This window comes from Chenopodium album, chromosome 2 (assembly GCF_948465745.1).
Source record: "Chenopodium album chromosome 2, dcCheAlbu1.1, whole genome shotgun sequence".
NCBI classification, from domain to species: Eukaryota; Viridiplantae; Streptophyta; class Magnoliopsida; order Caryophyllales; family Amaranthaceae; genus Chenopodium; species Chenopodium album.
Window position 1 is genome coordinate 11,394,075 of NC_137835.1, and position 72,089 is coordinate 11,466,163.

Sequence of the window (72,089 nt, forward strand, 5' to 3'; positions counted from 1 at the left end):
TATTTGTGCTCATGTGTTGGATGATAATAATGAGCCTATCTGGAAAGCTATTGAAATTTATGGGTGGCCGGAACAAGCAAATAAATGTCATACTTGGTCGCTAATGAACCAACTCAAAGAGGTCGATGAGTAACATACAATAATCGTGATTGCAAGTACAAATTCCCTTTAACATGCATAAAAGGTGATCAAGCAATAACAAATATAATATCAAGCAACAATAATAATCATAAATAATAAATAATCATGAACCATTATTGTAGGGAATAATTTCAAGCTTTAAATCCCACTAGCTTGAACCCCACTATGATCATACACTAAAGTACGGTGGGGTCCAAAAGGGAAGAAGATAGAGCAAAAGAGTCGCCAACAAGTTTTTTTAAGGAACTTGTAAACCGTTCACGAGGTGAAGGTTACACCCCTTAACGATCCAAGAGATCGTCAACTCCATAAGTTCATGAACCAAATAAGGGTTCGGGGATGATGGTACAAATCCAACCTAAAAGAGATTGAACCTGCCCTAATAATAGGCCTCTACTTTATTCTGATCGTATTCATGTGCGCTTTCTGATTAACATACAATCAATAGGATTAACCCTAAACCTGTTTAATCTATGTTGGTTGAATATAATGCACAAACAAATTTATTATTGGCGATCACTTGAATTTATAATCATAGTTAACCCTAAACAAGATTATTAATTATCTTATTAAGCGTGATTACAAGTACCAATTCCCTTTAAACATGCATGAAAGGTGTGATCAAGCAATAAAGAATAAATATAATCAAGCAACATAATAAATAATAATTAATAATAATTATAATCATCATAAAATTATAACAATTATAATCATTATCATGTTCATGTTAATATTAAAGCATAATAATTGCAAGATCCTAGGCATGATACTAACCAGATTAATAACAAACCCTAACATGTCACTAAGCAATAAAAATCAAATCTTTAACTCTAACATGATACTAACAATCATAAATATTAGGAAGAACATAGGAAGCATCGTAACAATCATATTTAATATTAAAGTTACCCTAGACATGATACTAGGAATATCATAATAACAATATAAACATGATGTCTACATCATAATATCAATAAATCAATTAAAGTACTTACTTTGATGCTTCGTACCTCTTTCTAATAACAAAATACACACGTTAGTAACTTCAAGGAAAAATAATAATCAAAGCAATTAAATTAAATAATTGAAAGAGAGATTTGGGACCAAACCCTCAGAAATTAAACCTTTCACGTCTAGGGCGAAGGCAACTTCGAATATGGCTAGGTGTTTCTAGATCTTGTGAATGCGGAATTTTGTATGTGAAAACAAAGTTTAGAAAAGAGAGAGAATAATCAAGAAAATCTTGATGAGAGTTGGTGATTGAAAAAGGGGAGATATGACCTCTATTTATAGGAAAAAAGAGGGTCGAAGAATTAAGAAAATAATCCAAATTCGAATCGAAATAAAACTCGTAGACAGCAGTTTTTGCGGATTTTGTTTTTATCATATCTTTTGATCCAGGAATCGGAATAAGATGAATAAGATGTCGTTAGAAAGATCTTGAAGTCTAATTTCTAACCCAATTAGAATCAGATTAAAATATGTTGTAGAATAAAAGATATGAACGAAATAGTGAGACGGTGTCAGTTTTGGATAGAGTTTGATATCTTATTCATATCTTTTCCGTTATAGCTCGGAATCATTATTATAATATATCATTGGAAAGATAATTTCAAGATATATCCAACCATATAAAATTTGGTTAAAAAATATGAGGCACGAAAATAATATCTGACTGTCTTTGAACATGTTTAAATCCGAATAGAATTAGGACTTTAAAAAAAGGAAAGTTTTATAAAAAAGGAAAGTTTATATTTAAATCAAATTCCTTAATCTTATCTTTTCAAAAAAGGATAATTAAGATATTTTAGAAACTTATAGAAGATTCTAATCAATCCTATTTAGTTTAGGAATAGGATTAAACCTTTGGACCCTCCTCATGATCATTGGGTCGTAGGTAAAATCCGGTTTGGGCTTAGTTTAGTATTTTGGCCATAACTTCCTCATTATCCATCGGAATTGTTCTTATAATATATCGTTGGAAAGGTCTTTTCAAACCCCATCCAACTACATCACTATTGGACCCATATCATGAACCAACCAAACTGGATTGACTGTTTTCTTAAAATAAAGTTTTCAAAATCAGGGAGAAGAGAAAAGAAATAAAACTTTCCGCCACACTAGACCTTTCCACACTTCGCTTCATTCGAGTATGACGTGAAAGGTACTCATTACCGGGTTTGGTTTTGGGGAGACACAAATAGGTGTCTACAATTATTATAACAAATTATAATGACCATGAACAATAACGAATATCATAATCATAGCAATCATAGTTAATAATAATCATAACAATCATAATTATAATAATATTCATGTTAAAGCATAAAAGCAAGATCCTAGGCATGATACTAACAAGATTAATAACAAACCCTAGCATGTCACTAAGCAATAAAAATCAAATCTTTAACCCTAACATGATACTAACAATCATAAATATTAGGAAGAGAATAAAAAACATCATAGCAATCATATTTGATATCAAAATTACCCTAGACATGACACTAGGAATCATAATAACAACATAAACATGATTTCTACATCATAATATCAATAAATCAATTAAAGTACTTACTTTGATGCTTCGTACCTCTTTCTAATAACAAAATACACGCGTTAGTAACTTCAAGGAAAATAATAATCAAACAATTAAATTAAATAATTGAAAGAGAGATTTGGGACCAAACCCTCAGAAATTAAACCTTTCACGTCTAGGGCGAAGGCAACTTCGAATATGGCTAGGTGTTTCTAGATCTTGTGAATGCGGAATTTTGTATGAAAACAATTGAATGAAAGAATGCTAAAGTATTAATGATTGTTGATGAAAGCTTGCGAATGAATAGAATTGGTGAATGGAAACGGAGTTTTTGATACGATATTTATAGAGAAAATCAGCCAAAAAAGATAATTTATCAAAACAGAGTCCGACGCTCAGGAAACAAGGTTGGCGCCAACCCTGGCTAGCTGGCGCCAGGCACCAGTGGCTAGCGCCTGACGCCAATGGCTAGCGCTTGGCGCCAAGCCTGGTTCCAGGCGCCAAGGCCTGGGGTTGGACGCCAGTCTTGATTTTAACGCGTTTTCGAAAATCCGATAAGTTTATCGTACTAGAGGATAAAATAATATAATTCCTTCGAAAATGCTATTTGATTTTGATTAAAACTCTGAAAAGTCAACAAAGTCAACTTATCAATGCTAATTGAATTAGGAATGAAAAGAACCTTCTAGAAGAATCTAGAAGACTAAAACCATTCCTAATTGCATCAGGAATGATAAATCATATTAGGCCCTCCCCTAGATCATTGGGCCGCACATAAAGCTCAAACCGGGCCCAGTTTAGTAAATTGGCCATAACTTCCTCAATATTCATCGGAATTGGGCTTATAATATATCGTTGGAAAGGTCTTTGCAAGACCCATCCAACTACACTATTATTGGACCCATATCATGGACCAACCAAACTGGATTGGCTATTTTCTTAAAAATAAAGTTTTCCAAAACAGAGAGAAGAGAAAAGAAATAAAAACTTTCCGCAACACTAGACCTTTCCACACTTTCGTTTCATTCGATTATGATTCGACGTGAAAGGTACTCATCACTGGGTTTGGTTTTGGGGAGACACAAATGGGTGTCTACAAAACCCGATCATGCTCCGATAATTGTATCAACCGAGGCTAGAAGTCAAGATGAGTGGGGTGGTTCGGCTTTCAAGTTTGAGCAGTTTTGGTTGTCTAATGAGGGTTGCGGTGGGGTTGTTAGTGACACATGGGTGGAGGCAGCTGGGTTGAGTATTCGACACAAAATTTCTTTCTCTGGTGAGAGGCTTGCTAGTTGGGATGCGTTAACTTTTGGAAACATCAAAAAGAAAATCAAGAAGGCTGAGAAGGCGCTGAAGATCCTAAAGGAGGGTGCTATGGATGGTGAGAAATTAGAGCAATGCCATGCCATTTCTACAGAGCTTGATTCGTTATATTTACTGGAGGAGTCATATTGGTTTGCTCGTGCTCGGGCAAATGAGTTACGCGATGGAGATAAAAATACAAAATATTTCCATCACAAGGCGAGTCAACGAAAGGCAAAAAATCGGATTGTTGGGTTATTTGATGACAACGGTGTGTGGAAAAATAAAATAGTTGACATCGAAAAACTGATAGCTGCTTATTTTGCCAAGCTCTTTGCTATAAGTTCTCCTACTGGATTTCAGGATGCGATGGAAGGACTGGACACTTTGGTGACAGATGAGATGAATTCATTCCTGGATAGAGAACCTACGGGGGAAGAAGTGAAGCAGGCTTTGTTTCAGATGCACCCTAATAAGGCTCCGGGACCTGACGGTATGCACGCTTTATTTTTTCAGAAATTTTGGCATGTTGTTGGGTCAGACATTATTTCTTATGTTCAGAAATGGTGGAATGGGAATGTGGATTTGGCTGAAATAAATAACACTTGCATTGTACTCATTCCGAAATGTGATAAGCCAACGTTGATTTCGGAATTTAGACCTATAAGTTGTTGCAATGTTATTTATAAAATCATCTCTAAGGTGTTGGCAAATAAATTGAAAAAATTTCTAGGGGATATAATTTCTCCGAATCAGAGTGCTTTTTTCTCGCAGAGGCTCATCACTGATAATGCCATTGTGGCGTTTGAAATTTTTCATGCTATGAAGAGAGGTGGTGAAGGGAAGGATGGCAATGTTGCGCTAAAACTTGATATGAGCAAAGCATATGATAGGGTGGAATAGGTATTTTTGGAACAGGTCATGATCAGATTGAGTTTCTCGAATATGTGGGTTCATCGTATTATGGTTTGTCTTAAGAGTGTATCTTTCCCTTTTAAGATAAACGGGAAGATTTCGGGGTCTGTGATCCCATCTAGAGGATTACGCCAAGGTGATCCCATTTCTCCGTACTTATTTCTGCTATGTGCGGATGCTTTTTCGACACTAATCTCAAAGGCGGCCAATGGTAACTTGATTCATGGTACAAGAATTTGTAGGAGTGCTCCCAGGGTGTCTCATTTATTTTTTGCAGATGATAGTATACTTTTTGCTAAAGCAAGTGTGCAAGAATGCTCGGTTATAGCTGATATACACTAGTAGAATAAACGTAATGGGAAGCCCCAAATGGCAAGCGATTATGCAATTCCGCTTCCAAAATTATAAATGGCAAGCGGTTTGGGTTGAACCGCTTGCATAATTGCAAATGGCAAGCAGTTTGGGCTGAACCACTTGCAAAAGCCCAAATGGCAAGCGGTTTGTACCGTGAACCGCTTGCCTTTTAAAAAAAAAACCCTACCCATTTTAAATACCAACTCACGCAGTCACGCCCCTTATTTTCCACTCTTATCACTCCAGCCGCTCTCTCTCCTCCTCTCTCTCTCCTCTCTTTCTCAGTTCTCACTCTCCTCTCTCAATCTCTTTTGTTCTCACTCCTCCCTCCATTTCTCACTCCCTTCATTTCACTCTCCTCTCTCAATCTCCATTTCTCATTCTCCTCGACCAAAACCCACATAAATTTCGAACAAATTCGACCAAAACCCATATAATTTCGACTAAAATTCCGAGCAGCTTTGGAGCAAAATTTCGAGCAATTTTTGAGCAAATTCTTGCAAATCGTGTGGGTTTTCAAGTTTTTTAGGTCAAATTCAACCATGAAAAACTCTAGATCTAGTGTTTTCATGGTCGAATTTGACCTTTAAAACCAAATTTTCAAGTCAAAATTGGTGTTTTGCTTGGGTGGGTTGCGGGTTAGGGACGGTGGAGGTGTGGGGTGGTGGGTGGGTACGGGCTGGCTGGAGATGTGGGTTTTTTTGGGTGGGTTGCAAAGGGTGGAGGTGTGGGGTGGTGGGTGGGTTACGGTTTGGGTGGAGATGTGGGTTTTGTTTGGGGGGGTTGTGGGTTACGGAGGGTGGAGGTGTGGGGTGGTGGCTAGGTACGGGGTGGGTCAGGGTCAGGGCTTCTGGTGTTAGTGAGGGTCGTGGTGGGTGGTGGTGGTGATATTTGTGGGGGTCATGGCGTGGATCGTGGTGGGTCGGTGGTGTTGGTGGTCGTGGGTGGTGTTGGTGGTCGTGTTGGTGTTTTTTTTTTTAAAGTATTTTTTTTATTTATTTTTATATAGAGCTAATTTTATTAGTTGTATTAATTTTATTGTTGTATTAATTTTTTTTTTTGATGTAAATGTAATATTACAACAAATAATTAATAAAAATATTAATGTTTTTACATATATTTGGTTTGTGTATCAATTTATGTGAAAAAAACAAAAATTTTTTTTTTTTTTTTTTTTTATTTTGTATACCCACAATGGGCAGCGATTTGGCGCCAAAACCGCTGCCCTTTCTCTAGTAATGGCAAGCGGTTCTGAACCGCTTGCCATTTAAATGGCTAATGGCCAGCCCCCTAAGCGCATGCGGTTCAAAACCACTTGCCATTAGGGGGTTTGAACCGCTTGCCATTACGTTTATTCTACTAGTGATAATCAACAAATATGAGAGAGCTTCGGGTCAGAACGTCAATCTAAGCAAAACTGAAGTTGTTTTCAGCAAAAATATAGATCAAAATCGAAGGCAAGAAATTATTCAGATTTTGGGTGTTAGGGAGGTGGAACGACATGAGAAGTATCTAGGCCTGCCCACTATAATTGGTAGATCGAAAAAAGCAATTTTTGCAGGTTTGAAAGAGAGACTGTGGAAGAAATTGCAGGGATGGAAAGAGAAGTTGTTATCAAGACCCGGAAAGGAGGTGCTTATAAAAGCGGTAGCCCAGGCGATCCCTACATATATGATGAGTATATTTAAAATTCCCGATGGTTTTATTGATGTAATTCATTCCATGGTTGCAAGATTTTGGTGGGGCTCTACGGAATCTACGAAAAAGATGCATTGGCAACGATGGGAGAGCTTATGTCAACCTAAAGCTATGGGTGGATTGGGCTTTAGGGACTTGAGATGCTTTAATCAAGCGTTATTGGCAAAGCAATTGTGGAGACTTCACCATAACCCGGGAACCCTTATTCACACAATTTTGAAGGCGAAGTATTTCAAGAATTGTGAAGTTCTTAAGGCTACTTGTGGCTACGACCCAAGCTATGCTTGGAGGAGTATGTGGGGCGCAAGAGGGGTATTACTTGAGGGTCTTAAGTGGAGAGTAGGGAATGGAAGTGCTATAAATGTATGGGATGAAGCGTGGTTGCCAGGAAACTCTTCGGCTATTGTCCCGACTCCAATTGCAAATAGTGATATGAGCCTAAGAGTGTGTGATTTAATTGATCACAATTGTGGTGAATGGGATATGAGCATTATCTCAAGTAATTTTAATAGTGATGATGCTGCAAAAATTCTCAAGATTCCATTGTCCTCAAGTTGCCCCGTGGATAAAATGTTTTGGTGGCCATCTAAGGATGGAGCTTACTCGGTGAGGTTGGGGTATTGGCTTTGCAAGAAGATTCCGGCTGTTATGCAAGGAGTGGATATGAATGATGTATGGAAGCTGATTTGGTCGATGAAATGTCCCTCAAAATTGCATCACTTCTTGTGGAGGGCATGTAAGGGCTTTCTCGCGGTTAAAGAAAGATTGTCCTATCGCCACATTGTAACCGATAAGAGCTGCAGTATCTGTAATGCACCTGAAGAGTCCATTATACACACCACTTTCGAGTGTAAGGCAGCAAAATAAATATGGGCTGCTAGCCCGCTAGCATCCAAGGTGAGTGTTGCCCCTGCAAATAGCTTTGTTGAGCGTTTTGTATGGTGTTCGAAGAATGTTTCAAAGGAGGAGTTACTCTCTATTGCTACCCTTGCGTGGGCATCTTGGCATTGTAGAAATAAAACTATTTTCGAGCAAGGTAATTTTTGTGCTGTTGATGTTGCGCGTGGATGGGTAAACTATGTGAAGGAGAGTGCCGAATATGCTGTTAAAACTGCTCGTGTTTCAGCTCCTATTGCTAACAATGCTACGAACTCATGGCGGTGCCCTGCTGCTGGGTTGGTTAAGGTAAACTGTGATGCATATGTGGGTGTGAGAACAGGTCTGGGCGTGGTGATTCGTAGTGAGCTGGGTGTGATTTTGGCAGCTGCTGTGCGTATAGTTGGAGCTGGATGGGATGTTGATAATGCTGAGGCAACAGCTTGCAGGTACGGTTTGCAAGTGGCGATGAGATTGGGTTTTGATAAGGTGCACCTCGAGTCCGATGCAGCAAGCGTGGTGTCTGCTGTAATGTCAAATGCTAAGGGCTTCTCCCCTATTTATCTTTTGTATGATGACATCTCTAAGATGGCTTCTAGCTTTAGTTCTTTTTGCTTCTCTCATATTAAGCATGCATGTAATACTCTAGCCCATAGTGTTGCACGATGGAATACTATGAGTTGTAATGAACGTGTTTCTCTTGGTCCTTTCCCCCAAAGCCTGACAACTTTGGCGGAAATTGATCTACTCTAATGGTAATCTGCAGCTGTGTTTCAAAAAAAAAAAAATAAAAAATAAATAAAAAATAATAAATAAATAATAATAATAAATAATCAATAAATAATCAAAGATCACTAATCCGTAGTTAAACATCACTAATTAATAAGTTCAATTCAGTTCAGTTCAGTTCAGTTCAGTTCAGTTCAGTTCAACTCAGTTCAGTTCAGTCAATGAGAACAGGCTCTAAGTCATTAGTGTAATTAGACAGGAATTTATTTATGATAGCATGATGCATGTACAATATGGAAAGGGAATGATATCAACAACTTTTGTTAGATCTCGTTCACTTTACTTTATTTTTGTTGAACTAAACTTAATTTTATATTTTTGCTGAACTTAAATTATTTTTACTGAACTTAAATTATTTTTACTGAATTGAAATTAATTTTGCTGAACTGAAATTAATTTTGCTGATTCTTTATTATGTTTCTTCTTTAGAGTTACTGATTTTTACTGAATTGAAATTATTTTTAGTGAAATAAAATTAATTTTACTGAACTAAAATCAATTTTATTGAACTGAAATTATTTTTATTGAAATGAACTTATTTTTACTAAACTGAAATTATTTTTTCTGAATATTATTTTTTTAAGGTGAACTGAACAAATGTACATCACTATTAAGTACTCCTTATTAAGTACTCCGTATTAAGTGTTAAGTTTATACAAAAAAAAAAAAGTTAGACTAGAGTTATATTTAGACCTTAAGTAAAACTTTTTCTAGATTAGATCATATAAAAAAAGTTCATATCATAAAGAAAATGTATTTAAATTTTAAAACATATGTTATTGTTATATGTCCAATTTTTATTGCTACATATATATAATTTCGTAATGTAAGAAATTATGAAAATTATATATTTGGAAAATATACATTAATATTAATATAAAAAACTCCATTTGATACATTTTTTTTTTTATTTTTTTAATGGATTAACATATAACGTCAGATATTAGTAACTTTAAACCATAAGTTTTCCCTAAAAAAACATAAATTTTGTTGTTATATACGTCCTCCGCTATAAATTAGATGACAAATCATGACATACATTTTTTTTAATGTTTGCTAAGGCAAAAGTTCAACCGAAAATATATTTGATAATATTATTGTAAAAAAAAATACTAAAAGTTGAATTTTAATTAAGTATACATTAAAATGAACTTATTTTTATTGAAATGAACTTATTTTTTACTAAACTGAAATTATTTTTTCTGAATATTTTTTTTTAAGGTGAATAGAACAAATGTACATCACTATTAACTACTCCGTATTAACTGTTAAGTTTATATATAAAAAAAAAGTTAGACTAGAGTTATATTTAGACCTTAAATAAAACTTATTCTAGATTAGATCATATAAAAAAAGTTCATATAATAAAGAAAATGTATTTAAGCTTTAAAACATATGTTATTGTTATGTGTCCAATTTTTATTGCTACATATATATAATTTCGTAATGTAAGAAATTATGATAATTATATATTTGGAAAATATACATTAATATTAATATAAAAAACTCCATTTGATACATTTTTTTTATGGATTAACATACATATAACGTCAGATATTAGTAACTTTAAACCATAAGTTTTCCTAAAAAAAATATAAATTTTGTTGTTATTACCGAAAATATATTTGATAATATTATTGTAAAAAAAAATACTAAAAATTGAATTTTAATTAAGTATACATTAAAATGAATTTAACAAGATTCTACATGAGCATTGTCAAAACGGTTTGACAGTTCGGGTTCGGTTCGGTTTGAAATCGGTTCGGTATTAAATCGGGTCGGTTTGAAATCGGTTTAAGTGTCTCGCGGGTCGGTTTCAGTTCGGTTTAAATAGTTATCGGTTCGATTCGGTTTCGGTTTATTCTTGAGCGGTTTTAATTCGGTTCGGGTTGTAAACGGTTCGGTGCAGCCGGGTTGCAGTTTGTTAATGGTTCGGTGTAAACGGTTTTTATACCGGCTCAAACAGTTTTGGGTTGGAAACGGTTTCGAGTTAGAAACGGTTCGGTTCTTTTTCGGTTCAGTTTTATTTTGGTTCGGTTTGTTAACGGGTTTGCCTTTTATACGATTTAACGTTATTCGGACCAGTTCCATTTCACGTTTACTAAATTATGGTTCGGAACGGTTTTTTATTTCAAAAAGTCAGTTTTTAATCGGGTCGTTTGGATTCGGGCAGTTAAACGATTTTGGTTTGAAGTTTCATAGTACTTGCTAACCTTTTGCTGGTTAACAAGTTTTATATCAAGCCGAGACTTCATCACTTCATATTTAGGCATTAGGCATTATATTATATACAAATTCTCATCAATTTCAAAAATACATATCATGTTATTTCAAGTTTAGTCATACTGATCTTACTAGTTTATTACAAAGTAACGTAGATTATAAAAGTTTAGTGTATTAATGTATTATTATTGTTTTACTATCACATTATTAGCTGCTTCTTATTCAATCAACTAATTGATGTGTCATAATCATGATTTGATGAGTTATTGTGACGTCGAAATTACAGTTTGATTTATAGACGGTTCGGTTTGTAAGTGGTTCGATTTATAAACGGTTCGGTGCAAACGGGTTGCAGTTTGTTAACGGTTCGGTGTAAACGGTTTTTACCTCAATTCAAATGATTTCGGGTTGGAAACAGCAGTTTCGGGTTAGAAACGGTTCGGTTCTTTTTCGGTTCGGTTTGATTTCAGTTCGGTTTAGAACTGGTTCGGTTCTTATACGGTTTGACATTATTCGAATCGGTTTGGTTTCGGGTTTACTTAAATACGGTTCGGGTCGGTTTTCGGTTTTAAAAAATCGGTTTTTAATCGGTTCGGTTCTCATTTGGGTCGGTCGGTTTCGGGCAGTTAAACGGTTTCGGTTTGAAATTTGACAACACTATACATGGCTAATAATGTCAAAAATCAAAATGTGTTATCTAATTTGGAACCGAAGAAGGAGATATTATTGAGTCATAAATATTACTCTGTAAAGAATGATAGATATTATATTTAGGATAATATTTGTCTTAGATTAGGATTATATTTAGGATAATATTTGTCTTAGATTAGGATAATATTGTATATATTTTTGATATACTTCGTATCCTTATCATAATAGGATTACGACCCTTGTAAACCAGTATATAACCACTATATATATTCTTCAATGGTACACACTCCAATCTGAGGAGTTTTCCCGAAATCTAACAAAGACAGACGACATCTATTTAAATGAGAGTATTATACTTTTATAATTTTAATTACTAGATTATCTTACAATTTACATACTTATGGTTGAAGTTTTTGCACATTGATTGATTTGATTGACAAACAATTTTTTTTTTCCTAAGGAAATGATTGACATTTGACAAACATATTTGATCGAAATAATGCAAGTAACATGCGACATAAGACGCACAAATACACAATGTTTCGTGGGAAATTCCTTAAAAAAAAAAAAAAAAAAAAAAAAAAAAAAAGATTTTGTCGAGTAGAAATCACCAAGCTAATCAAATTTGGCTTATCCCAAAAAGACAACCATGAACCATCTACTTCTCAAGCTTTCCTCCCAAATCAAACTTAATTACTTCTCACCATTGTTTATTAATCAATGACCTCATAAAAAAACAATAAAAATGGCAGGAATAATTTCATCATATTCATACAACACTCATCACAAACTTCGACTACAACCATGTTATCATCCATCATCACAAACGTTACGCCGGCAAAACATGAATCCAATAAAAACTTTAACCAAAACCCGAATGATGAAAATCGCGGAAGAAAGATGTGGAATGAGATTTATGGCGGTAATGGGTGATAAAAATAATGGTAGAGTAAGGCGGAGATGGGCGGAAGCGGTGAAGTGTATGGCGGCGGAGGGAGGAGGAGTGAGTGGTGCACCATTAGTGGTGGAGAAGTATAGATATACGGTGGTTTGTTTGGTGGCGTTTGTTATGTGTCTTTGTAATGCGGATAGGACTGTAATGTCGGTTGCTATTGTTCCTTTGGCTCATACTAATGGTTGGTCCACTTCTTTTGTTGGAATTATTCAGGTAACATTATAATTTAAGGTTATTTCTCATCAATTATTGGGTTAATTTAGTTTTTGGCTTCAGGGTTTTGTTATTGGGGAATTCATATTTTGGGAATGTTGTTATTTTGGTTTCATGTTGTTTGATATTTTATTGTGTTAATTGTTTCATGTTGTTTGATATTTTATTGTGTTAATTAGTACAAGTATATAGTATATGAATTGCCCTACTTGTTTTGAGGATAGTTTGATCACATACAAGTTTAATCAAGTTGCGTTTATACTACATATACACAATTGACAAGCTATGAAAGCCTAATTACAGAAATATTGTCGGTTAACCAATGAGATCTTTGCGTAGTGGTTAAGACTGAGTGCCTACATACAATAGGTTGCAGGTGTAAATCCCTCTAGCTAGATTGACATTTTCAACACAAATAAACTTATTTTTCAACCCATGTTATTTGTTTAATACAAAGTACAAAGTATAATAATATTAGTTAGAACAATTGAGGACTTCTAGGTTCCAGGTTGTGGCCATGTGGGTTATTCTTGAAGCCTTTGGGTTGTGAGTTAGGGAGTATAAACTAGTCACCTCCCTTAATTTTTTTTTACCAATAAGGGACATTTATTCTTGGAAAACACATGGGATACTATAATGATGATTATAATTATATTAGTAGAAACAAAACAATTTTGTACATATAAATTAATAAATACATTGTGGAAGCATAATCTTTCGAAATAACACATGTAAGTGTTCCATATTGATAAAAAAATGAAGATGTTAAACACTTGATAAAGTTAAGGGGTTACTCCTCTTATTACCAAATGGTTTTTGGATAAAACTTACTAAAACCCGTGAAACGGACTCTCTCTTGGTGACAGGTGTGTATGCCCGTATATAACAATTAACATGGTATTAGAGCCAGGTGTACGATTAGGATGACCATAATATACTCATGTCACTTGTGAGGAGTGTTCCTATATTGATATAAGATAAGGGAGTTATTGCCATATGATTTTTGAATGGAACCTCCTTGGACTTATGAAGTGGACTCTTTCTCTCGTATTGGTGATGGGCGTGGCCCTGTATTGGACTTATGAAGTGGACTCCCTCCCTTGGTAACCGGTGTAGACCCGTATTTGGCATATTGTGTTCCGATCCACATATTATCAAATAGTTGATGCAATATTGCAGTATTTGATTCAAGGAACTCCACATTCTTGATGTATGGTTCCACAAATTTTCATATTCCCAAAGTGTTGATCTGTTGTATGGTTGATATTTTCTACCAAATTTCTTTACATACTACCTCCGTTACATGTTATGTGCAACGATTTGACATAAAGCAGAGAGGTAAAATGTCTAATCGTTGCATATAAGACATAACCTGTAACGGAGGTAGTAATTATTTATGGTAGCCTCCTTGTTACCTCCACAATACCACATGAGTATAAAGGAATAACTTATACTTGCTTGAATAAATGAGCCTTGAACTTGCAGCCTTTGGGTTGTGAGTTAGGGAGTAAATTGCTACCCTTCTTCCCAGGCCATTGTTTATCTTCACTATGACTTAACAGAATTCTTGCCTGCAATGAAGTATAGATTGTGTTCGAGTTTGAATTAACGCCTACAATTTCATAAGATAATGTTACTCGTCTACTTTTATATACCTTAAATTAATTTAGGGAAAACCCCCATCAACTTGCTTAATAATCTGGTTTCTTGGTCTATAATGAGCTTAGGCTAGATACATATGCATGTCTACATTTATAAACATGTTAGATACGGAGTTTAAGGAGTATTTACTGATTCATGTGACTAGCCATTGACTCTGCTAATCATGCTAGATAAACAGATGATCAAATTATGCATTACTAAGGGAGTAAGGACATGCAGATGCTATATCTGAATGTATCCATTTCATATAATTTGTTTTGCTTTCAGTCATCATTTCTATGGGGCTATATAATATCCTCTGTAATTGGTGGAGCAATAGCAGACAGATTAGGAGGAGCACGAGTAATGGCATGGGGTGCTGGATTGTGGTCCTTGGCCACTCTTCTTACTCCATGGGCAGCCAACCACTCTGCTGCCACCCTCTTGGTTGTTCGTGCTATTTTCGGCCTGGCAGAAGGAGTAGCTTTCCCTTCCATGAACATCCTCCTATCAAGGTAATTCCTTCTTTATCAACGGCCATTATCTTTATATGTGCATAAGTCTTATTTTAAAATTATGCACATCAGTTAAGAGGAATTTTCAACTTAGAAGTTTGTAGTTGTGTCTGCTCCCCACATTGTTTATTGTTCCAATTTCCAAATCTACTTGTTTTACTTTCATGATAAAAGGAAATTATTTTGGCTCAATTAGCAAATAAAGTACAGTGATGGCAAATTTCTTCTGATAATGAAGAAAGACTAGAACAACAGAAGATTTTGGTACTAGTTTGTATACATTCCCAACTAACAAGACATGATGATAATAGTTTAAAGTTCTATTTTAGGCTATCAAGCTTATGCATTATTCATAGCAGTCACTTTCTATTTTTTTTTCAGAGAAAAAAAAATTAAGTTAAAATGAAGTAAAAGAAGACAGGTTGCTTTGATTACCTTTACTTTGATTAGGTGGTTTCCAATCCATGAGCGTGCACGAGCTGTGGGAATCTCCATGGCAGGATTTCAACTTGGAAATGTAGTAGGCTTGTGCCTTACTCCAATTTTAATGTCAGTAGTTGGAATATCAGGACCTTTTGTGCTGTTTTCTTCTCTTGGACTACTTTGGCTGGTGGCATGGACTTATGGAGTTGGAAGTGATCCTAGAAAAAGCCGTTTTGTCAGCAAGTTAGAGGTCCAAGTTATCGAAGCTGGGAAGGCCGTTGATTCTTCTAACAGCAATGGCAAAAACCATCGTCTTCCATTAGGCCTTCTCTTATCAAAAAAGCCTTTTTGGGCAATCCTTCTTGCCAATATTATCAATAATTGGGTAGGATTATATTATTATACTTCAAAAGGTCTACAAAATTGAGGAGCTTACAATCTGATCGAATAATTAATGCCATATATTTCTTGGTTTATCAGGGATATTTTGTTCTTCTTTCGTGGATGCCTATTTATTTCAATACTGTAAGTATCATGTACAGTACATGCTGCTCCCTTTGTTATTCAAAGGCATCCATTCAACTTTCATTGACGGGTTTTAGGCTGTGGAATGCAGGTGCTAAATGTGAACCTAAGAGAAGCGGCATGGTTTAGTGCTATTCCATGGGGAGTGATGGCAGTATCGAGCTTTGTTGCTGGCTCAGCATCTGATTATCTAACCAAAGCTGGCTATTCTTTGGTATTTGTTCGCAAAATGATGCAGGTAATTTGTCCCTTTGAGTACTTCCCTCTGCATTCTTCTGTTTACAGATCATGAATTTCTGCTTTTCAATTGTTAGGCATATATCTGTTTTCAATTGATCATGTAGTTATGATGTTTGCAGTCTATAGGATTTATCGGACCTGGATTATCATTACTTTGCCTAAATTATGTCAAGACTCCGGGAATTGCATCTGTCATTCTTACAGTTGCTCTGAGCTTGAGTTCTTTCAGTCAAGCTGGGTATTTCCTCAATGTACAAGTAATGACCCCTTATCTCTTCTTTTCACACCTAAGTTTTCTTTCTAAGTCAGTCTATACTATCTTAATGGCTGTCAGCTAAGTCGATTAAAAATAAGATATTTGAGCCTCAGAGAGTATAAAGTTTGGTCTCGTGTTAAAAGTGATCCCTTCACATATTGCTGAGATGGTGGTATAAACCTGTATTCTAATGTTAATTTGGCTCGAGGTAATATTGTCTTAAAATTGGGTCTTATAGTAAGTTATGGTCATGTTTTAACATGCTCTCTCTAGAGTGAGAGTACACCTACTCAACAATTGGTGTCTGGCATGGAATTGCATTAAACTGTCCTGAAAATCTCACAAAATTTGTTGTGCAGGATATTGCTCCATATTCAACAGGGCTTGTTCATGGTACATTATTGATCTCTTTCTATATATATTTATATACGAGTAGCATATAAGAGCATATTATAGGATACTGATTAGCCCAAATTCTTATCAACAGGTATTACAAATGGAGCAGGGACATTGGCTGCAATAATCAGCACCATTGGTGCAGGCTACTTTGTGGAATGGCTTGGATCTTTCAAAGCATTTTTGACCTTGACAGCAATGCTTTATTTTGCTGCGACCATCTTTTATAATCTTTACGCCACTGCAGAACGAGTGGTTTGATATCCGAGCTAACCGAGATCATAAATTGTACAGATATGTTAAACTCAATTTCTCAATGTTGTAATTTTTTTTCCTCCCAGTCTGATGTAGTTATTCAGCCTAATTATTCGAAAATGTGTATTTGTAACTCGAAAAACCATACAGAGTACAAAAATAGAACATCTTGTTTCTTTTACTACCTCCATTTTCGAAAGTTCTCAACATTTTTGGATTTTCTTAGCGTTGTTTGCTGAATAATCCTTGCATACTGGCTTATCTAGCTTTGTTCATTGAACCTTCTTGATTACAGTTTTTTTTTTTTTTTTAGAATTTTGTTTTATTGAGACATGAGAGGTTGTGCATTAATGAACCTTTATTCATGATTTGGCATGATTTTGGCCTCAATTTATGCTTGATCTGCTTAGAGATTGACAGCTTGAAAATATCGTGTAAAAGATCATCGAATTGTATTGATTGTAATGATATATTTTGTTGATTAGTAATGTGCATAAAGACATCAATTATGTTGTGTAGTATGAATCTTTCAAAATTGTAATTTCATGTATTGACAATGATATAATCATGTCGCCACATACCATCCACATTGTACATCGACCACATGTCAGTAAACTATGGTTTTAACAAATTAATGGATTAGTTTACCTTTTTCTCGTTTTATTTTTGGTGAATATAAGTAATTTTGATGAAAGTAAATTTGTTTTCAAAATTTTACTTGTTTTTGTTTGAACTTTTGCTTATTACTTTTAATTTAAAACTAGTTTTTGGGCCCACACGATGTCCGGATTATTACATGAAACTAACTGATCATTAATATACATTTTAATTTATGATTTAATTTTCTTTGAATGAATATGTGTTTTTTTTTCAAAAATAATTAAACCGTGTGTTTTCTTTGAATGAATATATACCTTTCTTTTTCATATTTATAACATGTTTGATAATTAGTTTAGATGGCTAAATAGTCAATTTTGGTTTAAGTGGTTTGGGGTTCAAACCCTCCTATTTGGAAGAGTCTACGTGGCGCATGGACGTTTTAATTAACGCCTTGTGAAGTGAATGGGGCCTAAGTTTTTTAAAGCCTGACCAAACATTTTTTTTAAAAAAAATTATGTTACATATAATTAGAGCTGACAAATGTGCCATGTTGTGTTGCGTTTGGATAATTGTCAAAGTTGTACGGATTGTAAAACCCACTATTAATTTTCATTCAATTGTAATTTGTGGCTTCAAAATCACAATCCGTAATAGACTAATAGTTAATCGAATAAACTGAGTCAGAAAACTGATACCGTGGGAGATTTAGATTCGGAAGGACACGCTTGCGACTCGAGAGTCTCCCACACTTCCGTTACATTCACGACTTTCAACTCTCACTATCACACTCACTCTATACAACTATTACAAAATTACACACTACTTTTAACAAACTACTAAAATTCCCAATTCTCTTCATTCACTCTGATTATTCCCCAGAAAATAAAATAAAATTCAAACTCATAAAATCACAAACTTCATAACTCCAATTTTTAGAACAAAGATGAAGACACTAAAGCCCAATTTCACTCTCTCTCCAACTCCACCCCTCTCAAAATCTTCATCTTTTCATTCAAAACCACCCCAAAATTTAAGGAAATGTTCCCATTATTTAAGGGTATATACCCTTAATCCCATTTCATGTTCTTCTTCTAATAAGGTATCATCTCCTTCTGCTCGAACTTCATCTTCTTCTTCGACTTCTTTAGTGGTTTCTGGGGTGGGTCCCACAAGGTTTAAGGGTCATTCTTGGAATTCTGAGGTCATGGAGGAATTCCTAGAAAAGGTGTGTTTCTGTTTCCCAGTTTTAGACTTTTTTGTGATTTCATTTCAATTATACAAACTTAATTTATTTTGTTGTTTTTAATCTATTTAATATGACCATGTACCGATGTACGGAATTAATAGTCGGATTGATAGAGTAATTTGATGATTGAAATAGTAATGTGACAACTAAATCGGAAGTACGGAACTGAGGTATGGAGGTAGAATAAGTCATATGTATCCTTAAAGGATATTTATATATTATTAAACGTGTTACAGTACTTATTTATTTATTTTAATATGTTGTATCATTAGAATTGCATTACTTTTTATTGTTACACCATTTTGATTGTCTGCTTATACTGGTATAACATATACAAAAACTATATACCAGTACAAAGTATAAAACATTGATCCTTGGATTAGTTTAATTGTACATTTTCGATGTATCAATTGTCAAAGTTGTACGTCGTAAAACTCCTAATTTTGGTCTAATTGTTGCAAAGAATATTACTAAGCACACTCTCAATATGTACTTGCCACAAATTTCAGGCAATTGTGGATGTCGTTTAATTTAGTTGGTTAAAAGTCTTACAAGGTGGTACGCTAGTGCTTAAGACTTGAAATCAAATTCCGTGTATATCATTGCTATTTGTGACTCTCTGTGCTCCAATTTTTTTTAAAAAAGTTCTCCCTTGCTTTCACTATCACTCTCTTTTCTTGTGCTAACACCAACATCCCTAAGTTTGATGTCCTTCCTTACACTTTGTGGATAGGAAGAAATGGAAGGAAAAGAAGAGAAGAGAAATGGAGGGGGACAAAATCTCTTGTTTGGGTAAAAGATTGGGGGAAGGAAGGGGAAGGAGAGGGAGGGATCAAATTTCCCTCTCTCTTTAATAACCATAATCTCTCCAAAATTGGAGAGATTTGGAGGGAAAATGGAGCTCACCTCCCCCTCCCTTTCTTTTCCCTTCCCTTCCTCCATTTTCCCTCCCCTTCTTTTCCTTCCTTCTTTGCTATCCAAACAAAGCATTAATGTCATGTTGCATCTCTTAAAACTTCCAATGACTTTGCAACTTGTCCTTCATATTGTCTTGCAACACCTTAAACATGTATATTATTTCTTTTTTTTTGTCTGTTTATTTGTTGTTGCAAAATGTATATTGATATTGTAGAATGAATTAAAGAAATTAGCTAAAATGATACTTGTATTATATTTAGGATCAAAAAGAGTGAAACAAAACTATTTGCACTTTTTCCTCGGCTTGGAGGAGTGGGGGTGGAGGGGTTAAAACTGTTGCATTTTTATGTTAGATTTATGTCCAAAATCTAGTTTGTAATATTGATTGGTTATTTTGGGTTGATTGATAGGTTATATATCGATGTCGATTTGTGACATTTCTTGGAGTATTTGGTTCCTTGATTGGGTCAGTTCTTTGCTTCATCAAGGTAAGCTCTAATTTATGCTCTATAGAATTTTGTTCTTGAGAGTGCATCATCATATGATATGTATATGCTACAGGCTTCATAATCTAAAAAATATCTCGTTTTTTCGTCTTAATGAACGATAACATGAGTGGTTCTGCCTGCCATGTTTCAGAAGGCCTTTACTAATTCTGTAGGGTGGTTGTATACTTGTATTTGATCATGATTTCTTGCATGGATTAAACCTATTGTCATTTGTTTAAGTTTGAAATTTGTATATATATATATACACGTAGAGTTTAGCATAGTACACAGTAATATATTTTGTCTTTTCATTAGCTTTGGTATCTATCAGATGATGCAGGGTATACTAATTTTATTAACCTGAAGTCTTGTTTAGTATTTAATTTTTGAACTATAAGTCTATAAGTTAAGTTAAATTTGAGGTTTTGCCTACATGTCTCTCTGACTTTCAGTTATTGGTCATATGGTAGTGTTAGGCCTGTAAGCTCAGTTTCTCTTTTAACTTCTAGATTTTGCCTACTTCATGCCACTGATACAGTCTTCTTGGATGTAGGGTTGTGGTATTGTGGCATCGTCTTTCTATGAATACTTTGCACAGAGTGGGAAGGTGATTGTCTTGGTGATTGAGGCCATTGGTGTGTTTCATGAACATCTTCATTTGTTGTTTTAACAGGGTTATTGTGACAATGTGATTGCTTTTCTATGCTTTTCCCCTGTAAATTTTATCCTTTCTATTGTTCAGGAGTAAATAGGGAACACCATTATCAATAATATTACATTAATTTAGCATTCTAAAATCAGTTATTCAATAGAGTTTGGGAACTTCAGGAACGTAGATATATATGATTTGTGAGGTTACCTTTCTATTGGACTTTGAAAATAACTCAAATAAGTACTTTCATGCCCCATCTACTGGAGGCCATTTTTGAGGAGTTTTAAGGCCCTTTCTTTGAGGATTATTTCTAAAGTGATGGGATTTATTACTATTAGACCAAAATACCTCATGAACAATAATAACTACCCCGATTACTCTAAAAATGCTCCTGCCATGTCCAAGGTTATAAATTGTCAGATATAAGCAATTTTACACCTGAGGTTATGGAAAGGGTGTTTTCAATCGACCCTTAGCTAAATAAACTTTGTCTTTTTAGCCTTTGTCATTATTCCTTGTAAATTCTAACTTCATTAAAAGGAGGTAGCCTGCACTGAACGACTTCCACTGTCCTTTTCTGATTTTCTTTCTTCTTTTATCCTTTGCTTCTTTTTAACGAAATTTGCTTCGGATATGATGCAAAGTGTGAAGTCGTTGGCAGCCTATCCAATTTTTTGGTTCGGTTGCATTCGTTTGAGCTTCACCAGGGCTCTTGGTAGTTGCTGTGTAATAAACATGAATCCTTTTTGTCATAATTTCTTATTTTACGAGCTTCCATTTAATAGTCTTTTTCTTAACCTTAAATAGACGGAAGAAAGAATAGAAGTTTATAATATTGATCTCAAGTGAGTAGACACTATGCTACTACCCTTAATTGTCGACGAATGCTTGTGTATGACTTTCTAATTTATGTTTAATGCTGGCTCTGCATGTTACATTGCCTTAATTTATTTCATTGCTCTCCATGAAATAATCAGGCCCTTTTTCTGAATCATAATTACACTCTCATTTGTGAGGCTTGAAATTTACTTTGTCATATTATCATTGCTACAGATATTTATCTACTGGGAACAGTGATGCTTATCTTTGGAATGGGTCTCTATGAGCTCTTTGTGTCCAACCTTGACATTGCAAAGTCACTGTCAGAAGCGAAGCATCAGCATCGATCAAGTTTATTTGGCTTATTCCCTTTAATGGTAATTATTCTGTTCTTTGAAAATTTAATATTGTATTTAGCTATGCAGTAAAAATTTGGTTTCACAGTAGAGACTAGAGATCTGATTTATATTGATCTATGAAAACTATAAATGTCCCTCTGTTACAGGGGAAGAAAATCTAGCTTTCTCAAGAGCATTTTGTGGCTGCAAAATACTAAACAGTGTAAAAAATTTAGCAAATCTTCATCTGGTGCTATGTTTGATTTCGAAGAAGATAAATTAAACTGGATTTTACTTTGTGGAACATAATTTAACAATTCTTCTTCTTTTTCTTCGTCTTGAACGCCTTAATCCCAGGAGGTCACCCATCCTAGTACTACACTCAATCATTGTTGAATCTTTATATTCCATTATTTTGTTCTTTGCCCGAAATATTGAGTGGGGTGGAGAGAGAGCTGAGTTAAGGCATGTGTCGGATAATTGCAAAATCTTCACGTTAGCATTGTCTTTTTCACCCTTGGGAAAACTATTTTCAGCCAAACAATTTTTTTGATCTTTTATAACCAGAGAGGAAATCCTGAAAACTACTCTGAAAAAGGACATCTCGCAACCAACCACAGCCTTCAGACTGCTCTCAGTCTTGCTGCCCTGGATTGAATATCTTTCTTCCTTTAATGTGCAGGAACGACCAAAATGGCTGGTAATTAAGTCAGTAAGCGAGCTGAAGACCAAGGTAGGACATGTAATTGTGATGCTGCTCCTGATAGGGTTGTTTGACAATAGTAAGAAAGCAGCTATCGACTCTCCTACTGATTTGCTTTGCTTCTCAGCTTCTGTTCTCCTTTGCTCTGGTTGCCTTTTTATGCTCTCTAAGCTTAACGGCTCAAAATAAATTTGGTACATGATGTTGTAACTATAGTAAAAAAATGGCATATTAGCAGCATGCTTATAGGAAATGTTTTACCCCTAAAAGCTGTACTGTAATCATATGTGTATATATAGGCTGTTATGGAATGAGATTATAATAATTGATCAGATGACCCAGCATAAGCTAAGCATTCCAAAAATTGGCCCTAGTTTTTTTCCAACCTTGTCATGTTGGTTGGAAAAATTGTTTGGGTTTGGGGGGGGGGGCTGCAACTTTGGAATATTTTATATTTGACCTTGTCATGCTCTCGTAAATAGTACGTAGCTTATATGTATATATATATATATAATATATGCATTTTAGAGTTTGTATCCCTCTTTTGATATGATCAAGATAGGAGCCTGATTTGGATTCTCTTAATAATGATTTTTTTTTTATTTATTTAAAAAAAAATTATTTTACCACTACCTCCGATTTTTTTAAGTTGCAACTTTGGAATATATATATATATATATATATATATATATATATATATATATATATATATATATATATATATATATATATATATATATATATATATATATATATATATACTAGTTTTGTACCTGTGCGATGCTCGGGTTGTTTATTGAATTTTAAGATAAATTTTTAATCTATATGTCAAATTTTAAAACATATCATTGATACAAAATTAGTTAGGAATTGATGTGTTTTTGTGATGATTTAAACTATATAGTAGGCATGTAATGACTAATAATAACATTGGTGAAAAAAATTTCTTGACCCGTAACCTGAAGTAATGACCCTGCCCGAAATGACTCTAGATTGTAAAGTGTATTATATTGTTTTAATTGATTAGAATATATTATAAATAATGGATGTGGTGCATTTTGAGCTAATTCCTTCGCTCCAAAAAAATACTATAATACAAAAAATAAATTTATATGATAATTTATGAGTAATAATTTTTTTTTTAATAAAATTATAATTTAATTTGTACATGTAAAATATTGGTACTTTATCGAAAATAAAACTCTAAATTACAATTTTATCCTAAAATTCTATCCAAATTTGATTGAAAATATAATTCTAAATTATTTTTTTTATCATACAAATTTAATTCTATATAGCTCTATCCTACGTGGCGCGACACTTGGCGAAAAGTTAGAACGCCAAGTGTCGCTATCTCGTCGCCTGGCTAAAATTATAAAATAAAGGTGTATTATTATCCTATTCAAAAGTCCCTCCATGATTGGTTTACTCAATTTAAAAAGAGAATATGAAATGAAAATTATTTGGTAAAATGTTGAAAATCTTCACTTAATATAAAATGTTTGAGAACTCCTATGAAGGATGTACCCCATCTAGATTCTAGTTTACAGATATGATATGGCTCAAGGATTAAGAAAAGGAGAGTGGGAGAAAAGATCTCACCATGATATACTTTATTTGGGCCAAAAATGAAATAAAGAGAGGATTTGAAAATTTTTAAAGGTTTGTGGGGTTATAATGTTGGTGGGTAGATTTGTTATATTGTTTGTTAAGAGAATTGTCAAGCTATAACCTTTGTAACTTGACACAATATATTAGATTTTGAAACTACAACCTCTTTTATTAACAAGTAACTTTGTAATTAAAGTAGGTTCCACATGTTCATCATTTTTTGAACATATTTATATATACTACTTGCATTCTTTTTATTTACCTATTTGCTTATGTAGCTTAATTTTTTAAAGCTAACTTGGCCTTTTACACAAACTATGATTTCGCTACAAGAGTTGGTATACATTTCCAATGGCTTTTCAATATTATTGTTTTTTGTAATCATTGTATTTGTTGCCCTATAAAAATAAAATCACAACCCAAGTTGACTAGATAACAAAGTCAAATTTGGATTGTAACTAGGTTAACTCAACTTTGAGATTAACTAGATCCAATTAAACCCAAACCCTTTTGCACTAGCCAAAATTTACCCTAACTATTTTTTATTTTATTTTATTTTTTTTGACAAACACCCTGAATAATCTAATAATCCCTCCATTTTTTTTATATACATCACTTGGGAATGCACATAGTTTTAGGAGATAAATATAATATTATGAGTGGATGAATAAATTATTCATAATAAAAGTATGATGGGGACCATGAAAGAGAAAGTATGTGAAAGAGAATAGATATTTTATTATTTAAGTGGGGACATAGAAGAGAGAGAAATGATAAAATAATTTGAGTGGGGTTTAAAGTAAGAGAGAGAAATAATAAAATATAGTATAACTTTACTAAATATAGAAGTGATGCATATAAAAAAAACACCCATAAAAGGAAAGTGATGCATATAAAAAAAAAACGGAGGGAGTATAAGACAAACCAAACTTGGGAATGAACAATATGACCTAAGATGACCAAAAATTGAAAATGACTCAATCTATTTATAACACAACTCAAACTCAAAAATGTTCTAACCTAACATGACTTTAATCAACCATCATTGATGACCCAACTTCCCTTGAACCAAACCTAAATATAACCTAACCAAAGATTATGCAAACTTGAAAATGACCAAACCTTGATGGTGTGGACATGAAAATTACCCAACTCACAGAGTTGATCCAAATCTGAAACAGCACAACCCTATCTGAATAAACTCACCTAAATGTGAACAGACTCAACAATAATGACCTAGACCCGAGGACAACTCGATATGGCAATAACATGTGCTGTCTTAGTCCTTCGATGGTTAACCCAAATTCGATCTCAACACTCATTTTGACAACCTTATCTAGTACCAATTGTTTTTAGGATGGAACCTTGCCATGCATGATTGTATGTGATTAAATTTCGCTCATGCATACGTGGGCTTCATTGATTTAGCTTAATAAAGATTCATCAAGAGAGGTATGTGTATAAGGGAAGACATGAAAATAATTTACTACAATGGTTAATCTTATATTTTTTTTTCTATGATTTTTTTGTGCCATGTTATGGTTGTGTCGTTTAACTTTCAATTGCAATAAACCAGTCTTCTAACAGAAAAGTCCTAATGTTTTTCCTTTTTCTTACCTAAAAAGAAAATCGCGTTACAGAAAATGGAAAATGTAATTGTATTTTGGATACTATATATATGTTATAATCTCATTGATTACAACAATTTAAGGCAGTGACTGTCACACCATATGTATTGGTGTTAGGGCCATGATAACATGGGGTATACCAATTACAAGAGCCACTTCCATATACAATTTCACACCCTAAGTTCAAACTACAAAACTGAAACACACAACTAAACCAATTATAAATATAGATATAGTAATTTTAAGGAAAAAAAAAATGGTGAGTAGTACACTGTTAAACCATTAACATCAACGTGAACCTGGAGGAGATTTATGTCCTGCTCCAGGGCTACGACCAGGAGAAGTTGGCCGAAATCCCTCAGTCTCAGTCTTTTTGTAGCGGTTCACCTTGTAACCTATCATGGCTGCACTTGGAGGCCTTGGCCTCACGATGAACCTCACTGAAGGAGGCCTTTGCATGTTATGGACATGTGTAGGAGTTGGCCTTGCAGCCGCCACCACGTTGACCTTTGGTGGTAGTAGAATGACTACCAAAGTTACCAATAACCATATTGTGACTACACTCGTATTCTTACGTAAGTTAGCCATGGAACGATACTCCTCGGAGGGGAGGAACGAAGGGGGTTGGCTAGCTAGGTCAGAATGGTGTAGTGTAATGGTGTGATGTACATTAGTGAGATGTAAGGGGTATTTAAGATGATAATCAAAAGGTATTATACATCAAGTTGGCTTAGTAGTTGATTAGTTTGATGCACATGGTGTAGAGATTAATAAGTACATTAATGTACTAATTTATTTAACCTAAGAGTGGGGAAGTTTAATGTACTAGGCTAAGAGTAAGGCAAGAAGGCAAAATAACATGCGAATAATTCCATTTTTGGAAAGGATTTTAGTCTTGACTAATATTATTTCCTAAACTATATCTCTTACATGTTTAAGGAAAAAAGATTGGCTTTATTGATTAGACAACACTAAATGTCTTTAAAGTGCAATTTGCATTTTAATTGTATATTAATACATGCTTAATATAATACATATACTCTAACCAACAAGCTAGAATCTATTGAAAAACTCAAGGAAAAAGGAAGTTATTTTTAAACAAATATCTTACATAGAGATATGTACCTGCGTCAAATAAATTTATACATAATCAAAATGATTCTTCCGCTAATCAAGTTTAACATTTGTCTGTCATTGTCCTTTTATTTTCTTTTAACAAACTTTCTATATTTTTTTCAAATTAAAAGGTTTGTTGGTTTAGTAAAGTAATAGGTTTATACTTTGTAAGTTTGTAGTTAATTAGTTGTTTGAGAATCCCTTGTGTTATTCCAAAATAGGACGTTTCCGCTAACTAGATGAAAATAAAGCTTCTACTTTGATACTCTTGTTCTTGAGGTTTAGAACTTTTGATGTATAGATCTAGGACCCTTTCTAATTAATATCTTTTCTCTTGTGATTCGGTCGCCAAATTAAAGAATTTTTCAAAGTGATTCTCATATCGATCTATGTTCGATTTGTGCAAATCTTTGGATGAAATTGTTCTGTATTTCCTCCATTCTCTTTTGACTCGTAAGTTGCTTGCAATAGTTTGTCAATTGCACAATTCAAAAACCTTTCATTCAAACATCATTGGTGGTTTGTACACAAACTATGCACAAACTTTTATTTGAGCATATTTGATGTTTTATGTGCACGACAAAATATAATCGAATGAAATCTTGTTAGATTCGTCTTATTGTATATTGTCGAATTTTAAAAAATTTCATTTGTTGGCAATTAAATCTATCAATAGTTGAAGTAATTCATTGACAAGTGTGTAAATCAAATTGAAACAACTTGCAAATAAAATATAGTAAAAGAGCATTAGCTTGTGGCGAGAGATTAAAACTAAGTCACTAGAAAGAAATAAAATAAGTTGTTGCCATCAGAATTTAAAAGTACAAGAATCATGTATCATACTACTACGCAATAAGTTATTGTAAAACCGCCTCATTATTATAAAACCCTCTTATAGGACGGTGAAGACTTTAATTTGACTTAAGATTGATCAATCTTTTCACCCCCAAAGGCCAGCCACAAATAAATCCTCCACTCATTCTCATGCATGCGCCATTTCTAAATCCTCCTCTTCAACGCCAACAAACACCAACAAACTTACAAACCAAGTTCTAAGCTCACCACTTTCAAAGCAGCTTCGAAAACAACCTTCAAGGCTTCAACAAACCCAAGATCAGGAGCAAAATTCTTCCCAGCAAGTCAGCAACGGTCATATAATTGGAAGTTTGGAAAAGCTAAGGTTTCACATAATCGCTACACTATGGCCATGTTTGATTGTTTGGTACGGATTAAATGGCTTTTTGGTTAGCTTTTGGCTTTTTAACGTGGTTAAACAGCCAAAAAAAGTTTTGGTAATTGATTTTTTCATTAAGTGAAAAAAGTTGTCTTTTAAACCAAAATGAAAAAACTTTTATTGTTAGCTTTTGGCTTGTTGGCCTACAAATTATCTAATAAATAGCCAACAAACACCAACTAAATTTATCAAACACTTTTATAAACAGTCAGCTTAAACGACCAATTTCAAAAACCATTTTAAATAGCCAAACATTCTAGATAGACAAACAAGCCAAGGAAAGCGCAATCGCTAACATTCAACAGCTATTTGCCAAACAAGGCCTATATCAATGAAACGACTAACAGGTAATACTCCTCTACCTCCAATTTGTTTGTCCTGGCCCATTGGTAATTTGAGTATTTTTAATTTAGTTCAATGGGTTTGATGGGCTCATATGTTATATGTTATGAATAATATAGTACTACTAGGTTAAAATCCCGTGCAATAATGCACGGTTGTTAAATATTTTTTAAAATCAAAATATAAGGTATATAAAATATATTCAGCAATATTTTATTTAGGTATATATAGAATAGGATTAAAAAAAAAAAACAGAGGTTTTTCAGTGCGGCAAGCCACATGGTGCGGCACGGTTACTTGTATTCTAGGGTTACTTGTATGGGTTACTTGTAGGGTGTTACTTGTATTATGAGGTTACTTGTATGGGTTACTTGTATCGTGGGGTTACTTGTATGTGTTACTTGTATTCTGAGTAACTCCAGACCAAAATCCCATATCAAACCAATAACACCCTACAAGTAATCCCTGATCAAAACCAATAACAGCCATACAAGTAACCCTAGAATACAAGGAACACCTGACAAAACCAATAACACCGTACAAGTAACTCCGACCAAAACCAGCAACACCCATACAAGTAACCCCAAAATATAAGTAACACCTACAAGTAATCTCTGACAAAACCAGTAACACCCTATAAGTAACTCTGACCAAAACCAGTAACACCCATATAAGTAACCCCAGAATACAAGTAACACCTACAAGTAACCCCTGACAAAACCAGTAACACCCTACAAGTAACCCTTGCCGCACCATGTGGCCAGCCACATACAAAAATTTGTAAAAAAAAAAAGATTTTGCAACAAAAAAAAAAAAAAAAAAGAGATAAGTGAAAAAGGTGGGAAAATTTTTCACAAGATAATGACAAGTGTTATAGATAAATTTGCTTTTAGTATAGGTTAATAGAATAGGGTAGCAGCAATATAATCTATCATACTTCGTATTAAAATAAGAAAAAGTTATAAACTAACAAAGTATGGTTGATTGGTTGGACAATTTCCCCCTGACGGAATTTAATAATATAGTCCGACTAACGCTTCCATAAAAAAAAAGGGAAATTCTCTTTGGTAGACCTCTAATAATAAACATTCTCAGTGGTAAAATGCAAAACAAGTTAATATCCTTGGTAAACTATATTTTAAAAAGTTAAGTCAATGGTAACCTTAATCAATGTAATTAGGCATTTCTTAACCATGGTTAACCATTCTAAGTAAAAAAAAGTTGTGATGCCTAAAATACCCCCATTCTAAAATTAATTAAAAAAAATAAAAAATAAAAATCACCACCCTGCCACCACCTTCCCCACCATCCTGCCACCATTCCCTCTCCCCCTCCCCTAGTCGCAGCTCCCCTCCCCCAGCCCCTATTCCCTAACTTTCCCATTCCCGCCGGCAACCTTTATCCCCTACCCTGACACCCCAAGTACCCAACCCCGACACCCAACCCCGATTACCCAACCCCCACCCCGACACCTCAAGTACCCAACCCCTTCGACCACCCTTCCCCATCTTCTCTCCTTTCTCGCACCTCACCACCATTGAAAACGATGAAAAAAATCGAACTAAATTTGTGAATTTCTGGTAATCGAAACCCTAATTCCTCACAATTGAATAAGAAATTATGTGAATTACGGGTAATTGAAATTAATTTGATGTTTGTTGAAGCAAAAGGTGTCGCCAGTGGGGAATTAGGGTTTCGGGAAAGGGTGTGGGTGGGGGCGGGGGCTGGGGCTGGGGCTGGTGGTGTCGAGGGTAGGGGAAAGGGGAGGGGGGATGAATTCGGCGGTAGGGGAGGAGGCTGTGCGCCTGTTGGTTAGGGGGAAAGGGACGCCGACGGTTTTCAGGCGGTGGGGGAGGGGGGCTGCGTGCAGGGGAGGGATAGAGGTGGTTGTGGCGGGGTGGTGGGGAGGTGGTTCTTAACCATGGTTAACCATAGTTATGCTTAAAATGCTAATTATCTTGCTAAATGTTACCATTGACTTAACTTTTTAAAACATAGTTTACCAAGGATATTAACTTTTTTTGCATTTTACCATTTAGAATGTTTATTATTAGAGGTTTACCAAAGAGAATTTCCCAAAAAAAAAAAAAGTGTAAACTGATTTGATAAGATTTTATTTCAATTTTTTTATTTTTCGGCGAATATGTCAGATCCTAGAAGTAGGGTTCGAAGACGGAGAGGGTGTGTGAACAAGAGAATTAAGACGGAGCATGAGAGTTGGGATAAAGTTTTTGACAACGTTCAAGTATTTAATTAGCAGACTACATTCAAATAATTAATCCAACTTTACATGGTATTAGTCGAAAAAAATAAGTATAATATATAGAACAATGTCTTTGGTGCGCCGCCACTTTCTGGCTTTAAGTTTGTTTGTTTATTTATGCCGTAAACGGACAGAAGAAAGTCTGTTGACTGCTGTCAAATTATAAAAATAATACCAATTGTAAAGGAATTTCTTGATGTCTTTCCAAAGTTATTATTTGGTTATGTGACTCACTTATGTCCAATAATGTCACCCCAATTTTGAAAGCACCCTATAGAATGATACTAACATAAAATGATAAAAATTATTAAAATGAACGAGTAATTAGAAGAGGAGCCAGAACCAGTTGATAACCGATATCAACAAAAATTTGTTAATATCACCATTTTTTCTCTCTCTTCCCCTCACATCAATCAATTTTTCTTTCTCTCTCCTCCATTCCCATGACCACTACTTCCTTCTCTCTCCTCCATTCCCATGCCCAAGGTTGGCGACATTCGCGGATCTAAAGCGGCTGGCTGGCCGGCCGGCCAAAAAACGACACCCTAGTAGCAATTTATGAAAATTGGGGCCATACAAACCCATTAGGGAAAGGGATTTGCTCGTACTAGTGGTGTTGCGGTGGTCGAATGTTGGTGCTCGGTCGACTGGTGAAGCCATGCGATGGTCGGCTGGGGTCGATTGGTGAAGGTAAAGGCCGTGTGGTGGTCGGTTGGGGTCGATTCGTGTAGGTAAAGGCTAGTGAGCTAAAGGTGGTGTTGTGGGTGGTAGTAGAGGTTGCACGGTGGTGATAGAAGGGAGAAAAAGGGGGCGTGGTTGCTATAATTACAAAATTACCCTTGGTGTGGTAGCTAAATTTACAAAATTAGCTTTGATATTAACAAGTTTTGTTGATGTCTGATATCAACTTGTATTTTCTCTTAGAAGAGTTGTTACTAAAGGTTTAATAAAACAAAGTATAATCTATATAACGCTAATAAATAGGTGTATGCATAGTGCTCAATGTGCATACGTTAAATATGCACGGTGCATACAGTAAAATATCAAGCTTAATTTCAAAGAACGTAAAGACTAATAACATAAACTCCAATGAAGCATTGTGCATAAATTGAACATGCACTGTGCATAGACTCGTCAATCTCGGTCGGGTCGGGTCGGGTTTGGGTCAAATCGCTCTAAGTCATGGATAATTTTGGGTCGGGTCACTTTGGATCACGAGTCGAGAAATGCTCAACCCTAATCCAAAGTTTCGGGTTTGGGTCAACCTACAGGGTTAAAAACAATTTTTTATTTATTTATTTTTGGCTAATTTTGATTTCCTTGAATAATGTTAAAAGATAACAAAATTCCCTAAATACGCTACAATTTATTAAAATTCCGGACATATCGTCCATGTCATCAATTGTGAATCGGTTTTATTTTTTAAAAATAATTAGCAAGAAACCACTAATTGAATTAGCGGTTCATTAAACTAAACCGCTAACTCAATTAGCGGTTTATTTTTCATCCTTAACACAATTTTTACTCGAGCAAAGTCAGAACTCAAAATTACTGAGAAAATAAAAACAAAACTGTTAAAAAGAAAAAAAAAACGTTCTGCTTCTCTCACGCCACCCTCACCACGCCACCGCTGGTCGACAGTAGCAACCACCGCCCACCACTACTCAACGCGAACAACAACAACCAACATCAGTCGACTTTGGCTCCCAACCATGGCATCCACAAGAGCAGCAATTAGTTTATGCAATTAAAAAGGTGAGTTTGCCCTAATTTGATTTTTTTTTAAAATAAATGTATAATTGATGTTGAAAATACTAATTGGATTCAAAATTGATAGTACTTTAGGTCTGTTTGACATAGTTAAACTTCATGTTTAATATCAATTCGCTCTTTTGTTTTTTTTGTTTAGGGTTTACTTCAAACCGCTAATTGAAATAACGAAGTTAGTTGTTTATTATTTTTTTAATGGACAAGGGAAAGTTAGTTGTTTAACATAATTTTTTAATTGAAACACCCAAATTAGTTGAATTGAAATAGAAAATAGAAAACATACAGTATAGTTCATATGCTTATATCAGTGCTTTTTTTTTGTTTTTATTTTTTTAATGAAATTACTATGTATGGTTGCATTGTTGTGATTGTATTACATAAATTAATAGGTTGATTAAACATTTGTTATTTAGAACATGGAGTTCTCAAACTTTCCTCTGTATTGTTATTGGGGAGGAGAAATAATACATAATAATGGTGATATTACATACAAAGGAGGAGAGCAGAAATTTGCTTTTGTAGATTCTCGGATGAATTTCGATGAGGTGTTGACTAAGATATATGAAGTTATGGGATGTCTCTTAATGGATGTGGAATTGAAGGTGTCAATGAAGTATCCAATAATGCCTGGGTCATATGCAAGCATTCCATTGGATTGTGACAATGCTTTAAAAGCGATGTGGGAAGTAGTGTCTCGAACACAATCCACCTTAATGCAATTGTTCATCGATCAATTTCCAAAGCAAACTGAAATGGAAACTCACTTGGAATCATAATATGAATTGGATCTTAAAACGAGTGAATTTCCAAAAATGCCATTGACTAATGAAACTGTGGGTATGGGTTCATTCAGTAGAATGCTTACCGATGAACACTATGCTAGTGAGCACATGTTGGAGATAATTTCTCCAACTCATTCACCATATGTAGATGCTTCAAATGGTGATTCATCCATGGTTGTCTTTGATTCTTTGAACCAAAATTTTGTTGATTTATTTGGTGATGGTGACATTGCGATGGATACTGATGTTGATGAAGATGAAGATACACAAGATGCTCGTGACAAGGCTATAAGAGAGAGTGCTCCATCACAAGATTTTAACATTGTGGAAGAATTAGATCCGATTTTGCAAGATTCTTGGAGGACTTGGTCCAATAACAACTCTTTTAATGGGGAGTTTGCCATTGGCCAACAATTTGATTCTTTAGAGCAATTGAAAGATGAATTGAAATCTTATTCCATAGCTAAGAATCATTCATTTAAAGTGTTGGAGAGTGAGCCCACCAAATATGTTGTTGAGTGTAAAAGAAAGATTCAATGTAATTGTGCTTGGAGGATGCGTGCAATCAAAGATCCTTGTCTTGCTACTTTCAAAATTGTTAGATATAATGGCCCTCATGCAAGAAACTGTGTTGGTGACATCAATTCGATAGATCATCGTCTCATCAAATCTGATTATTTGTGCAATATCATAAGAGATCTTATTCGTGCCGATCCTTCTTTAAAAATTCGATTGATTGTACTGTGCAAGTTGTGAAGGATAGGTTTCATTATACCATCACCTACAAGAGAGCATGGTTAGAAAAACAAAAGGCAATTGCAAGCATTTTTGGTGACTGGGAGAAATCCTATGAAGATTTTCCCAAGTTAATGCAAGCATTGAAAGAGTCTAATCCAGGAACTGTGGTAGAATGGTGTACGATACCTTCTAATTAAGATCCTTTGGTTCATATCTTTTTTAGAGTTTTTTGGGCATTTAAGCCTTCGATCGATGGTTTTAAGCATTTTCGCCCCCTTATCACTATAGATGGTACTCATTTATATGGGAAGTATAAGGGTACATTACTTATAGCCATGGGTACAGATGTCAATTTCCAGTTGTTCCCTCTAGCATTTGCTATTGTTGAAGAAGAAAACAGTGATAGTTGGGGGTGGTTTATGAAGTGCATTCGACATGCAGTCACTCAGAAGGAAGTGTTGTGTGTCATATCTGATAGACATAAGGGTATATTGGCTACAATGAATGATGTCGGCTGTGGTTGGGAGGAGCCACTATCCCACCATAGATATTGTATTCGCCACCTTGCATCTAATGTCAACACTAAGTTCAAGAATGCTTATGTGAAGAACCTTTTTGGAAAAGCTGCAGATGCTCAACAAAAAAAGAAGTTTGACTATTACTTGAACAAAATTGGTGAATTAAACATTGAAGCTCGCCGATACTTGATGGATATATCAATTACTCGGTGGTCCATTCACCATGATGGTGGGTATAGATATGGCGTGAAAACCACTAATATGTCAGAAGCTTTTAATGGAGTCATGAAAGGTGCTCGTTGCTTGCCAATAACTGCCCTTGTTCAAATGACCTTTTATCGAGTGAACTCTTACTTTGTTACCCGGCGAGGTTGGGGTAAGAGAAGATTTGAAGAAGGTCATGACTATGTTGAGAAGGCTAGAAAAATAATTGAGAAGAACATGGTGAAATCTGGTGCTCATACTGTTCGCCCTTTTGACTATGAGAGGGGCTTATTCGATGTTACAACAGGATGTGGTGGTCGAGATGAGGGTAAAGGTGGCAATGTACACACTGTTAATCTTCGAGCTAAAACTTGCACCTGAGACAAATTAAAAATCTACAAGTTGCCTTGCTCCCATGTACTTGTGGTGTATCGTTATCGCAACTTATCCTATGCCGATTTTGTAGATCCTTTCTTTACCACATATGAGTATAGGCAGACATATTTGAATAGTTTTCATCCCATTCCCGATGTTGCCTACTGGTCTTCTTACACAGGAGTCAGAATTGTCGTTGATGCTTCTAAGCAACGAGGGGTAGGACATCCTAAGTCTACACGATACCATAATGAAATGGATTCCAAAGTTCGTAAAAATGTGAAAGCATGCAGCATTTGTAGAAAAATAGGCCATAATAAGGCAACTTGTTCATCTAGGGGTAGTGTCGGATCATCGGGGTAATAATTAATATTGTGCTTTAGAACTTATCTTTAACATATATACCTTGTCTTTCATATTGCAACATTTTATTAATTTTATGTCTGATCTTATGTTACAGGTCCTATGGAACCGGTGATCAGTCCTGGCCCTTTTGACCGTTCAAATCTAACGTTGCAGGAGGAGCATCGAAGTGAGGACGTTTGGAGGGGAGGTCAGGATAAGCTTATATCATGTAGGGAGCACGTGTTTAGTTTAGGCGAATGGGTGGTAGATGATCGGGTTGAGCATTATGTTAAATTAGCTGGGTTCTATGGTGTACATAGGTTGGTAGGTGGTGGATTAGAGTTAGATAGACCTTTACTTACAGCGTTGATTGAGAGATGGAGGCAAGAGACACACACTTTTCATTTGGCCGTTGGTGAGGCGACTGTTACATTACAGGATGTTGCTGTTTTGTTTGGGTTGAGAGTTCATGGAGCTCCTGTTACTGCCACTGGTATTGGGAAGTGGGCAGAGTTAATGGAGGAGTTTTTAGGGGTTGAAGACCAGACTGATAAACCACTACTTCAGGGTTCTTCTCTAAGGTTGACTTTGTTGAGGACACACTTCTCTCATGGGCTCCCTGCTAACCCCGATGATGCTACTATTCGCAGATATAGTAGAGCCTACATTTTAGCACTGATGGGCTCCATTCTTTTTGCCGACAAGAGTGGCGATGCAGTACAGGTTATTTACCTACCATTGCTACGCGACTTGGATCATGTTGATAGGTACAGTTGGGGTAGTGCCACACTTGCTTATTTGTATCGACAACTATGTCGAGCAGCTCATAAAGGGGCCCGTGAGGTAGGGGGTGCACTAATACTTTTGCAGTTATGGTCGTGGGAGCACATTCACATAGGTTGCTTGCAAATTTCTAGGGTTCGAGATCCTCCTCAAGAGGATCCCAAGCATCCTCATCAGGATGATTCATGTATTATTGGCTCTCAACATCAGCGTGGAGTTGATCCTTTAGCATGCAGGTAGCCACAATTTTTGCATTTTAATACTTCCTAAAAATATTTAACTTTAATACTTTGGACTTTCAGTAACAGATTTATTAATTGATCATTGTTAGTTGGCTTCGTGTTCACCTTTCCTGTGGGCATAAAGCTAGTGGGCTCTCGTACTATAGGGATGCACTTAACCATCAAAAAGATACTCATGTATTTATATATTTTTTTTAAGTAGTGATAATTTGTGTAAAATGCAACAATAATCACACATCTTAGAGATTCATACCTATTCATTGTGTGCATTCTTAGTGGGTATGCAGTGTGCACAGGTTCTTGCTTTAGCAACATATGTTTTCTGGCAAAATAAAGCAGTTTTATAATATCTGCCCCTGTTCTGGTGATTTTGCTACAACCTGATCAGTCGCTTTGGAAGCTACATCATTGAAAATGCCTGCAGCTTAAATTGTCTAGTAGGATTGATGATGTCAAATTTTATACTTATCTATCAAAATTATTATATCTTCTGATGTATGTTGTGATTGCAAGTCTGTGACAGAAAATATAGTAAACAATAGCATGGAAGTTGATAAAAACTAATTGTCAGAGAGGAATCATGTATGGGCACAATGTGTTTTAGATTCAATCCCGTCTTCTTGTTTGTGGTGGCAGTCTAATTGATCATTATAGTTTGTGGTTGTTTTGTTTTCTTTAAATGTAGATGACTTGGAAGCCATATACCGAGACAGATACTTGTGTCGATCTGACAGACATGTATGGCGCTCAGTTACTCCATTGATTTGCTTTGACATTGTCGAGTACCACCACCTAGATCGAGTTCTACGCTAATTTGGAATGGAACAGACAATTATTCCTAGTGCTTGTGACACGAGAGTTGCTCTTCATCGTGTGGATAGACGGGGTAAAAACAAGAACTATGAGGCCTTGCATCGTATATATGTGGAGGAGTGGGGTCGTCGTGAGAGCACGATTGTCATGGGCACCCCCTTCACAGGTCGTCGTGAGATCATGGAGGATTACATGGCATGGTATTATCGCATCACGAGACTCCTCATTACTCCTCCTACACATCCACGCCCCTCCACCCATTACCAGTCATCGTCCTCTGACATTTTGTTGGTAATAATATAGCCTCATTTTACTGCTTTATTTTGCATATAATAAATTTTATTAATGAATAGTTGATTTTAATATTATTATGCCTAATTTTATTTTGTTTTTGGTTTTTTTTAGTCACATGCATTAGCCGATATTGTAAGAAGATGCAATCAAACTATGGAGTCTGCTCGTGAGTTGTCGCCAGAGTTGGCCCTTTCCTTTACTATGGATATGTTGCGTAATTTGAGTTCATCTTGCATTGAAACCTTATCCAAAGTTGGGCAAGCACACATCCTGCAACAATATGATTTATTTACGTCTCAGTCTACAGGCATGTCCCCTCGACCAATGAGACCACCCACTCACCATGCCCCACAAACAAGTGCTTTTCAACCACCACATATACATTGTTCCCCTAGGCTTCCTCCTCCTACCACCACTAATCCATCTTCTAGCATTCCTTGTCATAGTGTTACTACTCTATCTACTACTGCTCCATCTACTACTACTCCTAGCACTACATCTCCATCTTCACCATTTTATCTCCTTGTCCTCTCTCTACTATGTCTTCATTCACTGCTCCAACTACTGCAACATTTGCATCTCCTCCCTTGATCAGGCGCATGTACAAGAGACGAAAGGATAGCTCTTCTTCCCGCTATCCCACACTATAGGGAATATTTCAAGCATTACCCCAAACTTGAACCCCATTGTGATCATACACTAAAGTACGGTGGCGTCCAAAGGGAAAGAAGATAGAGCAAAAGAGTCGCCAACAAGTTTTATGAACTTTTAAACCGTTCATAGGGTGAAGGTTACACCCCTTAACGATTTAGGTGATCGTTAACTCCAATAGTTCTGGAACCATGACTGGTAGTTCGGGGATGAAGTTACAAATCCAACCTAAAAGAGATTGAACCTGCCCTAATAATAGGCCTTTACTTTATTCTGATCGTATTCATGTGCGCTTTCTGACTAACATTCAATCAATAGGTTTACCCTAAACTTGTTTAATCTATGTTGGTTGAATATTAATGCACAAATAAATCTATTATTCACTTGAATTATAATCAAATTAACCCTAAACAAGATTATTAATTATCTTATTAAGCGTGATTACAAGTACCAATTCCCTTTAAACATGCATAAAAAGCGTGATCAAGCAATAATAATAAATATAATCAAGCAACATAATAATCATAACAATAATTATAACAATTATAATAATAATAATCATAAATCACAAAAATAATCATAATCATGTTAAAGCATAATAGCGAGATCCTAGGCATGATACTAACAAGATTAATAACAAACCCTAGCATGTCACTAAACAATAAAGATTAAAGCTTTAGCCCTAACATGATACTAACATGAATATTAGGAAGAAAATAGGAAGCATACTTTTAATCATACTTGATATTAGGAATTTTTAGTTGTTACCCTAAACATGATACTAGGAAGATCAAAACGCCCTAACATGACATTAGGAATCATAATAACAATCTAGACATGATTTCTATATCATAATAACAATAAAACAATTAAAACACTTACTTGGATGCCTCGTACCTCTTTCTAATAACAAAACACACGCGTTAGTAACTTCAAGGAAAATATAAAATCAGACAATTAAATTAAATAATTGAAAGAGAGATTTGGGACCAAACCCTCATAAATTAAAACCTTTCACGTCTAGGGCGAAGGCAACTTCGAATTTGGCTAGGTGCTTCTAGGTCTTGTGAATGCGGAATTTTGTATATAAAATTAGAGAGAAAAGAATTCTTAAAAAAAAACTAGAGAGAATAAGAAAACTAGAGAATATAAGAGAATTAGAGAGAATTGATGATAATTCGTGATGAAAAACGGAGGTTTTAGGAGGCTATTTATAGAGAAAATCAGCCAAACGGATAAAAAAATACAATTCAGAGTTTCGACGAGAATAAAACATGTTAGCGCCAGACGCTGGACATTAGCGCCAAGCGCCAAGCATTAGCGCCTGGCGCTAATGCTTGGCGCCTGGCGCTAATTATTATTTTCACGCGTTTTCTTAATTCTGATAAAATTTAGCCGTACAGAGGGGCAAAATCGTATTTTCCTTAAAACACTCTTTTATTCTGATTAAAACTCTAAAAAGTCAACCAAAGTCAATTTATTAATGCTAATTGAATAAGGAATGAAAAGACCCTTCTAGAAAAATCTAGAAGACTAAAATCAATTCTAATTGCATTAGGAATGATAAATCCATATTAGGCCCTCCTCTAGATCATTGGGCCGCATATAAGTATCAAACCGGGCCTAGCTTAGTAATTTGGCCATAACTTCCTCATTATTCATTGGAATTGGGCTTATAATATATCGTTGGAAAGCTCTTTTCAAGCCCCATCCAAATACACCATTATTAGACCCTTGATATGGACCAAACCAAACTGGATTGGCTGTTTTCTTAAAATAGGTTTTCAAAAACAGAGAGAAAAGAAACGAAATTAAAACTATCCGCAACACTAGACCTTCCACACTTTCACTTCATTCGATTATGATTCAACGCGAAAGGTACTCATCACCGGGTTTGGTTTCCGGGAGACACAAATGGGTGTCTACGAAGCCCCCACTTTGACTGAGTTTGGAGAAACACAAGTTTCGAAAACAAAAGTCAAAGTATCGATAGGGACGGAGAATGATTCAGAACGTTCTGCGATTCTAAATCATTCTTGTAACGCCGATACCTGTAAACTAGTGTTAGTTAAACAGATAAAAGAGTTAAGAAACACGTATCTTGCACCGTCGAGCACACGTCTCTGAAAGTAACCGATTTGTTGCATTTACTGTAGTGACAACCTTCCGCAAGCTAGGGAATGTCATCCTGCTGTTTGTTTTGACGATCTTCTGCAAGCTAGAGAATACCGTCTGAAGACTGCTACGCCTGTAACTGCCTCCAATTTCCGCTGTGATAGTCTTCGAAAAGATCATTGCTTGTTGATCCTTAATGCTGTTATGCCGTACGTCGGCGCTTTGCTGCTTGTGAACTAGTATGTCGGTGCTTTTGCTGTGATGACAAACCTTTTTTATTTGGGAATAGTTTCCAACACAACTCTTGTATGATGTATCACAATCCGATTTAGGGAAAGTTGTCAATGCTTCGTAACAATCCATCCTTGGAAATGTTGCCACGATGAAGCGACAATCCGTATCTCGGAAAATTTGCCAAAATCCAATTTTTGGGCAAAGTTGCCAATACTTCGTAACAATCTGTCATAAGAATTTTGCTACGATCGACAATCCACATCTTGGAATATAACTCTTGAAAGCAATCCACCTTGGAAATTTGCCAACGCTATGCGACAATCCTTTTAGGAAAATATTGCCACAATTGACAGTTTGCGTCTTGGAACATTTGCAAAAAAGAGTCGACCGACAATCCACTTTGGGAAAATTTGCCATTTATTGAAATGAATGACAATCAACGTTGAGGAACCTTTGCCGAAATTTATGATGAATAGAGTCCTACAACAATCCTTTGGGAAATTTTGCCATAGGGAACTGGGTGTATGACAATCCAATCTCGGAAAACTTTTCAGCGATGACAATCCGAACTTGGAAAAAATTGCCAAACAGAGAAGGAGCACGAAAATCCACGCTTGGAAACTTTGCCAGAGATGATAATCCAATCTTGGAAAAATTGTCGTTGAAGAAGATGCGCGACAATCCATATTTGGAAATATTGTCGTTTAAGTGCTTGTTTTTAAACCGATACGTTGGTGCTTGTAATGAGCCAGTGTTTTAGGCGCTTAAGCTAAGTGAGACGATTTTATTGACAGGTCAATCACTTACTACGATTGTAATCGAGTCGACTATTTAATCATGTCTAATTGCTTATAGGGGCTAACTGGCGTACCAAGGAACCTGTAGACACCCAAATGTGTCTCCCCAAAACCATACCCAGTGATGAGTACCTTTCACGTCGAATCATAATCGAATGAAGCGAAAGTGTGGAAGGTTTAGTGTTGCGGATAGTTTTAATTTCTTTTCTCTTCTTTCTGTTTTTAAAATTTTATTTTAAGAAAACAGCCAATCCAGTTTGGTTGGTCCTTAATATGGGTCAAATAGTAGTGTAGTTGGATTGGGCTTGACAAGAGCTTTCCAACGATATATTATAAGCCCAATTCCGATGAAAATTGAGGAAGTTATGGCCAATTTACTAAACTGGGCCCGGTTTGAGCCTTATGTGCGGCCCAATGATCTAGAGGAGGGCCTAATATGATTTATCATTCCTAATGCGATTAGGAATGGTTTTAGTCTTCTAGATTCTTCTAGAAGGTTCTTTTCATTCCTAATTCAATTAGCATTGATAAATTGACTTTTGTTGACTTTTCAGAGTTGTAATTAAAATCAAAGAACATTTTTGAGGAAAAGATACGATATTATCCTCCTGTACGGCAAAATTTATCTGATTTGAGAAAACGCGTCAAAAACAGGGTTAGCGCCAAACGCCAGGCATTGGCGCCTGGCGCTAAGCCTAGCGCCTGACGCTAGCATTTGCGCCTGGCGCTAATCCTGGCGCCTGACGCTAGCATTTGCGCCTGGCGCTAGCATTGGCGCCTGGCCCTAGCATTGGCGCCTAGCGCCAATAAGCTGGTGTTGGCGCCAGCTCTGTTTCAGTTGCGCCAATGCTCTATTTTGTTAATTTTATCTTTTCGTCTGATTTTCTCTATAAATAACGTCGTAAAAACTCCGTTTTCATTCACCTACAACCAGTTTTCAATTCTCTCTCATTCTCTTTAATCATTCACCAACTCTCATCAAGATTTTCTTGATTGCTCTCTCTCTCTCTTTTCTAAACTAGCTCTTCTTCAATACAAAATTCCGCATTCACAAGATCTAGAAACACCTAGCCATATTCGAAGTTGCCTTCGCCCTAGACGTGAAAGGTTTATATTTGAGGGTTTGGTCCCAAATCTCTCTTTCAATTATTTAATTTGATTGTTTGATTATTATTTTCCTTGAAGTTACTAACGTGTGTATTTTGTTATTAGAAAGAGGTACGAGGCATCAAAGTAAGTACTTTAATAGTTTTATTAATGATGTAGAAATCATGTTTAAATTGTTATTGTGATATTCCTAGTATCATGTCTAGGGTAATTTTAATATTAAATATGATTGTTACGATGCTTCCTATGTTCTTCCTAATATTTATGATTGCTAGTATCATGTTAGGGTTAAAGATTTGATTTTTATTGCTTAGTGACATGCTAGGATTTGTTATTAATCTTGTTAGTATCATGCCTAGGATCTTGCTATTATTATGCTTTAATATTAACATGAACATGATTATGATTATAATGATTATAATTTATGATGATTATGAATATTATTATTATTATTATTATTATTGTTTTGATTATTATTATTTTATTTATGACGATTATTATTATGATTATTATTTTTATGATTATTATTATCTTGATGATGATTATAATTTTATTGTCATGATTATTATTATTTTATTATTATGTTGCTTGATATATTATTTATTTTTATTGCTTGATCAAATTTTTTATGCATGTTTAAGGGGAATTTGTACTTGTAATCACGCTTAATAAGATAATTAATAATCTTGTTTATGATTAATATGACTATAATTTCAAGTGATCTCCAATAATAGATTTATTTGTGCATTATATTCAACCAACATAAGTAAACTGGTTTAGGGTTAATCTTAATGATTGCATGTTAGTCAAAAAGCGCACATGAATACGATCAGAATAAAGTAGATGCCTATTATTTAGGAATGGCAACGGATCGGATTCGGGTCGGATGTGGCTAAATCCGAATCCGATCCATTTAGTAAACGGACCCTGGACTTGGATCCGAATCCGAGTCCGAATCCGAAAAATCCGAGTCCGAATCCGATCCGACTCGTAATTTTCGGATCCGAATCCGGTCCGTTTATTCGGACCTCCGAAATGGTCCGAATATTTTTTTTTTTTTTTTTTTTTTGTAATGTCATATACCTATAATTTCTTGTATTGTCATACCAATTAAAGTATAAACATAACATATTTAAATTATAAACTAAGTTACATAACAAAATTTTGCTACAAAACAAGCAAATAATTGTCCCAAGTTATAAAGCATATGCTTATACTCTCGGATTCGGACTCGGATCGGACTCCGTCGGACTTTGCGTAGGGTCCAAGTCCGATCCACCTCCTATTCGAATTCGGATCTATTTTATCGGATTCGGATTCGGACTAATTTTAAACGGATTCGAATCGGACTTTTTTCCTTCGGATCGGATCGGATTCGAATCGAACTCGGATTAAATTGCCATCCCTACTATTATTAGGGCAGATTCAATCTCTTTTAGGTTGGATTTGTACCTTCATCCCCGAACCCTTATTTGGTTCTAGACCTTATGGAGCTGATGATCTCTTGGATCGTTAAGGGGTGTAACCTTCACCCTGTGAACGGTTTACAAGTTCCTAAAACTTGTTGGCGACTCTTTTGCTCTATCTTCTTCCCTTTTGGACGCCACCGTACTTAAATGTATGATCACAGTGGGGTTCAAGCAAGGGGTTTAACGCTTGAAATATTCCCTACAGTTTTTGGCAACTCCACTGGGGATCCCATATGCACAAATGTTCGAAATGCTCTCCGAGAGTGGCGAGATCAAACCTCTCGAACCGAGACCATTCGAATCATTGAAAAGGACAGATAGGTATTACTGTCAGCATCATCAATCAGGGGGTCACACTATCGAAAACTATTTCAAATTCAAGGATTTGGTTCAGAAAATTATTAATGAAAAGAAACTAATCCAAGTGCAACAAGAAGACGATGCAACCATCAATGGAGTTTGGGACAGTGATGAAGAAGATGTCTACTTAAAAGACATAATAGGATCTCCACCTTCTATGTCATACGCCACGGATGATTTTTGGGCTGAAGAAGACTCATCGATAGACGTCCTCACAAGATCCGGGAGAATGCAACCTTCCGTTTCAACACAACCTATGCCAACCACACAACAAGTTCCCATACTTATCATTGAAGACAATGATATTGTTAAACAGTTTAAGAAGACAAAAGTTGAGATGAACGTATGGAAACTTTTGACAACATCTCGAGAACATAGGTTGGCTGTAATGAATGCCTTGGACAAAATTGGGATAGATTCTGACACTACTCCTGAGGGATTAGCAAACTTCCTCACAAGCGATCTTCCTAGTCCAATTAATTTGATCACCTTTTCTGACAAGGATTTACCCCAGAAGGTGACAAACATTACAAGGCATTAAACCTCACAGTAGTTTGCAAGAGAATGAATGTCCCCATGACTCTTGTAGACAATGGATCGGCCATTAACGCCTGTCCACTTAGAACTGCGAGGATGCTAGGCATAAGGGACAAAGATTTAACTCCGTCTACACAAGGAATAAGGGCCTATGACAACACTCGTCGTCAAGCTCTCGGTAAAATTACCCTGAATGTAACGGCGGGAGCAATAGAACATGCTACTACTTTCCAAGTGGTAGACATTAAAGCTTCGTTCAATTTTCTGTTGGGACGCCCTTGGCTTCATGACCTAAAGGCCGTCCCCTCATCTCTCCACCAACAAGTAAAAGCTATAGTTGGGGGAATTCCTATTACCATCGATGCTTCGCCTATGAGGATCAAGTCTATAGAAAATCCAATCATTAATGTGGAGCACGACGAGGACGATGAAGATTTATGGGGCTTCAACGAAGAAGTCTCCTTAATCCAAGAGGATGAAAGGACCCCTCTTTGCCATGACCCCCATTCCAACATGATTGTAAACGCTATGCTGAAGAAACAAGGACATTTTCCTGGGATGACCCTAGGAAAGAAGAAAGGAATGGCAAAATTGCTGGAGTCACCTGGCCTCCCTAAGTTAGACACTTTCGGACTTGGTTTCGAACCGACTCGGAAAGATCTCAAGCGAGCCCAGGAAAAGTCAAAGGCACATAGAGACGCTCGCATTCAAAAGAAAGCAATCCCAATGGATCACTACCCTCTTACACTTAATGGTCAATATATAAAAGAAGTAGAGGACTATCCATGCCATGAATTTCCCGAGCCATTTGTCGTTAACGGCATAAGACAACCGGGATTTGAGATTTTCTTGGATTGCTACTTGTAGGGAATATTTTCAAGCCTTTAAAATCCCACTAGCTTGAACCCCACTGTGATCATACACTAAAGTACGGTGGCGTCCAAAAGGGAAGAAGATAGAGCAAAAGAGTCGCCAACAAGTTTTTTAGGAACTTGTAAACCGTTCACGAGGTGAAGGTTACACCCCTTAACGATCCAAGAGATCGTCAACTCCATAAGGTCTAGAACCAAATAAGGGTTCAGGGATGAAGGTACAAATCCAACCTAAAAGAGATTGAACCTGCCCTAATAATAGGCCTCTACTTTATTCTGATCGTATTCATGTGCGCTTTCCGACTAACACGCAATCAATAGGATTAACCCTAAACCTGTTTATCTATGTTGGTTGAATTTAATGCACAAATAAACTATTATTGGCGATCAATTGAATTATAATCACAATTAACCCTAAATAAGATTATTAATTATCTTATTAAGCGTGATTACAAGTACCAATTCCCTTTAAACATGCAATAAAGGCGTGATCAAGCAATAACAATAAATATCAAGCAACATAATAATAATATCACAATCATTATAATAATCATCATCATAATAATAATAATAATCATAATAATTATAGCAACAATAAAAACTATGATCACAATCAAAACAATTATAAAATAATCATAAATCATGTTAAAGCACAATAGAAATAGCAAGATCCTAGGCATGATACTAACAAGATTAATAACAAACCCTAGCATGTCACTAAGCAATAAAAATCAAGTCTTTAACCCTAACATGATACTAACAATCATAAATATCAGGAAGAGAATAAAAGGCATCGCAACAATCATATTTAATATTAAAAATACCCTAGACATGATACTAGGAATACCATCTTAATCTAAGCATGATTTCTACATCATAACATCAATAAATCAATTAAAGTACTTACTTTGATGCCTCGTGCCTCTTTCTAATAACAAAATACACACGTTAGTAACTTCAAGGAAAATAATAAACAAAACAATTAAATTAAGTAATTGAAAGAGAGATTTGGGACCAAACCCTCAGAAATTAAAACCTTTCACGTCTAGGGCGAAGGCAACTTCGAATATGGCTAGGTGTTTTTAGATCTTGTGAATGCGGAATTTTATATGAAAAAAGCAAAGTTTAGAGTTAAGAGAGAAAGAGAGAGAGATGAGAGAATTAGAAAACTGATTGTCGGTGAATAATCGTGAGAATTGGTGAATGAATGGTGAATGAATGGTGAATGATAGATGTAGATGATGATTGATGAATGAAAACGGAGTTTTTAATACGATATTTATAGAGAAAATCAGCCAAAAAAGATAAATTAACAAAACAGAGTCTAACGCTCAAGAAACAGAGCTGGCGCCAACCCTGGCTAGCTGGCGCCAGGCACCAGCCTTAGCGCCAGGCGCCAATGGCTAGCGCCAGGCGCCAGGCCTGGTTCCAGGCGCCAAGGCCTGGGGTTGGACGCCAAGCTTGATTTTAACGCGTTTTCAAAAATCCGTTAAGTTTACTGTACTGGAGGATAAAATAATATAATTTCTTCGAAAATGCTATTTGATTTTGATTAAAACTCTGAAAAGTCAACAAAGTCAACTTATCAATGCTAATTGAATTAGGAATGAAAAGAACCTTCTAGAAGAATCTAGAAGACTAAAACCATTCCTAATTGCATTAGGAATGATAAATCATATTAGGCCCTCCCCTAGATCATTGGGCCGCATATAAGGCTCAAACCGAGCCCAGTTTAGTAATTTGGCCATAACTTCCTCAATATTCATCGGAATCGGGCTTATAATATATCGTTGGAAAGGTCTTTGCAAGCCCTATCCAACTACACTACTATTGAACCCATATCATGGACCAACCAAACTGGATTGACTGTTTTCTTAAAATAAAGTTTTCAAAAACAGAAAGAAGAGAAAAGAAATAAAAACTTTCCGCATCACTAGACCTTTCCACACTTTCGTTTCATTCAATTTTGATTCGACGTGAAAGGTACTCATCACTGGGTTTGGTTTTGGGGAGACACAAATGGGTGTCTACAGAAGCCCCCACTTTGACTGAGTTTGGAGAAACGCAAGTTTCGAAAACAAAAGTCAAAGTATTGATAGGGACGGAGAATGATTCAGAACGTTCTGCGATCCTAAATCACTCTTGTAACACCGGTACCTGCAAACTAGCATTAGTTAAACAGATAAAAGAGTTAAGAAACGCGTATCTTGCACCGTCGAGCACACGTCTCTGAAAGTAACCAATTTGTTTTGATGACCTCCTGCAAGCTAGAGAATGCCATCCCGCTTGAAAACCGCTACGCCCGTAACTGCTTCCAAATTAGAAGATTGCTTCGCTTGAAACTATCCTCCTCCGCATTGATAATATTCCACGTCCAAGGGAATACTATCGAAGATTGCTTCTCTTGAAACAATCCTCAGTCGCATTGACAATATTCCACATCCTAGAGAATATCATCGAAGATTATTTCGCTTGAAATAATCCTCAGTTGCTCGTGACAACTATCCGCAAGCTAGGGAACGTTGTCGAAGATATCTTCTCTTAAAGTTATCCTCATTTGATGCGATAATTTTCCAAAGGAAATTACCGAAGATCCACGCCTGTCGATCTTTAAAAGTTCGCCCGAACTTTGCTTCCGCTATGCCTGTACGTCGGCGTTCTTGTTGCTTTGAACCTGTATGTTGGTGCTCTTTTCTCTTGAACCTATGTGTTGGTGCCTTTTTTGCTAATGAGCCAATGCTTAGGCGCTTTAAGCTAAGTGAGACGATCTCTTATCAGGTCGATCACTTTATGTAATCAAGCCGATTACTAAATCATGTCAAATTTCTTAGAGGGGCTAACTGGCATACCAAGGAACCCAAAAATATGTTTAAGAAGGTTAGCACAACCTCATTAGGCGGCTAGATGCTTTGGCGTCGCTGAAAGACCATCAGCGCCAGCTATTAGGCGTTAGCGCCAGGCGCTGACGTTGGCGCCAGGCGCCAAGCCCAACTCGTGACACCAATGCCTAGGGACTGGCGCCAGCACGAGAATCTTTTTAAATTCCCATTTTCTCTTCATTTCGCTGCTCAGTTCGTCGCGAAACTGCTCGAGGAAACCGAAAGCTTCAATTGCTCATAGCTTGCTCGTTTCTCAACCGAATTCGCTCAAATTTGTTGCAAATAAAAGCTCTTTTCATCTATTTTCCCGATCTATGTAAGTTTTCCTCAAACTCACATCAGTTTTTATGAATTCTTGACATGAATATTCACGAATTTCATGAAAATTCGAATTTTATGATGCTCAATTTGCTTTTTTTGTCAAGTTTTATGCCATGAAATTGCTTGATTATGTTTGTATATTTCCTTGGGAGTAATTTGAGACTTGTTTGACTCAAATTGGTGAAGAAATAAGCAATTTGCCATCGTTGGACCTCTTAAGGTCGTGAAGAACAATGTGGCTCGTTCTTGACATTTTTGCTAGCAATTCTTGTCCAATTTGTCACAATAATCACTATAGTGTTGCAAGAAATTGTTTGTTTGCTTGAAAAATGCTGTTATGCTCAATTTGAATTTGTGCTCTGTTTTAGTACTACGTACTCTGTTTTTGCGAACATAGTATCATACGGCTAGGCGAACCTTAGATACTATAGAACCTTAATTTATTATGATTCTGCACAATGTAGCATGGCTAGACAACGAGGCTTGGGTTCACGGTCCCGAAACACTAGACGGGAGCATGAGCCCGTAGAGGACGACGCCACGCCGTCCACTTCGCTTGGTCGACTTCCGGAGTGGGACGAGCGGACTCTGTTCTTCACCCTGTCCACCACATCTCCGAGAGGGTGAGACAGGGTACCGAGCCCGGGAGGACACGGCATCACGGCTCTGGCTGTGACGGTTTAGGCGATTTGTACAGGATGCACATCGCTAGGGATCTTGAGACGAGGCTCCTATGGGAGTCTTACGGGCTAGCTACTCTGTTTGAAACCTCTGAGGCTATGGTCGCCTCCAGCGGGGGTCATCACGTAGTGCGCGCTTTGGTGGAGTTCTTCTGGGACACCACCAACACCTTTCATTTTCCTTGGGGTGAGATGATGGTCACCCCTACGGACTTCAGTCTCATCACAGGACTGGAGTTCACTTCTGTGCCACTGCCGTTTGACGGTGGGATCGACGTCTTTTCTTCAGAGGTCGAAGAGTTGTTGGGGTCGATCGCTATTCGGGCCTGAGCTGAGATCGAGACGACTCAGTTCAGTGCTAGAGGGATTCGCCGTTCGACGCTGGCAGCGGCTCTTGATGACGATGCGACCACCCGAGAGCAGCGGGTGCGCATCTTTGTGCTGATGTTGTTGTCAGGGACATTCTCTCCCGACAAGGGTAGTAGGGCATTGCTTTACTACCTCCCTGCTGTCCGTGATCTTCAGCGGATCGGGACTTATGACTGGGCCAGCTTGGCCTATGCTGACTTTGTTCGTGCACTGAGGGACTCGTGTCGTTACCGGTCCTTTAGGACGATCGTCGCTTTGTCTGCTTTTTGGAAGGTTGTAGAGGTAAACATTATTCCCTATAAAGTTTTAGCCCTACATATTAGTTAGCATTTATTCATACTTTTAACTCCTTGTAGATCTTGTTCTACGAGTACTTTCCTTCCATTGCGCTGGCGAGACCATCGCCGAAGGGATTTTCGGTGAGGGCCTCTTGGGGCGGCCACCATGTGGACATGCCTACTGCACGTGTTCGGAGCTGGATCATCTCGGTACGACTTTTATCGTTTGTCTTGCTTTTCCGCGGTGCCTTAGATATATTCCTGCCTGATTGATGCTTTTTATAGGGACCTGAGGTGGTATACCGACCGTGGGGCGGTTGGACAGTTCCTGGATTAGCCGCACAGTACTCTGCTGAGCGTCGCTACTTTCTGGGGACCTATGGAGCGGTCGCGTACTTAGGAGAGAGGGTCGCTAGACAGCACTCTTCTGATGTTTTCGTCGTTCCTGCCGCTCTACCACGTCATATGTTCGACGAGGCGCGGTTGTCGAGCAAGTCCGAGGGAGCTGGTACCCCTTGGCGGTCCCATGCGATCCTCGGGCGGTGTTATGCTGAGGAGCTACTACCTTTGTTAGCTCCAGCCCCTGTACCGGCTGAGGATGTGAGGGTAAGATTCTTTAGCTTTTTATTTTTCGCTAAGTAGCCCCCAAGTAATACTTTACTGATTTTTTCCGTTTTATCAGGACGGTGCTGCTGAGTTCGTGCCACCCCGTATGTCCATCCACTACCAGGGGATGTACAGGCCGATCGAGGAGATGATTTCTCCGGCTCCCGAGGGTGAGCGCTTTGTAGAGCGGTCAATTCCTCGCCACCAGACTAGAGTAAGCCTAGTTTTTTTTTTTTTTTTTTTTTTTTTTTTTTTTTTTTTTTTTTTTTTTTTTTTTTCAGAATTTTGTGTTCATATATCATGCATTTTTTACTGACTTATTTCTTTGACAGTTTTCACGCGAGGTGGTTTCGGCTATGGCACGATGCATAGATGCCTTTCGGAGCCAGCTTGTCCGGATGAGAAATGCGGCCACCTGTCGTCAGGATGACGTTGTCCGAGAGGTAACCTTTCTTTACTTATTATTTTTGCATTACTGCTTCAATTTTACCTTGTTTCTGATTTAATTCTTTTTGCAGGGCCAGCCTATAGCTTCTCACACCCGCACGAGACCTGAGGGGCGGAGAGATCCGGCGAGGTCTAGCTCGAGACATCGTCGCACTTCGTCAGGGGGTAGAGGCGGTCGCTCTGAGGCTGCTCGAGCCGACGTTGCTGAGGGCTCGGGATCTTCTTCTGAGGGTGCTCCTGCTGCACCGGTAGGAGAGACTACCTCGGCTTTCAGAGGTGGCGGGATGTACGAGGTTGGCTCGTCATCGCAGCAGCCTCCGCGGTCTCAGCCTCAGGTTGATCCTGGCTAGAGTGGTCCTATCTTGAGTCTCCCTCCTCCCACGGAGACTGGAGCTGGCGCTGCAGCTGGAGCCGGTGGAGAGGTGACTCCTCGTACGGCGCAATTTTATGACATGATAGGCCTACGTCCTCCGGCGCCGTAGTTCGTTCCTGTGTATATTTTATTTTCACTTTTTTTTATAGAACTTTGCCTTTGACTCATCATTTAGAGACACATTTTGTATTTTTATGTTATCATGAATTTATGGTTATGTGTATGTTAGTGTGTGCAAAAGAAGTGTGACAACAATTTTGCGCAAAAATTCCGTCATTTTTATTATTGATGGAGGATATTATCCGACTCCCTCCCCCAAAAAGAAAGAATAAAAAGGAAAAAATTAAATAGAATGTCGGGTGTTTGGAATTTAGAATAAAGTCCAAAAAGAATAATATAAATTAAAAAAAAATAATTGCTATATTTAATTAATTAAGAAAAGGATAAAAAAAAGATGTTTATGAGAATTAAACGGAGCCATAAAGTCATTAACCGACTCGAGTTTAATATTAAAAACGCAAGCTGAGCACGCGCGATTGTCTTGGTGACTTGGCGCCAGCTGGCGCCACAATATGGCGCGTGGCGCCAGGCGCTAAGCTTAGCGTGTGGCGCCAAGCTCTGGCGGTTGGCGCCAAGCTCGGGGGTTTGACGCCAATTGACGCTGACTCCGTGTTTCATTCTGATTAAAACTCTTCGCAATTTGTGCATAAATAGCCCCTTGCCTAGCCGATTCTTCTCATAATTCCAGCGAATAAAATTATTTTCTTCTTTAGAAAAATAATAATTATGTCTTTAGCCACTAAAACCTTCACCCAATACACTCATGAATGGTGTCGATCTCTTAATGCTAGAGACAGAAAAGAATTAGATTTATTTCACTTGGGGGGAATTTATGGCATCAAAGGGGTAGATCTAGACCTAGACTTCATACATACCGCTTTAGAATCTTGGAATGTTGATACGCATTGTTTCAGAATAGGATATGATGAGATTAGCCCTTTGTCAGAGTAATTTGGTGCTATCTTAGGCTTCCCTGCAATAGACCTCGTAGTAATCCCTAGAGTAGACGCATACTACTATAAGGATTTTGAGCGTTTCTTTAATTTGAAGGAAATGGATCTATCAAAAATAGTGGATGGCAACATAGTTAATTTGAAAGAATTCGCACGCCATTATTTTGATAAACCTCTTTCTTAATCTTTACATATATATAGAAGAAGGGCGTTCTTATTTTGCATGCTCAATCAATTTTTTCTTAGTAGTGGTAAAAGTAATGAGGGTTAATCAATTATCACCACTGTGCTAGAACAGATTGAATCAGGGAGGAATCCAATGCCATTAATAGTTGGAGAGACTATGATTAGTCTAGATGACTTGAAAAGGGACCCAAAAGCGCCTCTTCGCGGTTCTCCAATTTTATTATTGGTAGAAAAATAATATTTTTAATTACAGAAATCAAAAAATATATTTTTGTATTGTAATAATAATTTATTTGCATTGCAATTCTTTTACAGATGTGGCTAATGGAGAGGCTAGGATTAATTAGCCCTCCGGATGACATTGAAAAATATACTCCCAATTGCTTCGTGAGAAGGAAGAAGCGCATCCCTAAAATTGGGCGTCATGGGTGGAGAAAAGTATTTGAATAACGTGATTTTGCCATCAAGTAGGTCATCCCATGGTGGAAAATAGAAAGGATGGTTGGTGTTAACAAGCAACCTTTCTGCCGTCTTCCAAGCTTGTCTCGTGTAACCTATTATTATCCCTGCAGGGTGAAAAGACAATACGACTTGCTTCAGAATATTCCTTCCGGGGATCTTCGTCCTCCCTATGAGTACCCTGTATCTCAAGAAATAGATAGATTCGATGCTTATTGGAGCGCTAGACCTTTATGGGAAGTGATTACCCAAAAGGTTCCTCCTTCTTTGCCTAATGATGTAAAGAAATGGTTGCTGAAGAAATCTTCCATTGATCAGGGTAGAACCGATGTGAAGAATCGTCTAGGTGACAGGGTGACTCCTGCCAAAGAACGCTTAGGTGCAAGAATTGAATTCAAAACACCTACAATGCCTAGGAAGAAAAATACTACCAAAGACAAAGGAAAAAGGAAAGCTAACACCACAGACTAAAAAGTTTGGGTGGAGAAGAAGCATGGAGTGCTAGCTGAGGGGGAGACCATCTACTCCAAAATTGAATGTAGGTCCTCTAAAGGATGCCTACTAGCTAAAGTAATGGATGAAGAGGAGGAAGCAGAAAAGAATTGGAAAAGAGCTAGAAAGGAAAAGAAAGATTAAAAACATTGCTTAGCTTTAGATTTATTAGACTTAGACGGTTATTTTTATTTAAAGTTAATTTATTTCAGCCTTATTTAAATTCCATCAATAATGTAATTTTATTTTATTAATGAAATTTTAGCTTTCAATTAAATTGTTTACTTTAAATTTATTTTATTAAAGCAATGAAATTCGAAAAAATTAATTTTCCAGAAATTCTTCGAGTAAGGAAGTCGAAAATTTTCCGAAATTCGCCCAGATTTTATTCCCAAATTGGCGCCAGTAATTGGCGTTTAGCGCCAGCTATTGAGGTCTGGCGTCAGGCGCCAATTCCATCGGCTGGCGCTGATGACTTATGGCTGGCGCCAAGCTCTGTTCTGTGACGCCAATGATTTACCGATTTTCTGTTGACTTTTTAATTGATTCTGGAATGCGGAGATGTCGAAAAATAAAGTGGCCGCACCCGTAAAGGGTTGCCTACGTATCCTTTCTTAAGGAATCAGGCCGAACGTAGCTCTCTTGAGTATTCTACTCAAGTAATTATGGGTAGTATTTCTTAAGTTGGTCAAGATTGGTCATGTTTGAGAATTCATTGCCGTCCATATCAGTTAGTTTTGCTGCACCTCCTGACAGGATTGTTTTGACAATGTAGGGGCCAGACCAGTTAGGTCTAAATTTTCCCCTTGGGTCTAAAACATTTTTCCTTAGTGCTTTTAATACCAAATCTCTTACTTTGATATTTCTTGTCTTGACCTTCTTATTAAAATGCCTAGCCATACGAGTTTGGTAACACTGAGTGTGATGTAGAGCTTCTAGTCGTTTTTCGTCGAGTAGAATCAATTCTTCATATCTTGCCCTAGTCCATTCAACTTCATCGAGTTTACTCTCTAGCGCAATGCGTAGAGATGATATTTCTAGTTCGACAGGTTGTACGGCATCCATTCCATATACTAAGGAAAATGGCGTATTTCCTGTTGATGTACGAATTGACGTGCGATAACCCCACAATGCGAAGTGAAGCTTGTCAGGCCAATCCTTATAATTTTCTGTCATTTTCTCGATGATAGTCTTTAGATTTTTATTGGCTGCCTCGACTGCTCCGTTTGCTTGAGGTCTATAAGGGGAAGAATGATGATGTTGGATGCCATATTTTTGTAGCAATTCTTCACATTCGACTTGAAAGTGAGTTCCATTGTTACTTATCATTTCATGTGGGACTCCGTATCGGCAAATAATATTTCTTTTGATAAAGAGTGCTACATGTTTTGCAGTGAGTTTAGCGTATGATTGCGCTTCGACCCACTTCGTAAAGTAATTGATTGCTACTAGAATAAATTCGTGGCCTCCTGTTCCTGGGGGAGTGATTTTGCCAATTATGTCAATTCCCCATGTAGAGAATGGCCATGGCGATGTATAGGTGTAGAGCAAAGATGGAGGGACATGTTGTAAATTGGCATAAATTTGGCACTTAGGCCATCTTTTTACATATTGATGGAAATCCCTATTCATTGTAGTCCAATAATATCCTTCTCGCATTATTTTCTGGACTAACATTTTGCCATTTACATGAGTGCCACAGATTCCTTCGTGAACTATTCTCATTACTCTTTGTGCATCCACTTTTCCTACACATAGGAGGGCTCGACCTTTAGGTACCCTTTTATGTAGCTCGTTGTCTATAAGTACATATTGAGAAGCCAAAAGTCTTAAGGCTCGCTTTGCTCTTTTGTCAGCATGAGGAGGGTATTCACCATTGGTGACATAGTTGAGTATGTCTATGTACCACGGTTTTTCTTCTTCTTCTTCTTCTTCTTCTTCGCCTTGGACTAAGTCGTCTTCTTCTATAGCCTGGATATATGCTGGTTTGTGCCTTTTTTCGATAGTTAGAGGCATTTGCTCGATTTCCGTGGGAATCCTAACCATTGAGGCTAATCTTGCCAAGGCATCAGCAAATTGGTTTTCTTCTCTAGGTAGATATGTGTATTCTACCTTCTCTAACTGATCGGTAAGAGTTTCCAGATAGGTTTGATAAGGGGCTAGGCTTTCGCTCCTTACTTTCCACCTTTTAGATATCTGATTGATGATCAAAGAAGAGTCTCCGAATATCCTTAACTTCTTTACTCCCAATGCCAAGGCTGTTTCAAGGCCTACCACGCATGCTTCATATTCAGCAGCGTTGTTGGTAACGTCGAAATCAAGCTTTATTGAGATTGGAACGTGCTCTTCTTTTGGTGATACTAGTAGCACTCCGACGCCACATCCCTTTTGGTTTGAGGCTCCGTCGAAATACAAGGTCCAAGTATCATCTTCAGTGAACATTAAATCTTCATTTGGATATTCATTGTCTTGTATTGGTGTCGAGTCCTCTATTGGAAAATCTGCTAGGAAGTCTGACACCACGGATCCTTTAATAGCTTTTTGAGGCATAAACCGTACATCAAACTGGGCTAGATTGACTATCCATCTTGAAATACGTCCATTTAGTGTAGATTTCTCGAACAGATACTTGAGTGGATCTAATCGGGAGACTACGAAAACGGTATGCACCAACATGTAATGTCTTAATTTAGTTATGGCCCACACCAAGGCGAGGCACAATTTCTCGAGAGGTGTATAGTGTGTTTCGTATTCGAGCATCTTTTTACTTAGGTAATAAATTGCGTTCTCTTTGCCTTTTACCTCTTGTGCTAGCATGGCTCCCATTGTCTCTTTGGTAACCGTTAAATATAACCTAAGAGGTATTCCGGGGAGCGCTGGTGCTAATACGGGAGGATTTGCGAGATAGGCTTTGATCTTTTCAAAGGCTTTTTGACACTCGTCATCCCATATTACTGGTACATTCTTCTTGAGCTTCTTGAAGATTGGTTCACATATCGTTGTCAGTTTTGATATGAACCTACTTATGTATTGCAACCGACCAATAAATCCTCGAATCTGTTTCTCAGTCTTGGGCGGTGGCATTGACATGATTGCTTTAATCTTGGTTGGATCTACCTCTATTCCTCTAGAGCTTATGACGTATCCCAAGAGCTTGCCTGAGGTGACTCCAAAAGCATATTTCGATGGATTCAACCTCATGTTATATTTTCTTAGCCTTTCGAAAAATTTCCTTAAGGCTACTTGATGGCCTGGACGGTCCTTTGATTTCACAATCATGTCGTCGACATATACCTCGACTTCTTTGTGCATCATGTCGTGAAGTAAGGCAGTTGCTGCACGTTGGTAAGTAGCACCCGCGTTTTTCAACCCAAATGGCATTACCGTGTAGCAGTAAGTGCCCCATAGTGTTATAAAGGTTGTTTTCTCCATGTCTTCTTCTGCCATGAGAATCTGATTGTACCCTGCATATCCATCCATGAATGAGAGAAGCGCGTGATTTGCCGTGTTGTCTACCAGAATATCGATGTGTGGCAAAGGGAAGTCGTCCTTTGGACTTGCCTTATTTAGATCTCGATAGTCAACACACATCCTTACCCTTCCGTCTTTCTTTGGAACTGGGACGACGTTGGCGACCCATTCGGGGTATTTGGATACCTTGATGAAACCTGCAGTTATTTGTTTTTGAACTTCTTCTTTTATTTTAAGTGCTACGTCGGGTTTCATTCGGCGCAACTTTTGTTTTACGGGTTTCATTCCTGGAATTAGTGGTATAGTGTGTTGAGCTATTTCTCTATTAATGCCTGGCATATCTTCATATGACCAAGCAAATACATCGATAAATTCTTTAAGTAAGTTAATTAAATCGGTTCTTTCTTGTTTATTCAATGTTAGTCCGATTTTAACTTCTCTTTTATGAGTTGAATCATTTGAAATGTCAACTGTTTCAGTTTCTTCAATTACCGGTGTTTTCTTTTCGAGTTTTTACCATTGCTTTAATAATTTCTTTGTCTTTTTCATCGTTAGCTAAGCAATGCTCGTCATCTTGGTTTAGGGAAGAACACAAGAAGTAAGGAGAATGAGAAATATTATTATACTCTGAGATCATTACATCAAAGAGTGATATGTCCTCAGTGACTGGATCACTAACTATCCTAGGAGAAGAAATAGGAGGGGGAGGTGTTGCTACTAAAGACTTAGAAGACTCTAAAGGGAAAGACTCTGACTCAGACTCTGACTCAGACGACTCTTCGAACATCGGTCCTTGCCCTGTCGTGATTGATATGTTCCTTCCGCTTGGAGTAGTCACTTTGATAGTCTTGCGCCACCCTTGTAGTGATCCTTCGGCTGGAGTAATTAGCTTTGAGGGGTCGAAGATTTCACTTTGTAGGACTGTTTGAATGAGCGAGGAGTTATCTTCTTCGTAAGTTGGCTCATTCTTTTCTCGCCCAAACAATAATCCCATGACGTTAAAGTCAAAGCATGGGGGTGCTTTCTCTTTGTGGACGGGAGTTGGGACTTCATCAGTGAAGTAGCAATCCAAGAAAATCTCGAACCCTGGTTGTTGTATGCCGTTTACAACAAATGGCTCGGGAAATTCATGGCATGGATAGTCCTCTCCTTCTTTTATGAACTGACCATTAAGCGTAAGAGGGTACTGATCCATTGGAATTGCTTTCTTTTGAATGCGAGCGTCCCTACGCGCCTTCAACTTTTCCTGGGCTCGCTTGAGATCTTTCCGACTCGGTTCGAAACCAAGTCCGAAAGTATTTAGCTTAGGAAGGCCAGGTGACTCCAGCGATTTTGCTATCCCTTTCTTCTTTCCTAGGATCATCCCAGGGAAGTGTCCTTGTTTCTTCAGCATGGTGTTGACAATCATGTTGGAATGGGGGTCATGGCAAAGAGATGTCCTTTCATCCTCCTGGATTAAGGAGACTTCTTCGTTAAAGCCCCATAGGTCTTCATCATCTTCGTCGTGCTCCACATTGATGATTGGATTCTCTATGGATTTAATTCTCATAGGCGAAGCATCAATAGTGATTGGGATTCCTCCAACTATGGCTTTCACTTATTAATGGAGAGATGAAGGGACGACCTTTAGATCATGAAGCCAAGGGCGTCCCAACAACAAATTGAATGAGGCTTTGATGTCTACTACTTGAAAAGTAGTAGCATGTTCTATTGCTCCTGCCGTTACATTTAGGGTTATTTTGCCAAGAGCTTGACGACGAGTATTATCGTAGGCCCTTATTCCTTGTGTGGACGGAGTTAAGTCTTCATCCCTTATGCCGAGCATCCTCGCAGTTCTAAGTGGACAGACATTGATAGCCGATCCATTGTCTACAAGAGTCATGGGAACATTCATCCTTTTGCAGACTACCGTGAGATTAAGTTAATGAATGCCTTGTAATGTCTGTCACCTTCTGGGGGTAAATCTTTGTCAGAGAAGGTGATTAAGTTAATCGGACTAGGAAGATCACTTGTGAGGAAGTTGGCTAGTCCCTCAGGAGTAGTGTCAGAATCTATCCCGATTTTATCCAAGGCATTCATTACAGCCAACCTATGCTCTCGAGATGTTGCCAGGAGCTTCCACACATTCATCTCAACTTTTGTCTTCTTAAACTGTTTAACAATATCATTGTCTTCGATGATAGGTATGGGAACTTGTTGTATGGTGGGCATAGGTTGCGCTGAAACGGGAGGTTGCATTCTCCCAGATCTTGTGAGGACATCTATTGATGAATCTTCTTCAGCCCAAATGTCATCTGTGGTGTATGATACAGAAGGTGAAGGTCCTACTATGTCCTTTAGGTAGACGTCTTCTTCATCACTGTCCCAAACTCCATTAACGGTTATATCCTCTTCTTGCTGAACTTGGACTAATTTCTTTTCATCAATCATTTTCTGTACCAAATCCTTGAACTTGAAACAATTTTCTATAGTGTGCCCCCCTGATTGATGGTACTGACAGTAATATCTATCTGTCCTTTTTAACGACTCAAATGGTCTCGGTTCGAGAGGTTTGACCTCGCCACTCTCGGAGAGCATTTCGAACATTTGCACATATGGGATCCCAATTGGAGTGTAGATTCTATTGCTCTTCTTGGGTTTTTCAGTGACTTGTAAGGGAAAATACTTTGCCTCATAAGTCGCTCTCACTGGTGTGAATTCTCTTTTAGGTTCTTCCTTTGGACATGGAAACTCATCATATTTCTTATGGAGTTCGTTCATAACTTTAAGAGCTTCACGTAGTAGTTGTGATGCCTCCTTCATAGACAGTGTGAGCAATTGTATGTCTTCCTTATTTATCGGTTCTGAAAGGCTATCTTTGACATCGAAATTGATCTCCTCTTCTTTTTCTACGGCATTGATTTCTTCGACAGGTTTAATGAGAGATGAGGGGTCAACCTCGTTTTCTTCATCGGAGATAGCCAGAGTATGAGTTAGAGGTGCATTGTCGATGCTTGGCTTCTTACTGGCAGGGGGCAACGACAGTTTGTTATTGTCAATTAGGTCTTGGATAGCTTCCTTAAGCTTCCAACAGCTTTCAGTAGAATGGCCCCTACCTTGGTGATACTTGCAGTGTGCATTGGGGTTCCAGTTAACCGACCTCTTCTCGACTTGTGGGTCCCCAAATGGTCAAATGGGAGTTATAAGACCTTTTGCATTTAATCGATCAAATGCGGTGTCATAACTCATGCCAATAGGAGTGAAGTTCCTCCTAAATGGTTTCTTCTGTCCTTGGTTGTTCATGGCGAGAACTTCTCCTAAGTTAAAGGTGCTAACATTATTTGAGTGGGCGATTTTGGAAGAAGAAGGATTGTCGTTCTTCTTTCCTTTCCAGCCACTGTTGGAGTTATTGTTGGCAGCTTTTGACTTAGCCAAGTCATCTTCAATATTGATCACAATGTCATAAACAACCTTAAAGGTATGGAGGTTATTTTGATATTTAAGATGCTTGGAATATTTTTCTTGGAGATTCTTGATAAACAGTCTCACAGACTCTTTTTCGCTTGGTACCTCAATCATTTTAGCTGAGGTTTCTCTCCACTTGTTGAAGAAAGAGGTGAAGCCTTCATTCTCTTTCTGTTTGAGGATTTCAAGTTCTCTATGGCCAGTCTCGACTTGAATGTTGCACTTGTACCTATCGACGAAAGCGTTTGCTATAGACTCCCAAGTAGAGGTCTTTTCTTTTTCGAGAGAAAAGAACCATTGTTGGCAAACGGTCTCGAGAGATAGTGAGAAAAGTGAAGGGAAGACCTTCTTATCAATACCCTTGATACTCATTATTGTTTCGAATGCTCTTAAATGGAAGTAAGGGTTGTCAATTGCTCTAAATTTTGGGATGTCGTTGGCGTTGAACTTCTGCGGAAGAAGATCTTTGTCCACCGAGACCCCTTGTGATGTAAGCTCTTGAAACTTGTAGTCACTGGACAACTTGCTTAGGCTCTCTTGCATGAGGTCCATTTGTTGTTGTTTCACGGGATCATCGATCCTAAGTGCGAGGTGCTTCAGTGTCTCAGTCACAGTAGCCAGTTGGTTCTTAAGATCATTGACTTCTTCTTGAGTTGCCATTATAACCCTTGCTTTCCTCTTGCGAGCTATAGGTTTGTCGAAAAGTTGGACTTGTACGAAGAGGTTATCTTTGATTAATCGTCCTTCTTTTCTTGACCACGCGCTGTAAATTAAACCATTTTGCGTTTTAATTACTTGACTCGAATCAACTTGACTTTATGGTTTATTTTAAGGGAAAAAGAGGAAAAAGAAAAAAAAAATGGTGCATATTTTTGGCAAAAATAATGTACATATTTTTAGGTGTTGGAGGATTAATATCCGACTTACCCCCCTAAAAAAAATGACGAAAAAAAAACGCGCACGTAAGACTCTCTTAAACATGGTCAAAGTATGTGTATTGGTGTGTGCATTGAGTGTAAGTGACATGCTTGGACTCTTGTGTAAGACCATGGGACTTAGTGCCTAAACTCGATCATTGATTCAAATAAACATTATTGACAGCGAAACTAACCGAATTAAACAGAAAACTGATTAATTAGACCTTAGGTGATGACTCGACAAATAATCCGAACTGTCGGCCAAGCGATAGGACTGGCGTCACATTGTGGAGGTTGGCGCCAGACAACATAGCTGTCGTCAGGCGCTACACACCATAGTGTGGCGCTACAGCTCAGACCTTGGCGCCAATAGTGGAGCTTCGGTCTGGGACTGTTTTCGGTGTTATTAGTCAACTGGGGTATGCCTAAAGTCGTACTAGGTCAATTCCGATTAAAGAAAAATTAGATTTATTGACTCAAATTAAATAATTAATTAATTAATTAATTAGGCAAAGTTCTTTAAGTCATTAATTTATTTAATCTCAACACAAGTCAACAAACGGTTAAGAGAAACATAGAATATATATGCACAACAAATAATGCACAATTAGTCAAGTAGGCACAACATGATGCAATGAGTTCGCAACCTAACCATGACTCTAGTTCTCTAAAGTTCGGGATATGGTTTAGTCAAAGAGGGTCCATGGTTAATTGTCCGGATGCACCGCGCGGAAGCCTAACCGTGAAGGGTTGGCGCGAGTGGATGGGACACCGCGAGTTTTAGAAAAAACTCGCTTCCATGGTTTGGTGAATTCAACAATCTCGGATGTACCCTTTGTTAAACGGAGCGTTCAATCGGGTAGATGGAGCATGAATTCCCAGAGGGTTATGTCCATATGTAGAACACATATGGGTTTCAGAAAAGTGAGAAAAAATTCAATCAGGAAGTAGGATCGAGCAAACAATACGAAAAACCGGTCGAAATTAGAACGCATATTTCTGGCTCGGTATTGGGAGAAATTGGCGCTAGTCTCTGTTTGCTACGGCTAAAAGTGTGGCGCCAAGCTCTGGCCCCTGACGCTACTTCCCACATGCCTCAGCAGCTTTCTGTGCTCGATAAAATCTTCCAGTTTCGCGCGGTGTTATTTCAGTCCTAGTTGTGAAAGACATTCCTCAAATTTCCTACGTGTAAAATCCTATGTTTTTTACTCATTACGGATGGTCTTTCCGATGAGATCCGTTTTATGCATATGACAATAATATTAATCAAAATTACGCACATGAAATACTTAGAACTTTTCGAGTCTCATCCACTCATTCTAAATCATTGCCGAAACAAATTTAGGAATTAAAATAGAAATCCTCCCCAGTGGAGTCGCCAAAAACTGTAGGGAATAATTCAAGCCTTAATCCCACTATCTTGAACCCCACTGTGATCATACACTAAAGTACGGTGGCGTCCAAAAGGGAAGAAGATAGAGCAAAAGAGTCGCCAACAAGTTTTTAAGGAACTTGTAAACCGTTCACGAGGTGAAGGTTACACCCCTTAACGATCCAAGAGATCGTCAACTCCATAAGGTCTAGAACCAAATAAGGGTTCGGGGATGAAGGTACAAATCCAACCTAAAAGATATTGAACCTGCCCTAATAATAGGCCTATACTTTATTCTGATCGTATTCATGTGCGCTTTCTAGGGGTGTCAATTCGGTTAAACAGTTCGGGTTTGGGTTGGGTTTATCAGTTTCGGGTTATAACGGGTCGGTTTATAACGGATTGAAATAATAAGCGGGTCGGTTTGGGTCGATTTTGAAAATTATCGGGTTAGTTCGGTTTGGTTTTTTTAATTGCAGTTTCTATTCGGATCGGGTCCTTATCGGGTCGGGTTCTAGTCGGTTCGGGTCATAATCATTTTGGGTTGAACTGGGTCGGTTTGAAAACGGGTTTAGCCCATTTAATGTGGGTTTCGGTTAAAAACAGTCCGGGTCTTAATCAGGACAGGTCGTAATTGGTTCGGGTCATAATCAGTTTGGGTTTAACTGGGTCGGTTCGAAAATGGGTTTCGGTTCAAAATAGATCGGGCGAAATCGGGTCCAACCATTATCATTTCGGTTATAATCGGTTTAGATTGAACTTGGTTGGTTTGAAAACGAGTTTACCCAATTTGAAACGGGTTTCTAATCAAATCATATCAGGTTAAAATTGAGTCGGATGATTATCGAGTCGAATAAGTCATATAATGGGTAGGAACGAGTCATGTTATAATCAAGTCAAGTCATAAATAAGTTGGGTTTATCGAGTAGTGGGTTGAAACAGATTAGATCATAAACATATTGGGTAACAGGTTGTAAATGACTCAGTCATAACGAGTTACGGGTTTTAAATGGTTTGGTCATAACGGGCTACGAGTCGTAAACGGTTCGGTCACAACGGGTTACGGATTATAACCGGTTCGGTCACAACGGGTTACGGGTTGGAACGATTTAGGTTTATCGGATTTTTATCGGGTTTTAACGGTTTTCGGTTTAAAACGGGTCGGGTTACTATCGGGTTTAAACATAATCGGTTTGGGTTGCTTTCAGTTTCGGGTTGTAACGGTTTGGCTTGATAACGGGTCGGGTTAGTAACGGTTTGCACAAATTCGGTTTAGTTCAGTTTCGGTTTGGAAAAAATTGGGTCGGGTCAGTTTTCGGTTTCCAAAAAATGGGTTTTAAACAGTTCAGTTCCGTTTCGGATCGATTCGAAACAGTCGGGTTTAACGGTTCGGGTCAAAAACTAACAGCTCTAGCGCTTTCTGATTAACATGCAATCAATAGGATTAACCCTAAACCTGTTTAATCTATGGTGGTTGAATATTAATGCACAAATAAATCTATTATTGGAGATCACTTGAATTATAATCAAATTAACCCTAAACAAGATTATTAATTATCTTATTAAGCGTGATTACAAGTACCAATTCCCTTTAACATACATAAAAGGTGTGATCAAGCAATAAACAATAAAAATCAAGCAACATAATAATATAATAATCAATCATAATAATAATAATAATCATAAATAAAATAATCATCATCAAAATAATAATAATAATAATATTCATATTCATTATAAATTATAACAATTATAATCATAATCATAATCATGTTAATATTAAAGCATAATAAAAATAGCAAGTTCCTAGGCATGATACTAACAAGATTAATAACAAACCCTAGCATGTCACTAAGCAATAAAAATCAAATTTTTAGCCCTAACATGATACTAACAATCATAAATATTAGGAAGAATATAGGAAGCATCGTAACAATCATATTTAATATTAAAAATACCCTAGACATGATACTAGGAATATCATAATAACAATATAAACATGATTTCTACATCATAACAATTAAAACCATAAAATTACTTACTTTGATGCCTCGTACCTCTTTCTAATAACAAAATACACACGTTAGTAACTTCAAGGAAAATAATAAACAAACAATTAAATTAAATAATTGAAATAGAGATTTGGGACCAAACCCTCAGATATTAAACCTTTCACGTCTAGAGCGAAGGCAACTTCGAATATGGCTAGGTGTTTCTAGATCTTGTGAATGCGTAATTTTGTATGAAAACAAAGTAAGAAAGAAAGATGAATATTAATTAAAACTTGTGAATGATAGATATAGATGATGAATGATTGTAGGTGATTGGTAACGGAATTTATGATACGATATTTATAGAGAAAATCAACCAAAAAAGATAATTTAACAAAACAGAGTCTGACGCACGCAAAACGAGGTTGGCGCCAACCCTGGCTAGCTGGCGTCAGGCACCAATGGCTAGCGCCAGGCGCCAATGGCTAGCGTCTAGCGCCAAGCCTGGTTCCAGGCGCCAAGGCCTGGGGTTGGACGCCAAGCTTGATTTCAACGCGTTTTCTAAAATCTGATAAGTTTACCGTACTGGAGGATAAAATAATATAATTTCTTCGAAAATGCTATTTGATTTTGATTAAAACTCTGAAAAGTCAACAAAGTCAACTTATCAATGCTAATTGAATTAGGAATGAAAAGAACCTTCTAGAAGATTCTAGAAGACTAAAACCATTCCTAATTGCATTAGGAATGATAAATCATATTAGGCCCTCCCCTAGATCATTGGGTCGTACATAAAGCTCAAACCGGGCCCAGTTTAGTAAATTGGCCATAACTTCCTCAATATTCATCGGAATTGGGCCTATAATATATCGTTGGAAAGGTCTTTGCAAGCCCCATCCAACTACACTACTATTGGACCCATATCATGGACCAACCAAACTGGATTGGCTGTTTTCTTAAAATAAAGTTTTCAAAAACAGAAAGAAGAGAAAAGAAACAAAAACTTTCCGCAACACTAGACCTTTCCACACTTTCGTTTCATTCGATTATGATTCGACGTGAAAGGTACTCATCACTGGGTTTGGTTTTGGGGAGACACAAATGGGTGTCTACAGAAGCCCCCACTTTGACTGAGTTTGGAGAAACGCAAGTTTCGAAAACAAAAGTCAAAGTATCGATAGGGACGGAGAATGATTCAGAACGTTCTGCGATCCTAAATCAATCTTGCAACGCCGATACCTGCAAAACTAGCGTTAGTTAAACAGATAAAAGAGTTAAGAAACGCGTATCTTGCACCGTCGAGCACACGTCTCTGAAAGTAACCGATTGTTTTGATGACCTCTTGCAAGCTAGAGAATGTCATCCCGCTTGAAAACCGCTACGCCCGTAACTGCTTCCAAATTAGAAGATTGCTTCGCCTGAAACGATCCTCCTCCGCAATGATAATATTCCACGTCCAAGGGAATACCATCGAAGATTATTTCTTTTGAAACAATCCTCATCCGCCTTGATAATATCCCACATCCTAGGGAATACCATCGAAGACAACTTCTCCCGAACTTACCTCCAGTTGTTTGTGACAACTCTCCATAATCTAGGGAATGCCACCTTGTTGCTTCGATGTTCACTCGTCTCTGAACAAAGAGCTTCCTTTGGATATGTCTCCAATTTCCGCTGTGATAGTCTTCGAAAAGATCACTGCTTTTTAATGTTTGCTATGCCAGTACGTCGGCGCTTTGCTGCTTGTGAACCAGTATGTCGGTGCTTTTGCTGTGATGACAATCCTCTTTTCTTTGGGAATAGTTGCCAACACAACTCTTGTATGATGTATGACAATCCGATTTAGGGAAATTTGTCAATGCCACGTAACAATCCATCCTTGGAAATGTTGTCACGATGAAGCGACAATCCGTATCTCGGAAAATTTGTCAAAATCCAATCTTTGGAAAAGTTGCCAATGCTTTGTAACAATCTTTTATAAGAACTTTGCTACGATTGACAATCCACATCTTGGAATATAACTCTTGAAAGCAATCCACCTTGGAAATTTGCCAACGCTATGCGACAATCCTTTTGGGAAAATATTGCCAATATTGACAATCCGCGTCTTGGAACATATGTAAAAAAGAGTCGACCGACAATCCACTTCGGGAAAATTTGCCACTTGCTGAAGACAATCCACGTTGAGGAACTTTTGTCGAAATTTATGTCGAAATTTATGATGAATAGAAACCTACAACAATCCTTTGGGAAATTTTGCCATAGGGAACTGGATGTATGACAATCCAATCTCGGAAAACTTGCCAACGATCTATGAATGTATGACAATCCGAACTTGGAAAAACTTGCCAAACAAAGAAGGAGCTCGACAATCCACGCTTGGAAATTTTTTCCAGAGATGACAATCCAATCTTGGAACAATTGTCGTTGAAGAAGATGCACGACAATCCATTTTTGGAAATATTGTCAGTTGAGGGTGACAATCCATATTTGGAAATCTTTGTCGTTTAATAAGAATGCGCGACAATCCATATTTGGAAACATTGTCGTTTAAGTGCCTGCTTTTGAACCAATTCTTTGGTGCTTGTAATGAGCCAATACTTAGGCGCTTAAGCTAAGTGAGACGATCTTTCGTCAGGTCGATCACTTAGACTGTAATCAAACCGACTACTTAATCATGTCAAATTGCTTATAGGGGCTAACTGGCGTACCAAGGAACCCGAAATTGCTGCATGAGGTCGAAATCACCTTTTGGAGAGGCTTCGAGCTCTGTCGCTGCTGAGATATCTCTGGCGCCAAGAATTGACTCTGTCGCCGAACGCTGTGATAGGGTCTTCCCTATTCTGCTACACCTGTATTTATTTTAGACTATAGAACTTTGTCAATCTTTTCAATTATCTTAGGGTTGACCTAAGGCTTAATTATCTTAGGGTTGACCTAAGGTTTAATTATATTAGGGTTGACCTAAGGTTTAATGTTGCTTGACTCAATAACTTGACACGACTCAAGGCATAAACTTGACTCGATATGATTGACTGACTCGAGGTTGACTCGACTCGAAGTGTAAAATGACACGTGTGACTCGTGACCCGTGTGTGCATAGTGCTGATTGTGCGACTTGAAAATGCAAAAGCAAAAATTTTCCGTCATTTTCGTGGAGGGTACCGACTTTCTCCCGAAAAAGAAAGACGTGAAAAAGAAAATCAAAAGTTTGAAGATGCATGTTGAATGAGCTTAGTCAAATGTTGTTTGATACTATCTCTCAAGGTTCAAGGATTAATTCATCCTAGGCTATCTCAACTGTTGACTCCATGATGAAAGTATTTGGGTAACTTAGGCACTGAGGCTAAGCACTTCATACTTCGTCATGCAATGACCATTATGGTTGATGAGTGATGTTGACGAAGCATGCTTCAGCGTTAAGATTTCATGACAAAGGGTTCCTAATGGAAATATATTTGGTCATGTATCTGTGCAGTGTGTGAAAGTGACACTAAAGTTAGGCCGCAAGAACTAAGTGTGTGGAAAAATATATTATTGAAAAGAGTCAAATGGTGGTGACTCTTAGGCTAGGTAAGCTAATGATGTAGGGATCAAGCCCCCAAGTCTAGCTCTAAATGAATAGGGATGAGCACAGAGAATCCCTTGATATGATCATGGTGTAAGTGTGTGAATTTAAATATGAATGCATTTTTATTACGGCCGCACCTCGATGTGAGGTTGCCTACGTATCCGTTAGGAATCAGGCCGAACGTAGCTCTAGCCGAACCTCGCACAAGTGTGTATACCTCAAAAAGGTCTTTTTAAGGGTTGTAACGTGGTTAGGCTAAAGGCTATAGAAGGAGGGGATAAAGGCTCAAGACCCTAGATAAGCCCCCAAGGTGTGCAACCTTGCTTTTGAATGCTTGAGTTTCTACTCTTTTATAGCTCTCTTTTATCTTTTGCTTTAGCATCTATTTTATTTTTATAAGTGTGGGCAATCCCGATCATGCGGTCTATCACTCACTTGGCATTCATGTTTCTCAGGCACGGTACCGAGCACTCGATAAGGGACGCAATCTGAGACGTGCTCTTATCGAAGATATTTTCATATCAAAGACATTGGAACACTTGCCCTTTTGTACACTTTTATTTATTTTTTTGCTTTTGCTTATTTTTGCTATTTTTTGAATTATTCAAGCCTTTGAGATTGCATAAATTGCACACCATCCCATCCCAAGGTTAGATAGATGTAGGTTGAAAAAAGAAAGGTCTATCGTTAGACGAGGCTCAAAGTGGTTTATGAAGAAAGGATTTGTAAATTAGAAAGGCGAAAGGAGATATGATGTGGCTACAAGGGGTGCCTCAAATCATTGGTATACCTTGTGCTTAATTCGACATGGATTTTTTTTATTTTTTTATTATATTTGATTCAATATAATGAAATGATCATATATAAGGAAATAAATGCTCATTTTATTAAAAAAGGAAAAGAAAAGAAAAACTACAAAAATAATCTAAAGGAAAAGGAAAGGTGCCTATGCTAGACTTATTGGGGAAAGGAAAAAATGAAAAGAAATAGAAAAAGGTCATGAAATCTTGTCATTGAAGCTCGCCTCTTGTCTTGTGTCATTCGCTTCATCATTACCCAGTCTTCTCGCTAGCTAGAGGCAATGGGATCTTATTTGCCTCTATGAGATCTTGAATGAGGTTTTGAAACCTGTAGCATTCGTCAGTAGTATGACCGCGCCCTCGATGGTACTTGCAATAGGATTTTGGATTCCATCTCGAAGATCGATTTTCTGGTGTTGGATCCTCGGTAGGGCCAATAGGTTTGATTAATCCTCGATCGTAAAGACGGTCGAAAGCAGCATCGTAGGTCATTCCAATGGATGTGAACTCTCGCCTGGGTTTCCTTTTGGATCCTTGATTGTCCATGGCTAAGACACCATTATGTTCAAAGGTACTAACATTATTACTAGAGTGGGCGTTTTCGGAAGAAGAAGGATTTTCGTTCTTCTTTCCTTTCCAGCCACCGTGGTTACTATTGTTAGTAGATTTTTGCTTTGCGAGGTCATCTTCGATTTCAATTCCAATGTCATAAACGGCTTTGAAGGTATTCAAATTATGTTGATATTTTAAATGCTTTGAATACTTCTCTTGGAGATTCTTGATAAACATCCTCACAGATTCTTTTTCAGTGGGAACCTCAATCATCTTAGCGGAAGTTTCCCTCCACTTATTGAAGAAAGAAGTAAAGCCATCATTCTCTTTTTGTCTTAGCATTTCAAGTTGTCTATAATCGATTTCGACTTGAATGTTACACTTGTATCTATCAATGAAAGCGTTTACTATCGATTCCCAGGTACAGGTTTTCTCTTTGTCAAGAGAAAAGAACCATTGTTGACAAACATTTTCAAGTGACAAGAAAACAAGGAATGAAAGACTTTCCTATCAATCCCTTGATGTTCATTATAGTTTCAAAGGCTCTTAAGTGAAGATAAGGATTATCTGTTGCCTTGAATTTCGGGATGTCGTTGGCATTGAACTTCTGCGGAAGAAGCTCCTTGTCCACCGAGACCCCTTGTGAACTAATGCCTTGAAACTTGTAGTCACTAGATAGCTTTCTAGCTCAAGCTTTCTTGCATGAGGTCCATCTGTTGTTGCTTCACATGGTCATTGATTTTGAGGGTTAAAGCCTTCAACGCCTCAGTTACATTAGTCAATTGATTCCTAAGTTCATTGACTTCTTCTTGAGTTGCCATTATCTTTTTAGCTTTTCTTTTCCGACTCACTGGTTTATCAAAAAGTTGAACTTGAATAAAGGTGTTGCCCTTGATTAATCGCCCTTCTCTCCTTGACCAAGTACTGTGGAAAGGGAAATTAAGGATATTCATTATTAATTATTTGACTTAAACTCTATTCAACATGCAAAGATGGAATAAGGTAGGAAGAATGAAGGTTGTGATATGGAGAAAGCATGTAGAGAATGGCAAGATGATGTAGATAGAGAGATCAAAAAATTAGGAATAGAATGTACCCCCAACTTAAATGACGGAAAACGGCACATGCATGAACCTAAGACATGATCATGGTGACATATACACAAAGTGTGTGCTAAGACTAGTGAGTGAGCGTAGGTGACATATTAAGACTCTTGTGTAAGACCATGTGGCTAGACTATGTGACTAGACTTAAACAAAGACTAAATTAAGACCTCACGTATATGCATTAAACTGGACAGGTTGTGGTATTTTAGTCATAACTTTTGATCTGTGACTCTGATTGGGATGAAACCAACGCCAAATTAAAGATAAAACTCGAGGCTACAAATCCATAGGTTGTACGACTCGTAGTTGTACACACCCACGCCCCTCCACCCATTACTAGCCATCGTCCTCTGACATTTTGTTGGTAATAATATAGCCTCATTTTACCGCTTTATTTTGCATATAATAAATTTTATTAATGAATAGTTGATTTTAATATTATTATGCCTAATTTTATTTTGTTTTTGGTTTTTTTTAGTCACATGCATTAGCCGATATTGTAAGAAGATGCAATCGAACTATGGAGTCTGCTCGTGAGTTGTCGCCAGAGTTGGCCCTTTCCTTTACTATGGATATGTTGCGTAATTTGAGTTCATCTTGCATTGAAACGTTATCCAGAGTTGGGAAAGCACACATCCTACAACAATATGATTTATTTACGTCTCAGTCTACAGGCATGTCCCCTCGACCAATGAGACCACCCACTCACCATGCCCCACAAACTAGTGCTTTTCAACCACCACATATACATTGTTCCCCTAGGATTCCTCCTCCTACCACCACTAATCCATCTTCTAGAATTCCTTGTCATAGTGTTACTACTCTATCTACTACTACTCCATCTACTACTACTCCTAGCACTACATCTCCATCTTCACCATTTTATCTTCTTGT

The 72,089-nt window shown here is 37.3% G+C and overlaps 2 protein-coding genes across 2 annotated transcripts; both read left to right on the forward strand.

Moving 5' to 3' along the window:
• Positions 1-12,116: 12,116 nt before the first annotated feature.
• On the forward strand, positions 12,117-17,200 carry LOC145583047 (putative anion transporter 3, chloroplastic). The gene is made up of 8 exons (XM_081640162.1): positions 12,117-12,653; positions 14,583-14,809; positions 15,260-15,617; positions 15,713-15,757; positions 15,849-15,995; positions 16,117-16,254; positions 16,613-16,646; positions 16,741-17,200. The coding sequence occupies exons 1-8, from the start codon at positions 12,231-12,233 to the stop codon at positions 16,908-16,910; spliced, it is 1,542 nt and encodes a 513-aa protein (XP_081496288.1). The 5' UTR covers positions 12,117-12,230; the 3' UTR covers positions 16,911-17,200.
• Positions 17,201-18,283: 1,083 nt separating this feature from the next.
• Positions 18,284-23,000, forward strand: LOC145583055 (uncharacterized). Its single transcript, XM_081640174.1, has 5 exons — positions 18,284-18,729; positions 20,079-20,156; positions 20,710-20,791; positions 21,862-22,004; positions 22,648-23,000. The coding sequence occupies exons 1-5, from the start codon at positions 18,448-18,450 to the stop codon at positions 22,855-22,857; spliced, it is 795 nt and encodes a 264-aa protein (XP_081496300.1). The 5' UTR covers positions 18,284-18,447; the 3' UTR covers positions 22,858-23,000.
• Positions 23,001-72,089: the final 49,089 nt, after the last annotated feature.

Excerpts from the sequence above, each read along its gene's own strand:
- LOC145583047 (XM_081640162.1), top strand. The coding sequence starts at position 12,231 with ATGGCAGGAATAATTTCATCATATTCATACAACACTCATCACAAACTT. Across the intron at positions 15,618-15,712 it reads CCAATATTATCAATAATTGG|GGATATTTTGTTCTTCTTTC; the intron begins GTAGGATTATAT and ends TTGGTTTATCAG. Across the intron at positions 16,647-16,740 it reads TTCAACAGGGCTTGTTCATG|GTATTACAAATGGAGCAGGG; the intron begins GTACATTATTGA and ends TCTTATCAACAG.
- LOC145583055 (XM_081640174.1), top strand. The coding sequence starts at position 18,448 with ATGAAGACACTAAAGCCCAATTTCACTCTCTCTCCAACTCCACCCCTC. Across the intron at positions 20,157-20,709 it reads CAGTTCTTTGCTTCATCAAG|GGTTGTGGTATTGTGGCATC; the intron begins GTAAGCTCTAAT and ends TCTTGGATGTAG. Across the intron at positions 20,792-21,861 it reads CTTGGTGATTGAGGCCATTG|ATATTTATCTACTGGGAACA; the intron begins GTGTGTTTCATG and ends TCATTGCTACAG.